At 37.7% G+C, this 72,089-nt stretch overlaps 1 protein-coding gene, 1 long non-coding RNA gene and 1 pseudogene across 2 annotated transcripts; 2 read left to right on the top strand and 1 right to left on the bottom strand.

The window, feature by feature from the left end:
- The first annotated feature begins 25,099 nt into the window (after positions 1–25,099).
- On the top strand, positions 25,100–28,272 carry LOC148690059 (uncharacterized). The gene is made up of 2 exons (XR_015957946.1): positions 25,100–25,753; positions 27,346–28,272. It is a non-coding gene; the product is annotated as an uncharacterized LOC148690059 (long non-coding RNA).
- Positions 28,273–32,936: 4,664 nt separating this feature from the next.
- Positions 32,937–34,481, bottom strand: LOC148690058 (uncharacterized; annotated as a pseudogene).
- A 13,553-nt stretch (positions 34,482–48,034) lies between these two features.
- Positions 48,035–48,427, top strand: LOC148690057 (S-protein homolog 18-like). Its single transcript, XM_088687170.1, has one exon. It carries the CDS (start codon positions 48,035–48,037, stop codon positions 48,425–48,427), a length of 393 nt encoding a protein of 130 aa, XP_088543296.1.
- Positions 48,428–72,089: the final 23,662 nt, after the last annotated feature.

Below are 72,089 nucleotides of genomic sequence, written 5' to 3'. Positions count from 1 at the left end.
TTCCCTATAACTATAGCAATAGCATGAGCAAACTCAAAATGCTCTCTCAAATCATGTGGGTTGGCATCGCGCACACTCTTATCATTCTTTCTATTCACCATCTCAGGACGAACATGATTATGAAGAATAAGGATAACAAAATTGTGAAGAATAAGGACAATAGAAGTGCCTATTTATAGCAAAGTTAAGGTCTTTGCACGACGAAGGCTTTGTCGTGCAAACATCTGTATTAAATGTCCTCTGATTCACCTACATTAAATGGTCAAAGCTAACTGAAACTTGCGCAAAGAAAAATTGGTCGCGCAAAAGCACTTTTCGTCACGCAAGTTTCTCGCCCCAAAAAAATTACTCCGCGTTTTCTTGCTGACTTTACGCAACAACAACAATTATTCGTCGTGCTAAGTATTCTTGAGCGATGAATTCTTTTGTCGCGCAATGTTTTTATTTTTTATTTTTTCAATATGTTTTCTATTTTGCGCAAAGAATACGTTTTTACGTTGCACAAGTGCCTCTTTTGCGATGAATTATTTTCGACTAGTGTTTCTTGGTTAGTATTGTGGTTTGTTAACATAACGGTACGAACATTTATGTGATTTAGGTTTTTGAAGACTTGTTGAAAGGTTGCGTTTAGGATTTATATTATTGTTCGCTTGACTGCCATTGAATGTATCGCTCGTGTTATGAATCAGTTGCTAGCTAACAATAAATCTTTTGCTATTTGTGAATTTGCATTAGCTAAGTTGTTTTTCTTTTGGTGAATGAAAATGCTCAAATTTTTAATTATTGATGTCTTTGGATGTCTCTGACCTTTCAATTTCCTAGCATCAATTCGTATCTCAACACACGTTTTACGACGATGTAATCATCATTAAAAATGTAAAGGATGAGAACTCAAGTGTTTACTATTTTTTTCGCATTTTTCACACTTGTACATTAATTATTATGAATTTTATGGTGTAATTTAATTTTCCTACAAAATAGAAAATACCAATGTTCATTAACAATGAAAAATGTGAAAAAATAAGCCAACATTCAGGATCACATTCTTTGCCCAAAAAAATACAAAAAAATTGTAGTAGTTAAATTATAAATGGGAAAAAAAATGGAAACGCTCATAATGAGAAGGGCTACGGATCAAGTGTAAGGATAATAAACCATACACATATTACCCTTGTACCTAAAGTGGATAACCCTAAGTTGGTGTCCAACTTTAGACCAATTAGCTTATGTAATGTCACTTATAAAATCATCACTAAGACTATGGTTAATCGGATTAAACCTTTACTAACACATTGCATTTCCAAGAATCAAGGTGCCTTTGCTCTTGGAAGATCAATCCAGGATAATATTCTGATTGCTCATGAAATCTTCTCATCATTTAAGGACAAAAAAGGCAAGTATAGTGCTATGGCTATCAAATTAGATCTTGAGAAAGCTTATGATTTTATTAGCTGAGATTATATTAGAGCTGTTTTAATAAGATTTGGTTTCAACACTCATTGGATTAACTTCATCATGGAATGTATTACGTCCACTTCTTTTTCTATTTTAGTTAATGGTAAAGCTCATGGCTATTTTTTTCCTTCGAGGGGCATTAGACACGGTGACCCCCTCTCTCCCTACATTTATTTTATGTATGAAACCCCTGATAAGAAATTTAGACAATTTGGTTGGGTCTCCTAGAAACAATATTGGTCTGCTAACTGCTCCTAGAGGCTTTAGAGTTACAAATCTGATGTTTGCGGATGATTGCTTGATTTTTACTAAAGCTACCAAAACTGCAGCTAGAAATATTTCCAAAGTGCTTCATGATATTGTTAACATGATATTTTTCCAAAACTTCCAAAAGTCGTCGCTTTATTTTTCCAATAACACTCAGAATCAATCTAGGAATGATATTGTTAACATTCTTCAAATCCAGCATAAAATCACTATTGGCAAATATTTAGGGATTCATAATATAATTTTCTGGAAAGACTCAATTAATGCTAAAGAGCTTATTGTTATTAAGGTCCAGAATCATCTGGTTGAAAGGTCAATACTCTATCTATGGCGTGGAGGCTTACTAGATTACTAAGGCTATTGATAGAAAGAGTAGGAAATTTTTGTGGGAAAAAGACTCCAATCATAACCTCGTCGCGTGGGACAAAATTTGCTGCTTGAAAGAGAATGGAGGGTTAGGCATTAGAAATAGTGATCACTTTAATAATGCTTGCTTGGCTAAATTATGGTGGAAAGTTCTAACTTAGGATCAACATTGGTGGGTCCAAATTGTTAAAAATAAGTATTTGAAGAATGAAGAGTTTTTGAATAATAAAATCAGAAAAAATTATTCATGTGCATGGAAGGGTATCCTCAAGGCTATGTATGTTGTTAGGATGGGATTGCGTTGGGTTGTTGGAAATGGAGAAGATATTCTTTTTTGGACCCATAACTGGGTTTTTCCTTTCCCGCTCACCAATCTCTTATCTAGCACGCAACTTTCTAATGTTGATCATGACATGAAAGTGATCTAGTTTATTGCTAATGGTCAATGGAATAGACATTTGTTATCTTCTATGGTCGACGTTGATGTTGTTAACAAGATTTATAGTATTCCTTTGCCTTTAGCCCTTCAAAGTGATTCGTGTTGTTGGGGTCCAAATGCTAATGGTAAATTCTTTATCAAGTCTGCTACTTGGTTACAAAATTCTATTAATAACAATGTTAATTCTAGCAAGATTCTAAAAAAGACGTGGAAACTTAACTTGCCTCACAAACTAAAAAATTTTAGTTGGCTTCTCATTCTGGGGAAACTCCTAACCATAGACAATTTAGCAAGATATATTGATAATATACCTACTACTTGTCCCTTTTGTAACTCATCTTTTTGTTGATTGCTAGACAAGTATGGAATAACCCTGCCTTATCTAACTCCATAAAGATGAGTCAAACCCTTAATTTCAATAAGTGGCTAAACTCCCTGGACAAAAAAATCATTGATGATCTGAGTGAGTTGAATACGGCGCTCCTTATTTGTTGGCAAATTTAGAAGGAAGGGAACCTTGTCGTTTTTCAAAAAAAAAAAATCTGAATTACACTAGAATCATGATTTCAGTGTTAAGTATGGGTAGAGATTATTGTGCAGCTAACCTGCTGACGCAGCTCCATTCGATGATCCCCTCCTAAATTTTGGTTTTGTCAAGCTCAACTTTGACGGATCGGTGGTTAACTAGCAGGCTACCTCTGGTTTTATGATTAGAAATGAGAATGGTTCCCCTATCATTGTTGGGGCGCGTAGTGTTCGTTTGAATACCATTAATGTGGCAGAATGTTTGGCACTTCGTGATGGTCTTTGGATGGCGAATTCAAGGGGTGTTAAGCGCATCATCGTTGAAGGTGATTCTAAGCTAGTTATTAAGGCTATTTGTCGTGCCTATCATGTTCCTTGGAGACTGAGGACCATTTTTCCTAATATTCGATGGTTAGCGGGTTTCTTTGAGGATATTTGCTGGAATCAAGTATTCAGACAAGCCAATTTCCTAGCGGATGCGGTCACAAGTGTTGGTTTCTCAGTTAATGACTTCCATGGTTGGGATAAAACTATTCCGTTGGCTGCTCGTCCAACTTATTTTTTTTATTATACTCAAACGGGCTGCCCAATGGGCCTTTCTCTTTAGTTCAGTTCTTTCATTTTCTAGCACAAAAAAAAAAAAAAAAAAAGGGCCATGTATTCATGAAGGAGTGAAATCCAAAACAGGAGCCCTAAATCCAAAACTCTTAAGGACAAACTTTAACGGTCAGATTGTCGTTTACGTTACGCTTTGATTTATCATCATCGGCACCATTTTTCGGTCTTTTTTTTTTTTTTTTTTTAAACATAATATTTTAGTGGATCATTGATATCACTTTTGAAAATTTAAGATATGTGCAAATATTGCTTGATGTTATTAATATTTAGAGTTTATAAACATCAAGTAATATTTGCACTAACCTTAAAAATCAATGTAGACATGTTAATTTCGTTACGTGCAAATGATGCATCACAAAGCTCCATGTAGCATAAGACTCATCACATATGGACAAGTCATCAATGACTTGTGGCACAAATCAAGCAAAGGAAGCTCAAAAGCATTCCTAAAATGCTGCAAAGGGGAAAAATCTCCTTAACATCGGCAAGGGGCCCAAATTGCTCCCAAAACCAGAAAGAAAGCTAAAGCATCTTCACAAAACAAACAAGAATTGAAGATTGCTCGCACCCTATAAATTTCGGCCAAGCAATGGAAAGTGGCTAAAATTAAGACACAAAACATGCCTAAATTCTCCCATGGACGAATCAAGACACAAATCAAAGCCAAATCCATCCAAAGACAATCTTTGAGAAGTCTATAAGTACAAGGTCCTCAGACAAGTAGAAACGTTGACAATTTATACATTGAAGGGCCCAATCTTTGAAGACTAATACGCTGCCAAAGTTCTCTTCGAAGAACGTACAACCAAAGCCGAAACATTCCCTTGAAGAATCAACAAGCACTTGTGCTAATTCCTTCAAGACTTTGTTGCAAGCTTAACACTTGTAACGACGTTCGATTCAAGATTAAGTCGCCAAGACCCTTGAATTAACAAAATCCCACATTAACATCACTTGAAGCAAATCGTTCAACCGTTCGTCCGAGATCAAGTCATCGTGACCCTTGGATCAACAACCTACACATCTACATCAAATTTGAAGACTAAATCAGAGGAAAATTGTAAACAGAGATTATAACCCTACAAATTCATTAATACAAATCTACTTTGTACATGTGTTCTTGTTTCATTTGTTACAGAAATTTCGTGTTTACAATCAAAATGTGATATCAACGATCCAAACTATTCATCTTTTTCAATTCACTACGAGATCATGTTTAAAAAAAAGAATGTGACAGCCCCTCCCGAATTATTCGTACCGTAGGTGTGAAATGACAACTTTGCCCTTAGTAGTTATTTGTCATTTTGGGTGGTTTTGGTGTTTTGTTGGTTGCATCTGGACCACACACACACCTACACCCACATCATCTTCTCCCATCCTCTCTCTATCGTAGACTCTCTCTCTCTCCTTCTCACTTGTACGGACAGGGTTCAAAACCCTTACAAACGTGACGCATCGAAGTGGGAAATGGTACCTTTGTGTTCGTGAGGATCATACGAGTTCAACCATACCAAATTCAGGTAAGGAATCCTTCGATTTCACATCGAACCAGGAATCTCCGATTTGGTCACTGTTCATGCACACGTGAATTATTGACTTTCAGGGAACGTACCGAATTATTCATATCGAAGATTGTGAAGTACCATGGTGTTCTAGTGAGTATTGTTTCAGATCGTGACCCAAGATTTACTTCTAAATTTTGGATGGCTTTTTAGGAAGCTTTGGGTACAAGATTACTCTACAGTACGTCATATCATCCTCAGACAGACGGACAATCAGAGAGGACCATTCAGACGTTGGAGGATATGTTGAGATCTTCGGTGTTACAGTTTGGCGATGCTTGGCACAAGCAGTTGGATTTAATGGAATTTGCCTACAACAACAGCTTTCATTCGAGTTTAGCATTCACTATTTGAGACACTATATGGTAAATCTTGTCGTAGACCCTTATGTTGGTCTGAGGTCGGAGAAAGAGTTTTGGTGGGCCCCGAGATTGTAGATAAGACTACTCAGAATGTTCAGGTAATTAAGTCTAACTTAAAAGAGGCCTAGGATCCACAAAAGAGCTTAGCGGACAGGATCCACAAAACCCTTGCAAACGTTGCAGATCGAAGTGAAAAATGGTACCTTTGTGTTCGTGAGGATCGTACGAGTTTAACCATACCAAATTCAGGTAAGGAATCCTTCGATTTCACGTCGAACTAGGAATCTCCGATTTGGTCACTGTTCATACAGCGTGAATTATTGACTTTCAGGGAATTTGAAGCTTTTAGGAAGCTTAGTGAGGTCCTTAGGAAGCTTGGGGTGGTTTGTTGGGTGGAATTGGACGTCGGGATCGTGAGTTGCAAGTTTGGCCGATTTTTGTTGAATTTCTCCAACGACATCTAATGATCTTTGGGGCTTTAAACAGGTAAGGAAATGTTCTACAAGTTAAAAGCTTCAATTTGGTACTGGTTTCATGAAATTTGGTGAAGAAACGAGTGAGAACGAAAGGTTTAAAGTTTTTCCAGGTTTCCGACGACCAGCGTTTCGCCAGAGAAAAAGGCGGTATATTCCGTCAATTTTGGACGAAATATGCTGACACCGTCATGTGGCCGCGCGTGGGGGCACGTATGTCCGTGCAATCGCCGGTGCGTGGGGTCTTGAAAAATTATTTTAAAAATATGGGGATGTTCGTGTGGTTGAGTAGATCACATTGGTATATCCAAACATCCCATTTGAGCATTGTATGAGAAGTTATTACCTAGTTTTGGTTATGTGCTTTAAATTGATGTTTTTATAGTTGTTTCGCATATTGGTGAGACCCATCCTGAGGACGAGCGCAATCACTCAAGGCAAGGGGGTTACGACCTTTCCACATATCAGTGAGTGGGCTTTTGGTTTTCCGTATATACCTATATACTTCTGGTTTTTCCCAGAAAATGAAATAGAGTGTTTATATATTTTAAATGCCATGCATAGCGTTTGCCTATTTATTTATGCATTAGTAGTTGCATATATGTATGTTTAGTGCTGCGGACGCACAAGTAAGTGTCAGGTAAGTTTATGGTTTATGATTGTGAATTAGTGGTTATGTGAGATGTATAGAGAGCTCATAACCTGCACCCCCGATGTTAGTGCTCCCGCCCAGAGTAGGGCACAGTCCTTCACGTGATGTTCACCTCCCGCACCACATGCTTATCTTGGATCCAAGTTAGGTGCACAGTCCTGTTGTACAGACCATTATAGGTGGTTCTGACTCGTAGGTGACCTGCGATTATTCGCCTAGTCTTCACGTAATTATAGCACTTGAGCGTATTATTTACACCCAGTTTTATCGTACATACCACTTTAGGTGGTTCTGACTCGTGTGCAGGTATAGTTAGTGAGTTAGGGATTTGAGCTCTAGATTCAGCCGTACATGTCATGTTAGATGAATCCGGCTGACATGTTACTTACATTGATTGACATTACCTAGGTTACTTACAGTTTATGTGGAGGCATTCGACATGGCATATTTCTGAACATGTTTTCGATATATGTATATATTCTATTTTCTGGGAAACTATACAAGTTTTACGGCGAAGGGTTAGAACTTTTGATAATGAAATGATTTTGAAAAGCTTTGTTTTTGCCCACTCACACTTTCTGTTTTGCGCCCCTCCAGGTTCTAGTTAGAAGCAACTTTGGTGGTTCACGAGGACTTGACGGTGGTTCTGACAGAACATCACAAATGTAAGATCACCTTTGGGTGTTGTGTAATTAGTATTCGTTCTTTTGGACTGCACTTAGGTAACCTAGGTAATGTTAATCAATGCAAGTAACATGTCAGCCGAAGTCACCTAACGTGACCTGTACAGCTGAATCTAGAGCTCAAATCCCTAACTCACTAACCATACCTGCACACAAGTAGGAACCACCTATAGTGGTCTGTACAACATGACTGGGTGTAAATAAATACGCTCAAGTGTTACGATCACGTGAAGACTGGGCGAATAATCGCGGGTCACCTACGAATCAGAACCACCTATAGTGGTCTGTACGACAGGACTGTGCACCTAACTTGGATCCAAGATGAGCATGTGGTGCGGAAGGTGAACATCACATGAAGGACTGTGCCCTACTCTGGGCGGGAGCACTAACACCAGGGGTGCAGGTTATGAGCTCTCTATGCATCTCACATAACCACTAATTCACAATCATAAACCATAAACGTACCTGGCACTTACCTGTGCATCCGCAGCACTAAACATACATATATGCAACTACTAATGCATAAATAAATAGGCAAACGCTATGCATGGCATTTAAAATATATAAACATTCCATTTCATTTTCTGGAAAAAAACCACAAGTATATAGGTATATACGGAAAACCAAAAGCCCACTCACTGATATGTGGAAGGGTCGTAACCCCTTTGCCTTGAGTGACTACGCTCGTCCTCAGGATAGGTCTCACCTATATGCGAAACAACTATAAAAACGTCAATTTAAAGCACATAACCAAAACTAGGTAATAACTTCTCATATAATGCTCAAATGGGATGTTTGGATATACCAACGTGATCTACTCAACCTCACGAACATCCCCATATTTTTAAAATAATTTTCCGAGAGCCCACGCACCGCCACGTGCAGATGAGTGCACGGACCTACGCGCCCCTCACGTGCAGCCACCTGCCAGGCACACTGACGGCAGTTAACGCCGTCAGGAATATTCCGTTAAACCCTAACAGATTCTGTTAAAACTGACTGATGGCATCAGCATATTCCGTCCAAAACTGACGGAATATACCGCCTTCTTCTCCGGCGAAACGTCGATCTCCGGAAACTTGGAAAAACTTTAAACCCTTTGTTCTCACTCGTTTCTTCACCAAATTTCATGAAACCAATACCAAATTGAAGCTCTTAACTTGTTGAATATTTCCTTACCTGTTTAAAGCCCCAAAGATCACGAGATGTCGTCGGAGAAATTCAAGAAAAATCGGCCAAACTCGCAACTCACGATCCCGACGTCCAATTCCACCCAACGAACCACCCTGAGCTTCCTAAGGACCTCACTAAGCTTCCTAAAAGCTTCAAATTCCCTGAAAGTCAATAATTCACGTGTGCATGAACAGTGACCAAATCGGAGATTCCTGTTCCACATGAAATTGAAGGATTCCTTACCTGAATTTGGTATGGTTGAACTCGTATGATCCTCACGAACACAAAGGTACCATTTCCCACTTCGATCCGTCACGTTTGTAAGGGTTTTGAACCCCGTCCGTACAAGTGAGAAGGAGAGAGAGAGAGTCTGCGATAGAGAGAGCACGGGAGAAGATGATATGGGTGTATGTGTGTGTGTGGTCCAGATGCAACCAACAAAACAAGAAAACCACCCAAAATGACAAATAACTACCAAGGGCAAAATCGTCATTTCACACCTACGGTATGAATAATTCGGGACGGGCTATCACAAAGAAGCTCCAGAAAAGGGTTTTCGATGATGGAAAATTAAAAGGTAAACATAATCGACAATCGGATGGTTAGAGTTTGTCACTAAGGTTTATGGATCATGGTATCCGGTATTGGAGTTAACTCCTTCACGAAAATTGTAAGCCACGTCATTACGAGCGATTCTATATTTTTTTTGTATTTTTACACACTTGTAAACTAATTATTACTATTTTTTTTAATTGTATTGAAGTCATAGGAAAAACACTATTCACAAGGGTTTGGAGTGTTTCAAAAATACAAATGACGATCTAACCATCGCAAAAGTGTAGAGTATGCGGTCTTGAATGTTGGTATATTTTTTTTTCACATTTTCTCATTTCTACGTTAATTATAACGAATTTTTATTAATAATCACTCCCTCTAAAAACACTATTCTTGAGTTTGTAGGGCTATAAAAATCCAAATGATGATGAAATAATTGTCAAAGCGTAAAAGGATGCAATCACGAGTGTTGTCATATTTTTTTTCACATTTTTCACACTTGTTAATTAATTATTATGAATTTTTAATCATGCTTTAGTATTTTGTAGGAAAATCAAATTATATGAAGAAAATTATAATAGTTAATTTATAAGTGTGAAAAATATAAAAAAATTTGGTAACATTTGCGATCACATCATCTACATTTCGGCAATGATTATATAGTAAGGGGTGTGATCAGGAAGAAGTATCTGGGAAAAAAGGGTAAAGATTATGCATACATTTGGCAGAAGAGGATATAATGACAGGCCCAAGCGAATCAACTTGAATGATTTCAGAGGATCTAAGAGAGAGTCGCACGCCGAACTTGCACACGAGATTGCGCATGTATTACAGAACAAATGTCCTACGGCCGAGTGGGCGTCTTGGAAGAATATATTAGCAGTAAGTGGGAGTTAATATATTAGTAATTATTTTTGTTATATAATATATTATAATGTGAATTTGGAATTATTTTTTGCATAAAAGAAATGGTGTATTATTGATCAAATGGAGCCCAACCTGATGATTTTCCTGGATGATATATTGAAGAGGCATTATCGGTAGTGAAAGTTTGATGTAACCCGATATGGAGAAGCACCACCAGCAAAGTAGGTTGTTATGGACGAATAAATTGGTTTTATATTTGTGTATTTGTGGACACTAGCATAAAATAATTTAAATAATTTTTTAATTATAGTAGGAATAATTATTTAATATGGACTTTAAGTATTTATTATCTTTCGATAAACCATCAAACTTTGGAGTTAACTAGATAGTAGCACAGATTTATTTATGCTACTTGGAAAAGCTAGTTAACTGTAAGTTTGATGACCTTATCAATTCTACTTGGAAAAGCTAGTTAACTGCAAAGTTTGATGACCTTATTGGTGTTATGCAGGGATAATTGGAAAAGGCCCGGTCAATCAACTTCGTCAAAATAACCCATAATTCTTCACATTGTTGTCAAATTGAAGGTTAATCGAAGGGGTGTTCCAAACGAGCCCCAGAAATATCGCCCTCCCAGTCTCCACAACCACAAGGACATCCTTGTACCAGTCATTGTCATTCCTGGGCAGGTCAGCAAAATAGGCACCCCACAGAAGACTAGGCCTAGATTGAAAGAATTAATTGTGCCTGAGCTCCTCCACATGGTGTAAAGCATGTGGAATTCTTGAAGCCTGAAATTTGCTCCATACCATTTGTTCAAAAAATCCAAAAAGGTAATAATGTGATACGAAGTAAGAGTGAGATTGTAGAGTGATAGATTGAAGCAAATCAACATCTTAATGGAAAATTTTAGACCCAAGTCTAAGTACTAAGGGTGAATCCTAGTACATGGACGCTCTGGTGAGAGGGTTCAGGCAGAGCCACCTGAATATCTTGACTGGCCACACTTACTAGACCTTACATCCATTGGGAAGTTCTCGATGGTGGCGAACAAGGGTTTCTCCTCCTTCTTGCCTACGCACCCTAACAATAGAAGGGTCATGATGGGAATCGTGGTTGGTTGCTAGGCAGGAAAAGCACTTGATAAGGCCACTATTTTAGTCGAAAAGTATATGAAAGTAAATCGAAAGTTTGGGTTTAGAAGCAAAAGAGGTTAGAGACTCAAAGAAATCTCAGAAAAAAAATACCCAAAGGCTTTCGAAGTGTGAAGAAAATGTGAAGAAATCCAAAGATATTTGCAGAAGATATTTCGGGGTCGTTGTACCGTTGAATCCGGATCGTCTTGCTTCGTGATCTACGAATTCGACGGTCGGAATCACTTGGAAATGTAAACTGCGGTTCCTCATTTCTCGTGCACATGCAGCTGAAACATCCCACCATTTCTATTTTTCGGCACAATTTTCGAGACCACACGCTTGAATCTAGAACGTCTTATTTATTTTGCAATGGTTATGAGGCAAATTTACTACATGTTGAAACTTTAAAGAAGATTAAACGATATGTATTATGATTTACTCATAAAAGCATGATCTTTGAATAACTACCCATACTCAAGAGAAACATCCCTTTCAAATATATAGTTAGGAAAAATTATGGGGTCATGATTTTTCATGGTCGAAGTAAACGGGATCAGAATACGTTTATCTTAGAAGTCTGGTCATGGACTCAACAACTCCAACTAAATTGAGTTGTACAAACGGTCTAGTGATGTCACTATCATCCTGCGTTCCGAAAATGTAGGTGAATTCTATTGACTTCGTTAGGATTGACCATTCTTGTTTGGTAAGACATGAAAACTTGATTCAATTTTCTTGGGCATTCCTACAATCTAGGGATGAACGTGTGACACAAGTAATCACACCCCTAAAACCAAGCAATATCTATTTCTAGATATCCTTTAAAATTCTCCCGATGTAATATGGATTCCATTTTCTTAAAGATCTCTCTCCATACTAGTATAAATACAATCATCTAGCGCATAATTCTAGCAAGGCTTAAGGTTTATAACACAATCGTTGATCTTTGCTTATTCTCTTGCCCTGTACTTAAGTGTTCATATTGTAACTAACCTGACCGTCAGAGAGCCTTTGGCCGATATCTCACCGGTACCAAGGTTAATCCCGATTGTTTGATTTCTTTAATGTGCCTGAGCTGCGTGTAGGGCACATTCGTCCACAGCAGTGAACAATTTTTGTTCTAACAGTGCCTATACCAAACTAGGTCAATCAGAGTCGGTCATGAGATTTTGAGGCTTGGGGTGACATAAAAAAATGTGCCTTAACTTCATATAAGAAAAGAAAATTATTTGTTTTCACACGTAAATGTTGATAAGTTCTGGGGCAACCCAGAATTTGTGGGGAGCAGCATTGGTTTTTGCAAACTATATTCTCAATAAATTACTTCATAAGAAGTTAGATAAGACACCTTATGAATTATGGAAAGGCACAAAGCCTTCTTATAAATTTATCAAAGTTTGGGGGTATTTAGCTAAGGCAATGGTCCCTGATCCTAAGAATATTAAAATAGGACCTAAAACCATTGATTGTGCTTTCATTGGTTATGCCATAAATAGTAGTGCATATCGGTTTCTTCTACATAAATCGGATAATCCTAAAATAGATGTTAATACAATAATTGAATCAAGGAATGCTACATTCTTTGAAAATGTATTTCCATGGAAAATTGCACGAGAATAGAGTTCTTTGAAAAGAACTTATGAAGACTTTAATAGCAGTCATAAAGAAAGTAATGATAATTCTGTTGACCAAGAACATGTACAAGAAATTGAACTAAGACGTAGTAAGAGGGCTAAGATATCAACGTCTTTTGGACCTGATTTTCATACTTATTAGAAAATGAGCGTCAAACGTATAAGGAAGCTATATCCTCTCCAGAAGCTTCATTTTGGAAAGAGGCTATTAATGTTGAAATTGAATCCATCATGCAAAATCATACATGGGAATTGGTGGATCTTCCTCCTGAAAATAAACCTTTAGGCTATAAATGGATTTTCAAAAGGAAGATGAAAGCAGATGGATCTATTGACAAGTACAAGGCAAGACTTGTCGCCGAAGGTTATAAGCAAAGAGAGGGCTTAGACTATTTTGATACATATTCGCCAGTCACGAGGATAACATGCATCCATATGTTGATTGCTATTGCAGCAATTCATAATCTTGAGATTCATCAAATGGATGTCAAGATTGCTTTTCTAAATGGTGATTTGGACAAGGAAATTTATATGGAACAACCTGAAGGTTTCATAGTGCATGGCCAAGAGAGAAAGGTATGTAGACTTGTTAAATCACTTTATGGTTTAGAACAAGCACCTAAGCAATGGCACCATAAGTTTGACACTACAATGTTGTCAAATGGAATTAAAATAAATGAGTGTGACAAATGTGTTTACACTAAAAGCAAACAAGAGGGATATGCCATTGTGTGTCTATATGTCGATGATATGCTAATTATTGGTAGTAATCATGAGATTATTAAATCTACCAAAAGAATGTTGGCTAGTAAGTTTGATATGAAAGATATGGGAATTGCGGATGTTATACTAGGAATCAAGATTTCTAGAACGTCTGAAGGACTAATTTTATCTCAATCACATTATATTGAGAAAATACTTATAAAATTTAGTAATTATGTAAGTAGTTCTGCAAAAACACCATATGATGTCAATTTGCATTTGTCAAAGAATATTGGTCAATGTATATCTCAAAGTGAATATGCATGAATAATTGGTAGTCTAATGTACATTACAAATTGTACACGTCCGGACATTGCATATTCAGTTAACAGATTGAGTAGATACACGAGTAATCCTGGAAAGGATCATTAGAAAGCAATTGCAAGGGTTCTTGGTTATCTGAAATTTACACAGAACTATGGATTGCACTTCACAAGATATCCATAGTACTTGAAGGTTATTGTGATGCTAACTGGATATCTGATACACAAGACTCGAAGTCCACGAGTGGATATGTTTTTACTCTGGGAGGTAGAGCCATTTCATGGAAATCCTCTAAACAAACGTGTATAGCTAGATCCACAATGGAATCTAAGTTCATTGCTTTAGACAAAGCAGGGGAAGAAGTTGAATGGCTTTGTAATTTCTTACATGATATTCCCAATTGGTTGAAGCCGGTGCCCGCCATATGTATACATTGTGATAGCCAATCAGCAATTCGAAGGGCACAAAATCATATGTATAACGGTAAGTCCCCGCACATACGTCGTAGACATAATACCGTTAGGCAACATCTCTCAAGTGGTATAATTACCATTAATTATATAAGGTCAAAAGAAAATATAGCGGATCCGTTTACTAAAGGTTTGACTAGAGAGCAAGTTTATAAATCATCGAGGGGAATGGGTTTAAAGCCTATGTCTTAAGAATCGCCATAATGGCAACCTAACCTAGCTGACTGGAGATCCCAAGATCTAGGTTCAAAGGGACAACCGAATTGTGGATGATTCAGTGGGTGCACTACGGAGATAATCTCCTACCCATGTCCTATGATGAAACAGTGCTATCTGCAGCGTGTTTAGGATAAACTTTGCTTTTAATGATTCCTATACTTGGAAATAACAAGTGGGGTATTGTGCAGGATACTCTTAATGGGTTATCACTTACATGAGTGTGAAAAGTGGCCGTTTCTATGAGAATTATAAAGCTGAATTCTCTAAAGCACTCAGGATTATAGGGAATTGTTCAGGGCCAAAATGAACACAACCGTAGAATCATGTGTTAGGAGGAATACCGTGTGAATATTATTGTCTTGGTTTACATCAATGGCTGAACAGTTCAAGACATCGCGTTCACTGATTAGCTAGTAAATCCGATAATATTTCACTAAAGAAGGTTCAAAGCCAAAAGCTACATCTCCCTAGACGGTATTTGTCCAATTAAACTCTCTCTTAGTGTCTACATCTTCATTTGCATTAATTTTATTAATTTTCATTCATGTGGGGATTGTTAGAAATTTAATAATTTAAATATTCAAGTGAATGAAAATTAAAATAAAAAAGTGGTAATGGAAAGGTTTGATTGGTAGATTTTCAAGGGTTGTGTATGTTTCCTTTTAATTTTATTTTATTATGAAAATGGTCTTGGAAAGTTTTGACCTGCAACTTTTCCCAAGAGGTTATGTATGTTTAGGAAAAGCAGATGCAACTTTTGGAGCTTTTGGAAACAGATGCACCTTTGTTCAAAGGTTGTATCTTTTTCTTTTGGAAAAGTAGACAAATTGTTTCGGTGGCAGATTTCCAAAGGTTGCATCCTTTCTACCTTGGAAACAGACGCATCTTTTGTGCAAACGGAACCTTTGTTTTTTGGGAGTGGGCGCATCCTTTGTCTTTCGGAAAGTAGATGCAATCTTTGAAAATGGGGCATGTCAATGCCTATAAATAGACTACCAAGTCAAGCATTTTAGATATAGTCTTGCATCCAGAAATCATATAGAAATTAGAGTAGTTTAGTGTTCAAGAAAGAGAGAGTTTTAAACACTTTTGGTTCGCTGTTCTTTGTGGATTGAAGTGCTACTTCTGCAAAGAGAAAGATCGTTGTATCCTGGGAGACATTTGCCAACGCAAACCTTGAGCACTACTGAGGGGCAATCTTGTCTTAAGGCTATAGAATCAAATTCTAACCTCGATCTCTTAAGGCTCTTCTATTCCTTGATCTTCTTGCATTTGTAAAAATTTTATTGTGTATTATTTAATAGTTTATAATAAAATATATAACAGTTTTTCAAAGCTTTTTCATAACATACCTTAAAGATAATGTCTTATCCATTTCAATTCAATTATTTGTGGCAAATGAAGCCTAATGAATCAATATCCATGGAGTTTCACGATCTCCGGAATCAGACAAGGATGATACATATAGATAGTGAGATATATTCAACCCAAATCCAAGAACAAAGCCAAAACGCCTCATTCATACTGCAGCGCCTTAACATGGTTTCGAGATTGACAAAGAGTGATGGACGCAGATGCTTGACGTTTAACATTTCTAACAGTTCAAATCTTCAAAGTCATTCCAAATTGTAACGTTCGCAGTGGAGCCGAATTTGTTGCTCTCGGTATAGGCAGTCACGCATTCAAAAGGGGAAGACTCCAGTTTCTAAATAGTGGTAAATGGGCTAAAATATGAGAACAATACCTAGATGTCTATGTGGCAGCTAGGTTTATGATGTTGGACCGGACCTTAACTTTCTAATTTGTTGTAGTTGGACTAGACCCTATGTACGGTTAAACAAATGGACCGATAATGAAAAGTCCCTTTTTTAACTTATCAAACTCAACATAAATATAATATACTTTCATCATCCATGTACTTTAACTTGAGATTTCTCACTTGCATGTAATGAAAATTACTACTAAACCGTAGTACTAGTTAGTAAGATAAGATAATAAGGCCACCATTACCATATACCATTACATATAAAAAAACAAACTAAGCATGAAAACACCGACCAATATAATACCTACACGCAGTAAACCATACTCAAGCCATGTCAATGCATGAACGAAACCTTGGAAGTCCAAATACCTACACTTAATGAAGGACGTCCAACACAAAACAGTTACCATCTCAATTGGTTTATCTCACCCAGCTTTTTCTATTTAAAGGAAACTAAAGCATGAATTATTATCAACCACCATCTGATCAACCATCTTCATCAAGGTTCTGAAAAATACCAACATGAACATCGTAGCAGTCTTTTTCCTTCTTCTGCTCTCATTGCCATCTGCAGCACAATGGCTGATTATCGGGTGACCGTTTTTAATGACTTGGCTTGAAACACCAACCTTAATGTTCAGTGTCAAGCTGCAGGCATAGATCCGAGTACTCATTCGATCCCATTTTTGAATGACTTCAGCTCGACCGTCAACATTAACACTACTGCTGTTTTATCTTGTGATATGAGTTGGGGTATCGTAAAGGGGCATTTCGACATCTTCAATGCTAAAAGAGATGCCACTAGATGTGCTAGAAACTGGTGCGCTTGGCGTGTGAAACAGGATGGCTTGTATCTATTCATCGAGGTGCATAAGAGGTTGGAGTTGCAGTTTAAGTGGCCACATTGAGAAATAATTAAAGTTGAGAGATAAATATGACCTTTTGATTTTGTTATTTATCCATGTTTCATGATGTTAATGATTTCTTTTGAGGAGGTCATCACATATATTTGCTTTGAGATCCAGAAAATATTTTGGTCAAAACACTTTATGTTCCTTATTCGTACATTGTGCTTTCTATGTTGTGGACATTCATATATATTCCTTTAGGCTATCTCACATGCATTTCAGCGGAGCTGTTTATACTTTTGAAGTTGGGCCGTTTAAAACCCAATTAGCAATGGCTGTAGACTAGAAAGGTCATATAACTATATGCAAACTACTGAAAACTAAAGAGGTCATTTGACCGGAACTCACCTTCCGGTGATTTTTCAATGCATCACAATCTGTGCAATACCACTTTCCTCTCGGTTTATCTTTCAGACCAACACAGGCAAAATGGAACCATTCTATCTTGTACTGTTGGAGGAAAACAATAAAATTAGATAATAAAGTTGAAAATAATTTTAAACAAGAGAAAATATTGTAAACATGAAAATCCTGCGACAAATGAGACAAGAACACGTGTACAAAATAAATTTGTATTAATAAATTTGTAGCGTTACAATCTTTTTACGATTTGATCCTCTAATTCAATCTCCGAAATGTGTAGATGTGTAGTGCTGTTAATCCAAGGATCGTGATGACTTGATCTTGGATGAACAAATGCCACAAGGTTTTGGCTCTTGGCAATGGAGGACCGCCACGTGTAGGGATGCTTGGTGGTTCTTCACGGGTTTGACGAAGAACACAAAGGATTTTCAGAGTCTTCTTGAGTGTTTGAGTGTTTGGGAGGTTCGAGTGCTTGAGAGTTTCAGAATTTCAAAGCTTCAGCGTCTGGGCGTGAAATGATTTTTGGACCCCTTTTGTTTGTCCTAAAGCCTCCTATTTATAGACTCTCCAAGCCTTGCCCACGGATGGATTTGGGCTTGATTAATTGACGAAAGAACTAGGACTCGATTTGTGGGCCGGCTCATGATTTGTCTCCATCAATTAATATTTGATTTAATTAAATTAAAATCAAATAATTCATTTCCACCAAAAGTTGACAGGTGTCCTTATTGATGACTCATCCGATTTTGATGAGTCACATCCATGTATATGATTTGTGAGACACATGGTGCATGCCACGTATACCCTGACTTGTCAAAACTTTAATGCATTGGTTTCACCAAAATTTTGATGTCTACAAATGCCCCCACTTTAAGACGCGTCGTATACATGTGCTTGTCACATGTAGAAGATGTGTTTTGAAGTCCCTCTGCATAGTGAATGTACTTTAACCACTATGCTTTAAAATCCTTCTATGTAGATGTCAATTTAAGGGTCGTTGAGGCTCGATCTTGAATTGGGCTGGAAATTTCTTCTGGGGCCGTCTTGAATTGGGCTGGAAATTTATTCAAGGGCTGTTGAGGCTTGGTTTTGAATTGGGCTGGTAATTTATTCAAGGGTCGTCAAGGCTTGGTCTTGAATTGAGCTGGAGGTTTTTTCAGGTCGTCAAGGCTTGGTTTTGAATGAAACGGACCACAAGCGGTTTCACGTGGTGGGTGATCTTCGGCTTTGGTAGTGGATGAATCGGCACGTGTTTGTTGTATTTGTTGATTCTCCACGAGCCTGATGAAGAACACGAGTGTTTGTTTTAGCTAGAGAGCTTTTTGAAGTCAAATTTGATTCAAGGGTGGTGCACACTTGATCTTGAATAAGATTTGTGATTTTTTCAAGGGTCGTCGAGGCTTGTTCTTGAACAATCGAAACCACAAGTAATGTCACGTGGCTGGTGATCTTTGGCTTTGTTGGGAATGAATCGATACATATTTGTTGTGCTTGTTGATTTTCCACGAGCTTGATGAAGAACACAAGTGTTTGCTTTAGCCAAAGAGCTTTTTGGTTCCCTCCAAAGGTTTGAATTTACTTCATTTCTCTAGAGTCAACTTTGATTCAAGGGTGGTGGACACTTGATCTTGAATCAGACTTGTGATTGCTTTAAGGGCCGTTGAGGCTTGATCTTGAATGAAATGGGACCACAAAGAGCTTCACGTGGTGGGAGGTCTTTGGCTTTGGTGTGGATGAACCGGCACATATTTTTTGGTCTTGTTGATTTTCTACGAGCTTGATGTAGAACACAAATATTTTCTTTGGCCAGAGAGCTTTCTGGTTTTCCTCCAAAGGTTCAAATTCACTTCATTTCTCTAAAGTCGTCTTTGATTCAAGGGTGATGGACACTAGACCTTGAATTGGACTTATGATTCTTCAAAGACCTCGAGGCTTGATCTTGAATGAAATGGACCACGAGGAGTTTCATGTGGTGAGTGGTTTTCTATTGCAAGTACCAGTAGGTTATTAGGGTTTCCTAGTCTAGGTTGTCAACTCACCAGTAGGTTATTAGGGTTTCCTAGTCTAGGTTGTCAACTCCCCTTAATCATGCCTTAATTTCAGCATTGTTGTTTCCCTTAATCATGCCCTAATTTCAGCATTGTTGTTTCCCGTAAATTAAGGAAGGCCGGCCTTCTCTCTATTTATGTGTGTTGTACATTGTAATTACTTGAAGTATGAAATACAAAAACACAACAAAGAAAATCAACATGGTATCAGAGCAGGGAATATAACCTGCTTCTGCTTTACTACTTGTTGAGCGTGTTCATCCTCCAACATGGCTGAAGAAAATCCATTAAGATCAGATGCTGAAAGTTCACCTGTGATTTCATCCGGGAATATGCCTGAGATGGATGTTAATCCAAATCAAAGGTTAAGCTCAGTTCTGTTGAATGAGTTTAACTATTTGCCTTGGTCGAGAGCTGTATCCCTCGCTCTAGGTGGAAGGTCCAGGTTAGGGTTCATAAATGGGAGCATCGAAGTACCTGATGCTTCCTCACCAAACTATGAATCCTGGCTTAGCAAAGATCAACTGGTTATGTCGTGGCTCATCAATTCCATGGATCGCAAGCTAGCTGAAATATTCAGCTATTTGGAATCCTCATTTCAGCTATGGGAGACTGTCAAGGAAATGTATGGCAGTCAGAATAATGCTGCACGAGTCTTCCAACTGAAAAGGGACATATCCAATCTTCAACAAGAAGGTAAACCATTTGTGCAACTCTTAGGGAGCATGAAAAGCATGTGGAATGAATTAGAAACATATCGTCCTCATACGATCGATGATGCTGTGATTCGCAAACGAGCAGAAGAAGACAAGATATTTCAACTTCTGTCTAGTCTCGATTCGGAATATGAAGATCTACGAAGTCACATACTCATGAACTCTGAACTCCCTTCATTCACCAGTGTATGTGCAACAATCCAACGTGAAGAAGTGAGGAGGAAGGTCATGAACATGAGTACAAAGGCTAGTGTACCTGATGCCAGGGCGTACCTGACCAACGAGAGGAAGTACAAGGGAAAGTACCCATATTTGAAATGTCAACACTGTAACTATACCGGTCATGTCAAGGAAATGTGCTGGATTTTACATCCAGAATTAAAACCGGACTTCATGAAGGACAACAAGGGTACACAAAGGATGAACCGTACTGTACATCGTGCCAATCATGCTTCTGCCTCTACTTCTAAGGGGTCTGACACATTAAAAACCTTCACAACAAATCCTGCTGAACTCATGAATGAGTTTGCATTGTACCTTCAAGGCAAGAAAGGAAGTGCTGGAAGCAACCGAGGAGACAACTTGGAAGAAGAAAACTCGACGGCTTTACTAGGCAAGTTTGCTGGTTTCCTGGAGGACTCCAAAGCCATACCCCAAGAAGACATGCAAGGTATCATGAAAGCTTTTAAAACTGCTCTTAATATAAATATGTTGCATGATTTTTGGGTTGTGGATTCGGGTGCCACAGATCATATGACCAACCATATATCTAAGCCTAATAAGTTTGAAAAATTATCAAATTCCTCTCAAGTTTCAACTGCAAATGGGGAGAATGCGAGGGTTTTAGGAAAGGAAAAAATAAACCTAATGTCTGATGTTATTGAGTCAGTGGCCCTATATGTTCCTTCCTTTCCATTTCAACTCCTTTCTGTGGGTAAAATCACAAAAACCTTGAACTGTTTGGCCATAGTCTCCCCTCACAATGTTATTTTTCAGGATTGTGCCACCAAGAAGACAATTGGTGAAGGGTTTTTCCTAGATGGTCTCTATTACATGTCAAAGAACAATCCCAGGGGGTTCCAAGTCAAGTTCAATCTCATTCAAGAGAACCAATTGTGGCATCAACGTTTAGCTCACCCGGCTCCAACCATTTTGTCGACCTTGTTTCCAAATCTAGGAAAGGATGTAACCTCATGTGAAACCTGCCATTTGTCTAAGGCCACTCGGTTACCTTTCAAATCTTCATTGTCCAGAACTAGTAGATGTTTTGAACTAGTCCATTCTGATGTATGGGGACCTATTAATGAATCTTTTGATGGTTATAAGTACTTTGTGATCTTTGTGGATGACTTCTCTCGAGTCACATGGTTATATCTTTTAAAGTATAAGCATGAAGTAATGGAAGTGTTCAAAGACTTCCATAACCTTGTTAAAAACCATTTCTCCTCTCAAATCCAAACTCTCAGATCTGATAATGGTACCGAATACACATCTCATATCATGAAACATTATTTAAGCACTCATGGTATCATGCACCAAACAAGTTGCGTTGGTACACCTCAGCAAAACAGTGTTGCTGAACGAAAAAACCGTGACTTGCTTGAAAAAACTAGAGCTCTAATGTTACAAATGAATGTACCAAAGAGATTTTGGTCTCAAGGGGTTATGGCAGCTGCCTACATCATCAATAGACTCCCCAGCCGAGTCTTGGAGTTCAAATCCCCTCTTGAAGTTATGAAAGGCAGCAAGATCGACCTCTCACATCTTAGGGTTTTTGGCTGCGTATGTTTTGTCCACATTCAATCTCATCACCTAGACAAACTAGATCCCAGAGCTGCTAAATGTATATTTCTTGGTTACTCTTCTTCACAAAAGGGGTACAAGTGTTATAATCCCCAACTGAGGAGATTACTTGTGTCCAAAGATGTTCAATTCCATGAAACTAACTTTTTTTTTGGCAAACAATGTGAAATGACAAGCCAAGGGGATAGTAGTATTTTAGATGTGTTCCCACTGCCAAACGTCGAGCTTGAAGCCTCATCAGAACAAGGTCACAATCATGAAGTCACAGATGGTGACATTGACGGCTGTACCTCAGGAGATACACTGCACGAAGGTGGGGACAACCAAGATGATACTCACACTGAAATTCAAGGTGTCAATGAATGTGAGACACCTACTCCTGCTCCACGCCGAAATCCAATGCGTGTGAGACAACTTCCCACAAGGTTTCAAGACTTTGTCACCTACAAACCCGCACATCCCATCTCCAACTATGTGACGTACAGAAGAGTGACACAGAAACATGCATCCTACCTAAGTAGCATTTCACGATATAGTGAACCTCAGAGCTTTGATGATGCCAACAGCCAAGGAGTGTGGAAGAAAGCAATGAATGAAGAACTTCAAGCCCTAGACCAACACAAAACCTGGACCATCACCAAACTTCCAAAATGCAAGAAAGTCGTGGGCTGTAAATGGATCTACAAGTTCAAATTCAATTCAGATGGATCGATTGAGAGACAAAAAGCAAGGTTGGTGGCTCGGGGATTCACTCAAATGTTCGATGTGGACTACAAAGAAACATTTGCACCGGTGGCAAAAATGAACTCAGTCAGGGTTCTATTGTCTGTGGCTGTAAACAAGGGGTGGTCCATGTACCAAATGGACGTAAAAAGTGCATTCTTGCATGGTGATCTCCAAGAAGAAGTCTACATAAAGTTGCCACCAGGGCATCCCCAAAGCAATGAACCTGACTTAGTGTGCAAATTGCACAAATCTATCTATGGGCTGAAGCAATCTCCCCGAGCTTGGTACGCCAAGTTAAGCTCAGTACTCATCAGCGTTGGTTTCAAAAGTAGCAATGCAGATTCCTCTCTCTTTGTTCGAACTGGAGCAGTGGGCAAACTGGTTGTACTGATCTATGTCGATGACTTGATAATCACGGGGGATAATCCTGACGAGATCTGCAACCTGAAACAATCTCTCAGACAAAGGTTTGCAATCAAAGACCTTGGAATCCTGAAGTACTTTCTTGGTATAGAAATGGCAACCTCTCACAAACGACTATTCCTTAACCAACGGAAGTATGTCCTGGACTTACTCAAGGAAACCAACATGATCGATGCAAAACCTGCCATCACCCCCCTCGACAGCAAAATGAAACCTACCTTGGATGGCACGCCACTCACGGATATCAGCTATTATCAGAGGTTGGTGGGTAAATTGATTTATCTAACCATCACCAGACCCGACATCACCCATTCTGTGAGTGTCGTGAGCCAATTCATGCAATCCCCAACACTCGAACATCTGAATCTTGTTAAAAGGATTCTACGTTACTTGAAAGGTTCTGTGGGACGAGGTATCTTCATAAAGAAGAATGAAAATACCCAAATCATGGGATATTGTGATGCTGATTGGGCAGGCAACACCATCGATCGTAAGTCCACTACTGGTTATTGCATATTTGTAGGTGGAAACTTGGTCACCTGGAAGAGTAAAAAGCAAACAGTCATCGCCAGGTCAAGTGCAGAAGCCGAGTATCGTGCCATGGCTTCAACTGCATGTGAATTGATATGGCTGAAAGGTCTTCTGTGGGATTTGGGTGAACCAACCACACTTCCTATGTCCTTATTTTGTGATAACCAGGCTGTTATGCATATTGCATCCAACCCAGTGTTTCACGAGAGGACGAAACACATTGAAGTTGATTGCCACTACATTCGGGAACAAGTTCAGTCACAGGTGATTCAAACACACTACACCCGCAGCATTGACCAACTGGCCGACATCTTCACCAAGCCTTTGGCCTCGCATCAGTTTCAACGTCTTCTGTCCAAGCTTGGCTCCATAAATCTCCTGGATCCAGCTTGAGGGGGAGTATTGCAAGTACCAGTAGGTTATTAGGGTTTCCTAGTCTAGGTTGTCAACTCACCAGTAGGTTATTAGGGTTTCCTAGTCTAGGTTGTCAACTCCCCTTAATCATGCCTTAATTTCAGCATTGTTGTTTCCCTTAATCATGCCCTAATTTCAGCATTGTTGTTTCCCGTAAATTAAGGAAGGCCGGCCTTCTCTCTATTTATGTGTGTTGTACATTGTAATTACTTGAAGTATGAAATACAAAAACACAACAAAGAAAATCAACATTTTCGGCTTTGTTGGGGTTGAATCGGCACATGTGGTTGTGCTTGTTCATTCTCTGTGAGCTTGGTGAAGAACATGAGCGTTTTCTTTGGCCAGAGAGCTTTCTGGTTTCCTCCAAAGATTTGGCTTTGCTACATTTCTTTGGAGTCGAATTTGATCCAAGGGTGGTTGACACTTGATCTTGAATTAGACTTATCATTTCTTCAAGGGCTGTTGAGGCTATCTTGAATGAAATGGGACGACAAGGAGTTTCACATGGTGCGTGGTCTTCGGCTTTGTTGGGGATTATTTGTGCTTGTTAATTCTCCACAAGCTTGAAGAACACGATTGTTTGGATGTTTGAGAAAGTTCTAGATGTCCGAAATTTCAACTTGCTTCCTTTTGCTCCCCTCTTTGAATGAGTGCCTAATATTTATAAGCAGGAAATTTGGCTTGATTTGAAATACCCAATTGAAGCAAGACTTGAGCAGCTGCTTTGGGGCATCCACGTGTATATATATGACATATACATATATGTACATATATATACACACACGGCACCATCATTTTTTCCATTTTATTTATTTATTTATTGTTTTTTTGTTGGCTTCCTCTGCACTGCAAGGCCCTTCTGTCCCCATTCAAGTTTCAGACGGAAATTATGCTCTTCCTTCCTGATTTTGTGTGAGGAAACACGCCACCCTTTAAAAGCTTTCCTAAATCGGATATTTTTTTTTCATAATTTGGAGTATTTGATTTCTGTGAGAATTTTCTTTCTTCAATATATAGTGGGCATGAACTTAAACATTTTTTTCACAACATAACCCACGGCTTCAAACGCCGTCGTCTTCCTCCGTGAATTCTACAGCCTCTGCAGTCAGCCGTCCAATCGGATGCGCGACCCCTCCAATTTCAGGCGGAGCACCGGGCCGAGTCATGTTCTTCCAGAATGAGTCCTGGAACGGCAGACCCTTCTTTATGCGAATGTTGCAGACCAATTTGGGGCTGCCAGTCAGAAATTGATTGCTTGGATTGGTGTGAACGGCAGACCCTTATTCCCCAGGGTGTTTGTCAGCGAGGATTTGATGAACAGCCACGAACGGCAGGGAAGAAGGATGGATCCCCATCACACTGCAGATCGGGTAATCGGCAGGCGGAGGAGAAGCCAAAGCCGACGGGTTCTGCAAGGACGAGGGGCCGATCTTGGGAGCAAGCAACCTGGTTGCGCTGACCTTGCCTCTGGTGATCAGGACATAGCCATTGACGACCTGTGTTTGGGAGGCAATGCCTGGGTTTGGGCGGCTTTTATTTTAATTTGTTTCTTTTTGCAGGGAAAGACACATACGGTGAGAATTTTTTATTTTTTATTTTTTTTATTTTAATTCGAGATATGGTAGGATTATATGTAGGTAAAGTTTTGAAAAAAAAAAAAAGTAAAATTTGGTTACGTGAAATTACATTTTTGCTTCATATTTCTTATTGATGCTCTATTTTAATTAAAAGTTTAAATTGATAATTTCATAAAATTTTGATTGACAATAAGTGTTTTATTAATTGAGAAAATTAGAATGCTCTGCATATTTTCTATAGTTGTTAGGTTAAACATTCATTCTTTTTAAAGATTTGATTAAGATGCTTTGATCAATTGTCATCTCAATAATTTTTTATTTATTTAATTTTCATGTCATTAATTTAAATGTATTTATATAGAGGCATAAGGTATCTTAGCAACTAATTGCTAATAATATAGAAATTTAATTTCGTCAATCCCTTTCAATGCATTAAAGGACATTTTTTTAATAAAATACAATAAAAATTTAATTAACTAATTCACCATTAGCTTATTAACAATGTTTAAAAAAAAATTCTCTTTTTATTAAAAATGTCTCAATAAAAAGTCTTCAATACATATATTTTTACGTATAGATATATAAAAAATATACTTAAAACTTATATTACATTTGAGAACAAAAGTATTGATCTTTGGTATGTTTAGATTTCAAATGTACTGAGAAATCAAATGTATCAAAAAATCAAATGTACCATAAAACCAAATGTACCCATTGTTATGTAATCCTTTTGGTACGTTTGGATTTCAAATGTACTGAGAAACCAAACGTACCAAAATTTCAAATGTACCATAAAACCAAATATGCCCATTGTTAGGTAATTCTTTTGATACGTTTAGATTTCAAATGTACCATAAAACCAAATGTCTCTATCAGATAACCCTTTCGGTACATTTACATTCCAAATGTACCGACAAATACAAAAAATCAAATCCACTATGAAACTAAACGTGTCCATATTATAGGTAACTAGACGTAGCTATATAATCAAACAAGTCTTTATTATATGTTGGGTCTTCTAAATAATAAAATCTGACAATTTTTTTTTTATAAATATTCTACTATATTCACACACACAAAAAAAAAAAAAAAAAAAAAAAAAAAAAAAAAACAGAAAGAAGAACTAAAATTATGACAAACAATAAAGAAAAATGCATAGGGATGGATAATAAATATAGGGACAAGAGGAAATGAAAAAATAAAAAAAAATAAAAATAAACGAAATGTCCAGGAAAAGTCATGAAAAACTAAAATTCTAAACAAAATTGAACTTATGTGAAAAACTGAAATTAATAACCAAAATTTTAGGAAAATGTTTGATCAAATTTTCAAAAGGAGTGTATGTTTAGTCTAAAAAATAAAAAAAATGAGACGCCTATATCAAAACACCCCTTATTAATTAGTAGATATATATATATATATATATATCTAATATAATATACATTATAATAATAATATATGTATATATATTTTCTATTTTTTTGACACTTTTTTATGCAAGTGACAACGCTTGTGGAATTTTGCGTCGTTCCCCTATGTTTTGCTACTTGTGTCCACATGTCGTCTTTGAGCTCAATTTCCAACTGTAGGTGGCGGCTTTTTGCAAATTTGCAATTAATGGCAGCTTTCTACAAGTTTCTGCAGTTAGTGGCAGCTTTCTGCCAATTTCTGTTGTTAGTGGTGGTTTTCTGCAAGTTTTTGCAATTAGTGGCGGCTTCCTGTAAGTTTCTACAGTTAGTCACAGCTTCCTACAAGTTTATGCAGTTAGTGGCGGGTTCCTGCAAATTTCTACAGTTAGTGGCAGCTTTTTATAGGCTTTTGTTGTGGCCTTCGGCATTGGTTCTTCAACGCCCATTGTTGTTGTCACAAGGGAGTGTGCTCACCACAAGGGAGTGTTGCTCACAGTAATAAGATTGCTCGTTGCAAGGGAATCGCCGAACTGCACGTACTGTCTTTGCCTGCGAAGAGAGGATACACCGTTGCCCACGAGGATGAGCCGCTGTGATGACAAGTTGTGATGTCATTGTGAAGACAAGCTGTGATGTCTCTGTGACAACAAGTTTTGATGCCACTGTGACGATAAGTTGTGATGCTGCTGTTGGCTACCGCTGCTGTAGGTGTCAATTTTTCGCCCGCATCGCCTCTGGGATAGCACTATCTCTGATGCACATTGCGCTTGTGGTTGCACCATCTTCGAGATTCTCTGCTTCACATTGCTCTTGCCGCTTGCTTGCTCGTGGAAGACACCGATGCATTGAAGACATTGGAAGACTTGCTTATAATTCAGTTGCACAACTTCAGAGTGATGGCTTGATCTTGCATCTTCACCTCAAATGTGGGAACTTGTTTTTTCATTTTTTTCTTTTTTTTTTTTTTCATTTTTTCATTTTTATGTGACTGAACTCGACTTTCGTTTTCGAGCTGCCCGATCTACCTTTCCGAAAAAGTGATCTAGTCATAACGTAGTTCAAATATGTCTATTTGTTCTTTTTTTAATTTTATTATTATTATTATTATTATTATTATTATTATTATTATTATTATTATTATTTGCTGGACACAGTTTAGGTTCTTGCAGGCCAAAAGCATTTGTTGTCACCTTTTACGCCTCTACAGACGAGGAGCTTTGATGTCGCCTTTTAGGTTCATGCGAATGAGGAACATTTTGGTGTGGATTTGGTGCCGTTTACAATTTCAACTCATGCAGGCAAAGAGTGTTTGGTGTTGTGTTGCATTTTCAGCTCATGTAGGGGAAGAGCATTTGATGTGAATTTGTCAAGCGATCTTGGAGTGGCGTTCCTTGCAAACTTCAGAGCAATGAGTCTTGATCGATTGGTTGAAGAAGTCTTCGGGCAAGAAATCGTGCATCATGATGGGGAAGGACGATCTTTGAGTCAAAATTTCATCATCTTCAACCACTCTATGCCACTTTAGATGTTGATAAGAGATTCTTTGCCTTCTCCATGATTTGTCAACTTGTGGAATCCATTTAAACATATGCCTTTAAAACTCAACAAATTTCGAGTAGATTAAGTAGCATACAATGCATTTTGTATGGACAATATTGTTCCATTTGGCAACACGATCTGAGCTTTTCTTGAGCCTTCAATTACAACTGATTGGCTTGATATTGTTGATACTTTTACTTTTGTAAGCTTCAAGCTTGAGAAATATTTTCGATCTTAAAGTATTGTATGCGTGGTTGCACTATCTGCAAGACAAATATCCCAGCCATTACTCTTGTTCTAAGTAAGGTAATCATAGTTAAAAGCAATTTATTCTTAATAAAAGGAAATTGAAATGCCACTTTTATTGAATTGAAATGTGAGCTTTAAACTACAAGCTCAGATAATAAGAGTACATCAAACAGAAATGATTCAATCAAACCGATGCACTTCATTTCCTCTTTCCACAATGAAGTCTGAGACATACAGGTGGGTTATGTTCAATTGCACTCATAAATCGAACACTGGATCAGATATATTCATTGATTAAGCTTGGTTAAGGAAATTGGTTTTGACACCCTTCTCCTTGAGGGATGCTTGATACAGGTCCACTAGATGTTTTAGAGTATGATAGGTAGGCGCCTAGTGCCCACTGCCACCACACCTATGGCAGACTCCTTCAGGATTTCTATGAGTGTTATTCATATAAGCCTTACCCATATGGCGATTTACATTTTTGAAGTTCGGGCTCGAATTATGCCTTGGACTTTTGTTGTAAGACTGGACACCATGATTCTTGCATTTCCCGTTCCACCGGTCTCACATGTGAGCATATCCTCGTTTGTAATTATTGCCACGAGAGGATGCAGTGTTCATTTCAAGGGAAGCAACATTCACTTTTGGGAATGGTGCCGATCCAGTAGGTCGGGATTGATGGTTTTTATTAGGAGCTTATTGTTTTGTTCAGCCACAAGAAGCACCGATATCAACTAGTTGTACTAAGTAAAGCCTCGCTCTCTATACTACTATTGTATGAGCACATTGGAGACATGAAAGGTTAAAAGTCTTTTCCAGCATATCTTCCTTAGTAATGGTCTCCCCACAAAGCTTCATCCAGGAGCTAATTTTGAACATTGCAGAGTTGTGCTCAGTAACTGACTTGAAATCCTGGATCCTCAGGTATGTCTACTCATAATGAGCCCTTGGAAGAATCACCGTTTTCTGGTGATTGTATCTATTTTCCAGAGGGCTAATAGATCTTCAACCATTAGGTACTCGCTCTTTAGTCTTTCATTAAGGTGGCGATGGATAAAGATCATGGTCTGGGCCCGATCTTGAGATGACGCACTCTTTCTTTCCTTGATGGTTTCTCCAAGATTTCCTACCTCCAGATGGATCTTCGTATCCACTACCCAGGTAAAGTAGTTATTCCCAGTAATATCCAGGGCAACAAAATCAAGCTTTGCCAAGTTCGCCATTTTCTTTTTCTAAAAGAAAAATGCGATGTATAAGAACTTGCAATAATATGTATTCTGGAGGAATGTAGTGTTAGAACTTCTGGTTCTTACAGATTTTTCATTTTGATCTTCAGGCCAAAATGTCAAGCACTCAAAACTTCAGGCTCGACATTTACATAATTAATGAGGAAGGTAATTATGTTGCATCACTCTCATTGAAACAATATAGCGTAGGATAGGCGATTATACCACACCACTCAAGCAGCAGGAAAGTTAAATATGCAGAGCTGAGTTCACAGGCAGTGGCTGCCATGGCTCGATATTCAATCTCTGCACTGGAGCGAGCAATGATTTATTGCTTCTTGCTCTTCCAAGTGACAAGATTTCCACCCACAAATGTACAATACCCTGTGGTAGATTTTCTATCAAGTGCATTCCCTACCTAATTTGCATCCGTGTAGCCACTAATGGTAGCAGACTTATTGTTGTGCATGATGATTCCTTGCCCTATTAAGCCCTTGAGATAGCGTAGGATTCTCTTAACAATGTGAAGGTGATCAACAGTGAGATAATGCATAAATTGAATTGCCAAGCTCATTGCATATGTGATATCTGGGCGAGTGATGGTGAGATAAATAAGCTTCCCAACCAACCGCTGATAATAAGTCACATCATGCATGGCTTCTCGCTCTATGTTGAGTCACAGTTTACAATCCACGGGAGTGATGGCAGGTTTGCAGTCAAGCATGTTTGCTCCTTGAAGAGGATCCAGTACATATTTACGTTGATGTAGAAACAACCCCTTTGAAGAAGTTGCCATTTCAATGCCCAAAAAATACTTGAGCTGCCCTAGATCTTTAATAGCAAATGTTTGATGTAGTGAACGTTTCAGTGGCTCAATTTCAACAACATTATCCCCTGTGATGATGAGATCATCCACGTAGATGAGAACCATTAACTTCCCATCGGTCCAGTTCTTACAAATAATGAGGAATCAACATTACTTTGAACAAATCCAGCCTTCTCTAGTACGAACTGAGCTTGGCATACTAGGCTATTGGGGATTGTTTTAATATATATATATTGCCTTGTGCAATTTACACACCACATTGCCTTTAAGACCATTATAGCCTAGAGGAGGCTACATATACACTTCTTCTTGCAACTTTCCGTGAAGAAAGGCATTCTTCACATCCATTTGATAGAGGGACCACCCAGAATTAACAGCCATTGAGAGTAAAACTCTCATTGAATTTATCTTGGCCACAAGAGCAAATGTTTCTTTATAATCTACCCCAAAGGTTTGGGTGAAACCTCGAGCCACAAGGCTAGCCTTGTGTCTCTCAAAACAACCATCGGACTTAAATTTTATCTTATAAATCCAACGACTTCCAACAACCCTTTTTCCTGTTGATAGTTGAACTAAGCTCCAAGTGTTGTTTTCTTCCAGTGCATGAAACTCATCTATCATGGCTTGATTCCATTGTGGGAGAAGTGATGCTTCTTGGAAACTCCTAGGTTCACAATATTTATCAATTTCACTGAGAAATGCAGCATGAGATGCAGAGAAATCACAAAAACTTATGCTTTCGGTGATAGGATGCCATGAGGCATAAGTAACATAATCTCACAACCTAGTTGGAGGTTTCCTGGTTCAAAGAGGGTTTCTTTTAATCACTTGAAACTCTATAAAAGGTTGAGAGTGATCAGAATGGGACTCATTGTCCCTTTCACTGGCGGTAATTGGACTAGTAGTGATTGAGTCAGTTTGCACTTATTCTCTATCTGAACTCACAGAGACTAGTTTGTCTTCCAACACTGGATGATCAAAGTTCTGAAGGAGTGGTAATAATTCAAACAATTCCTCCCCTTGATTTGTAGTAGTGCCTTTGGAAGTGAAATAAGGATAGTCCTCTTTGAACTTCACATCTCTTAACACAATGCACTTCTTAGTGACTGGATTGAAGCACTTATATCATTTTTGAGTGGAAGAGTACCCCATAAACACACACTTGGTAACCCTGGCATCTAATTTTTCACGATTCAAGGCTTGAATGTTAACAAAGCAAACACATCCAAATACCTTAAGGTGTGTCAAATCAATTTTTCTACCTTTGAGTGTTTCATAAGGTGATTTGTACTCTAGCGCACTACTTAGGAGTTGATTGATGAGATAAGTGGCTGTGAGAATAGCAAACGACCAAAACTTCTTGGGAACATGCAAGTGAAGCATGAAAGCACGAGTTTTCTCCAAGAGGTCCCTATTCTTTCTCTCGGCAACACCATTTTGTTGGAGAGTTCCTACACAATTGGTTTAATGTATATGCATTGAGAACTTATGTATTGAAGCATGTTGTTGGATAGAAATTCAATGCCATTGTCTGATCTTAAAACTTTAATGTTGGACTGAAATTGAGTTTTAACATGCATATGAAAATCTTTGAAAATGTTTGGGACTTCACTCTTTGATTTCATAAGGTATAAAAAACTCATTCGAGAGAAGTCATCAACAAATAAAACAAAATACTTAAATCCTTCCATTGATTCAGTTGCTGGTCCCCATACATCAATGTGTACCATTTCAAAAGGTTTACTAGTCCTAGACATCGAATTACCAAAAGGTAGTCTAGTAAACTTAAAAAATTGACAAGTATCACAAGTAAGATGAGATTTACAAAAGAAGGGAAACAATTTAGACAAAACAATGTCTAAGGGGCGAGCTAATCTCTTATGCCAAAGTTGGTTTTCATCTATGGACTTCGATCGAGCTTGAAAAACCTAAGGAAAACAGGCATCCTTGCACAGGTAGTAAAGTCCATTTATGAAGACCCCTTCACCAATCATCTTCATGGTGAGAACATCCTGAAAAATCACTTTATCTAGTGAGAAAATTTCACGGTAGTTTAGGGAATTTATGATTTTTCCAATTGACAGAAGTTGGAAAGGAAAGGTTGGTATATATAGGACAGTGTAAGGTGTTTTGTGTGAGAGTAAGTTTATTTCTCCTTTGCCCAAAACTAAGACATTTTTTCCATTTGCAACTGAAACATGTGAAGGACTTGAAAAACGTTTAAAATGATGTAAGTTTGTGACTTTGTTTGTCATATGATCTATGGTGCCTGAATCTATTATCTAACAATCATTTTCAGTACTAGTTAATAGAGTAGTAATGAAGGCTTTGAGTATATTCGGTGCATCCTCATGTGGTATTATCTCATTTCTAGCAAGAAAGCTAGCAAACTATCCTAACATAGCTGTATGACTGCCCTCATCCTTGCCTTGAGCTTGTGAACCTCCTCTGTGTCCCTTACTTTGAAGGTAGGTTACAAATTCATTGATGAGTGACAATGGATTGGTAGTGAACTCCATGGATCCTTGCGAGACATTAGGAAAGTGAGCATTAGCAAGTTGAGCCTTGGGGTGAGGGTGAAATTGTTATGAGGACCTTGGTATTATCTTTCTATCTTTGCTAAACTTAGGCTTGAGTTCAGGATAAAGTTCCCGACATTTGTCTTCCATATGGCCAACACCATTGAAATATTTGCATTTTAGTTGTGTATTTCTACCCTTGTACACTTTTGCTTCTAAGTTCTTGTAATTTGAGGCATATGCATTAGTCTCAGTTAATCTCGAGTTATGCTCAGCATTCATCACTTTCTTCCTTGCTTCTTCTCGCTGAATAGTTGCACAAACATTGTTGAAGGTGGGCAGTTCTTAACTCATCAAGATGTGACTCCTTAGGTCCTTGTATTCTAAGTTTAAACTCCCTAACAGCTGATAGATTCTGTCTTCCTCAGCTCGTTTCAGGAGAATGGTAGGGTCTATGGTATGAGGAAGATATACATCCAGCTCATTCCACATGGCCTTGAGGCTCCCAAGGTGTTGAACAAACGTTTTCCCATCTTGTTGGGCATTGACAATGTCCTTCTTAAGTTGAAACACTCGTGCATAATTATTTTGATTTCCATACATATCTTGCAAGGTTTTCCAAAGGTCAAGTGACGAATGGTAATAGTTGAAAATCTCAGCAACATGTTTCTCCATGGTGTTGAGGAGTAAAGACATGACAAGATGATCCTTGCAAAGCCATGCACCGTATGTAGACGAAGAGCTATTTGGAGCTTCCATGCTTCCATTAACAAACCCTAATTTTCTTTTGCCTCCGAGAGCAAGTGAAACAGCTCGGGACCAAGGAAGATAATTGAACTCGTTCAAGAGAACTGAACACAGACGTTGATTGGTGTTAACCTCAACGTCTGAGAAATTTGGGGAGATGCTATGCTGAGTTTCCTTATCGTGATTTACTGAGCATTCTTTAGCCATGACCCAAAGTTTGAAAGAGATAACGCAGTAGCAAGAATGGTAGAGACAAGTTACAGAAGAACCTGCTCTGATACCATGTAGATTTTCTAGCATTGAGTTTCAATGTATTTTCATATATTCAAATGTACAAGTGACAGGGTATATATGAGGGATGAGAGAGAGGAGATGTTCAAGTAGTTAACTGCTGTAAGTAGCTAACTAGGAGGAAGAAAAGAAGGTTGTCTATCACAGTCAACTAGAGCTCACCTACTTAACCTAATCAGTTATCTTCCTTAGATCAAGGAAAAGCTTTATCAACTTTACACTAATCAGTCACTTCCCTTAAATGAAGGAAAAGCTGATATACAACAATATGGCCTTAAACTTACCCTGGAGATGCACCCATGGTAGCTAACCCTAAACCCATCGAGACACACTTCATTCCATCAACAAGTAGGATTGACAGGTGCAGTTACTAAGGCGGTTGTTGCCAATCTTGTTCTGGAGAGAAAAAAAAAAGCATCACTAGGTCCCAAAGAACATAATTTGAGATGACATATACTTTGCATCTCATGCCAACCAAACATGCTGAAACTCACTTCACTTTGTAAACATTCTCAAACATTGAACATCGTCGAGAAAGGTTAACTATGCAACAAATTAAGGAGCTAAGCAAGAAAGAATTTCCAAAATGGTTCAAGCAACATGTGAGTTGATATAACAATCATATTATTTATTTATTGTTTTGCATTTTAATTATAACATGTTTATAGTTATTTTGTCAATTTTTATCTTCATACTTATTACAGATGAATTCAAGATATGATGCTAATGACACATTGATATCTCAAGACTTGCATTGGCTAGCTAATTATCCTAGTAGGGTTGTGAATAGATACAAAAGTCACATTGTTCATGGATTTAGATTTCGTATAAAATTTGTGGATGATAAGCATAAGAATCAAAATTGTGATGTCTTTGTACCTGCAAATGTTCATGGAGCAATTGGGCAAGTGAATTGTTATGGCAGAGTTATAGATATGTTCGAGGTTAAATATTGTGGTCCTACTGAAGCAGGAGATAGAGGTCGAGCTGTGATGTTATTTAAGTGCAAATGGGTTAATAGTGAAAGTCCACGAGGAATGAAGACTGATCAATATGGATTTACTATGGTGAATTTCAATCAATTGGGATTTAAAGAGGATCCTTTCATACTAGCATCATAAGCATTACAGGCATTTTACTGGGAAGACACAATTGAAAAAGATTGGCACGTAGTTGTTCGAACTCAGCCAAGAGATTTATTTGACGTATTAGAGGATAGTGATGCTATTGATGATTATGCCATGCCGAACTTGGATGATTGAATTCTTGATAATGAAAATTTCCATACAAAGGTTGGTGTGGAAGAGACTCCCTTTCTTGAATCATTAGCGTTGCCTACCGGGTTCGTTAATCATGCCAATGCCGACGATGAGCTAATAGATGATGACAGGGAATAAATATATTAATTATTTTTTTGTATTAATTAGACTCTGTTTCATTTTGTATGTTATGATATCGTATCATAAAATTATATTTCTATTTTTTTTTTTTTTTTTTTTTTTTTTTTTTTGCTTGTTTCCTGTCACTTTTAACCGACCGCATATGTCATCTGTGTCACACTTGGCGTCGGTTTTAACCGATGCAACCTTAGCCTATTTCGACGCAATGTTAACCTTACGTCGGTTTTATGCGACGCAATGTTAGCCTATTTCGACGCAAGGTAAAAACCTATTCTGAATCATATGTATTAATGCGAAATAAGGACGATTATTTTTTATTATTTGCAGTTTTATACCCCTAATAATAATAATTATATATTAATTTAACAGTTTTATACCCCTAAAAACTATAATAATTATATATATAATTATTATATGAATTATACGAAACTAATTTCAACAATCCAACCGTCAAACATATTTGTATATCATTCGAGATCGTATACGAAAAAAATCGCAAAAAACAAACATTCTGAGATCAAGTAACGGGACAAAAAATTTAGATGGTTATCAACGAAAAATGACGATTTAACGGTTATCTTAAGTCCGATTTTAATGATTTTTTATAGCTACACTCCTTGACCCTATATGAATACAATGAATGAATTCGATCTTCAATTTAAAATATTTATACTAGTGGATTCTTACGTTATACTTAATGAAAGTATGAATATACTCTTAAGTGTTAGTGAATCTATCGTTTTGATGGGATACACATTCTACGAAACTAATTTCAACGATCCAACCGTCAAACATGTTTGTATATAATTCAAGATCATATACGCCAAAAATTGCAAAAAACAAACATTCTGGGATGAAGTAACTTGACAAAAAATTTTGACGGTTATAACGAAAAATGACGATTTAATGGCTATTTTAAGTCCGATTTTGATGATTTTTTATAGCTACACTCCTTGACCCTATATGAATACAATGAATGAATTCGATCTTCAATTTAAAATAAATCTTACGTTATACTTAATGAAAGTATGAATAAACTCTTAAGTGTTAGTGAATCTATCGTTTTGATGGGATACGCATTCTACGAAACTAATTTCAATGATCCAACCGTCGAACATGTTTGTATATAATTCGAGATTGTATACGCCAAAATTTGCAAAAAAAAAACATTGTGGGATGAAGTAACATGACAAAAAATTTCGACGGTTATCAACGAAAAATGACGATTTAACGGTTATTTTAAGTCCGATTTTGATGATTTTTAATAGCTACACTCCTTGACCCTATATGAATACAATGAATGAATTTGATCTTCAATTTAAAATATTTATACTAGTGGATCTTACGTTATACTTAATGAAAGTATGAATAAACTCTTTGAGTGTTAGTGAATCTATCGTTTTGATGGGATACGCATTCTATGAAACTAATTTCAACGATCCAACCGTCAAATATGTTTGTATATAATTCAAGATCGTATACGCCAAAAATTGCAAAAAACAAACATTCTGGGATGAAGTAACTTGACAAAAAATTCAACGGTTATCAACGAAAAATGACGATTTAACGGCTATTTTAAGTCCGATTTTGATGATTTTTTATAGCTACACTCATTGACCCTATATGAATACAATGAATGGATTCGATCTTCAATTTAAAATATTTATACTAGTGGATACCACAAAATCTTACGTTATACTTAATGAAAGTATGAATAAACTCTGAAGTGTTACTGAATCTATTGTTTTGATGGGATACACATTCTACGAAACTAATTTCAACGATCCAACCGTCAAACATGTTTGTATGTAATTCGAGATCGTATACGCCAAAAATTGCAAAAAATAAACATTCTGAGATCAAGTAACTTGACAAAAATTTCGACGGTTATCAACGAAAAATGACTATTGAACAGTTATTTTAAGTCCGATTTTGATGATTTTTTACAGCTACACTCGTTGAACCTATATGAATACAATGAATGAATTCGATCTTCAATTTAAAATATTTACACTAGTGGATACCACAAAATCTTATGTTATACTTGATGAAAGTATGAATAAACTCTTAAGTGTTAGTGAATTTATCGTTTTGATGGGATAAGCATTCTACGAAACTAATTTCAATGATCCAACCGTCAAACATGTTTGTATATAAATCGAGATCATATATGCCAAAAATTGCAAAAAACAAACATTCTGAGATCAAGTAACGGGACAAAAATTTTCGACGGTTATCAACGAAAAATGACAATTTAATGGTTATTTTAAGTCCGATTTTGATGATTTTTTACAGCTACACTCCTTGAACCTATATGAATACAATGAATGAATTCGATCTTCAATTTAAAATATTTACACTAGATTTTATGTCATGATGATCAATGAAAATTGAAGATTTTGTAAAAGGAATAAAATGCAAGCTTTGAGTTACATTAGCAAGGTTTAAACTTTTGAGAAATGCTCATCTAATCCATTCTAGTAAATAACAACCAAAAGTTATCAAAGTTATCAAAATAACAACAAATTAAAATAACAATTAGAGTGCAAAAAAAATTAATTTAACATAATATATTCTTATATTCCTAAATATTATAAGTGTAGGTTATATTTAATATTGTTAATTTAACATAAATGCTTATAAATATTATTCATTCCGTTCTCATAACAATTCAGATTATGCTCATCTACTCCATACCAGTAAATAACAACTAAAAGTTATCAAAATAACAACAAATTAAAATAACAATTAGAGTGCAAAAAAATTAATTTAACATAATATATTCTTATATTACTAAATATTATAAGTTTATGTTATATTTAATATTGTTAATTTAACATAAATGCTTATAAATATTATTCATTCCATTTTCTCATAACAACTCAAATTATGTTCATCTAATCCATTCTAGTAAATAACAACAAAAAATTATCAAAATAACAATTACAGTGCAAAAAAAATTAATCCAACTTAATAAATTTATTTATCAAAATATTATATCAGATAACATAACTGATTATTTTTTAATTTTGGGTTAAACTTTTTTATTTTTTTTTGTTTTTGTTTTTATCCTTGTTCCCTTTTTTTTTTTTTAAGTTAAAACTTTTTTTTTATGTTGGGCGGGAATTTTCCCCCTTTTTTTTGCACGGGGAGATGGATTGGAGGACCTTTGTCAGTCACTGTCATGTCAGGCTTACTTTGGTTTTAACCAACGCAAACTTATCCAATTTCGAGACTGCTTGCTACGGTGGTCTTTCTGTTAGAGACACTACACAAATTTGTTCTTATTTCGACGCAAATTTGTTCTTATTTTGACACAAACTTATTCTTATTTCACACAAACTTGTTCTTATTTCGACGCTATAAAAATCTGTCAGGCTAACGTCGGTTTTAATCGACGCAATGTGACCTTATTTTGACGCTACTGACCTTTTAGTCAAAAGTATGTCAGGCTATGATAGGAGCATATTTAGGCGACTTACTTAGCTTGTTTTCATGCATTTATATTATTAATTCATAGTTGTTTTAGTAGTTTAAGCCATTTTCGTGTGTTTTTAGGTTCATATGGCTAAGGAAGCAAAAAGATGCATTTTGGAGCATTTTGGAGCAAAATTGGACTTGGAATGGATAGCTTATGTTTGGAGCAAAAGGAATGGACGAAATTGAGGATTCCTAATCACAAGAGGATTCCTAATCACAAGAGGATTCCTAATCAAATGAGGAATCCTAGTCAAAGAAGGTTTCCTACTTGAAGTAGGAAAGTTAAGCCAAGGTTTCCTATTTTGGTTTAATCTTTCCTAATCCTTAAGGACTCCATATTTCAGCATATCAAAGGATCCTACCTATTCTAGGTCACAAAACTTGCAACCTTAAGCCATGCCGTGTGTCCCCTTATGTTTCCCTTCCTTGCCGTGCAAGGAAGGGCTTTGTTTCCTATTCTAACTACTTAAACACCTTCCTTTTTCATACCAATCTCAGCCATAACTCACATACCTTTTTATATTCATAAGTCCTTGCTTAAATTCAGAAATAAAAGACATTCCCTTTCTCTCTAACCTTTGCCGCAAGTCACATTCCTATTCCTTTCAATTTCTGACTTTGTGTTTCCTATTCTTCAAAGATTTAGAATTAATTCCTTTCCTAAACTAAGTAATAAAGCCTTTAGGTCTTTTCTTCCTTATAAATACCCTTGTGCCACAACCTTATGGATCTAATCCCCCCTTCCACACAACCTGTTTTCATTCACTATAAACATCCAGCCTTGCCGCAGCTTTCCATCCAAATTTCCACCATCCCTAGACTTTCAAACCTTCGTCCAAACCACCCTACACCACCATTAAGCCTTGCCGCACCACCATACCTCCATAAACCCAAATTAAACCCAGAAACTCATCCATAAAACCACCTTAGCACTTGTGCCGTGACCTAGCTAAGAAGAGGAGAAAGAAGACGAGGCCTTGGACGTTTATGCATTCGAGTTGGAGTGTTGGAACGTTTCTAGGTGTAATCTATCTTTTGTTTTCAATGTTTAATTCTAATTTCCTTTGTTTTGTTATGAACATAAGAGGCTAAACTCGTTTTAGCCTAGGGATGCTTTAAAGCCATGATTACATTTATAATATGAGTTGATCAATTCCAGTTGTGATTTCATAAATTGTGAATGCAATTTACTTAACTGTTTGATGGATAACTTATTCTTATATGTTGATTAGGGAGGCCTACTTAATTTGCATGCTTGAATTTGGTGCTAGAATATAAGGGAGTTTCACATAATCGTTTCAACCTTATATTCACAAGTAGTTAAGGTTGTTTTCACAATCATGTTAAGTAAATTCCTAGCATGCGTATCATGATGTCATAGTTACAAGTGCTTTGTCAATACTTATGATTTCCATTGAACGTAATGATCTTTGATTGTATCTCTATTATGATGTCATGTAGGGGACTTTTGAAGAATGCTTTGGGTTGTCGTATGATGTCATCCAATCCAATAACTTAAGGGAAATCTGAGGGTTAATTAGTGATGTCACGGTTAATCTGGGGTGTTGAGGTTCATGGTTTATCGAAAAGCAACTGGAAATCAACTTATGTTTGAATGTATCACATGTGGAGAAGTATCCCTTGGCTAGTTCATCATCCATTGGTTTTACTCAAATTCGTCCAAAAATCTGTTTTAAGTTTTAAGTTACTTGTTTTCTTTTAAATTCGTCCAAAAACAAATCCCCTTTTCTTACTTGTTCCAAATCTGTCCAAAAGTGTGTTTTAGAGTCTTTTGAGTCAAAACTAATTGTATTTTCGTCCAAATTAGTGTTAGGTGTTCAAAACTGCCCAGATTGTGTTTTTAAGGCAGTTTTGAGTGTTTTGTTGCTGTTTTGAGTCTTTTGGTTTGTTTTAGTGTTCTAGTGTTTAGTTTTGCATTCTTTGAGTCTAGTTTAGTGTTTTAACCTTTGTTTTACGTTTTTGAGTCAGTTTTTAAGTGTTTTAGCAACCCCTCCTAATCCCCGGTTTAGAACGATCCCTACTTATACATATACTACAATTGTCAAAAGAGGGTTTTAATTTGTGTGCTTATATAATTCGCATCAAGCTATGTTTTGATGGGTCGAGTCAGATATAGTGTCGGTTTTAGGTGACGCAAACTTGTTCTTATTTCGACGCTATGCAAACTAACGTCGGTTTTAACCGACGCACTAGGACCTTATTTCGATGCTATGCAAACTAACGTCGGTTTTAAATGACGCAATGATCTTTTACTGAAAAGTATGTCAGGCTTTCAGTCAAAAGTATGTCAGGTTACATGTGTCTAGGTCGAGTCAGACTTTGTATCGGTTTTAACCGACGCAACGTGTTCATATTTCGACGCTAAGTTTTTATCCATATTTAATCTCCTTTATTTCCCATCATTTCCGATTCCACTTCTCTCTCTTGTTTTTTTTCCCTCTCTTTCTCCCATTTCAAGCTTACTCTTTCCCCCATTTCAGCCATATTCCTTCTCCTTCCATTAAATTTTGCTATGGATAATTCTCGTGAAGATCAACGTTCTGAGGAACTTCATTTGGAAGAGGACGAGGGTGATGCTGGTTCTTTTTTGAATTATTATTAATATTTTTTTGTGTGTGTTTAAACTATTATTATGCCTAAACTGAAAATATACATTTGTTTCCTGGTTTTTAATTGTGTTTTTGTATTAACAAGGTACATCTCAATGGAGGCGTGGACCCTCAATTCCTAAATGGACGAAATAGCTTTGTTCGTTTGATTCATCCGGAAAATGCATTAGTGATAATGCTAGTGCTTTTTCAAAACATGTAGCAGCGGAGGTTAGAGACTATAGAAATCTCCCATTGGAGAAAGATTGGCGTAAGGTTACGGAAGAAGATAAGGAAGCTTTCTGGAATAGAATAAAGGTATAGGTATTCTTATTTTTAGTTGAAAATAGAAGAATAAGTCAATGATTGTAATAATAATTGACTAGCTTGATTTTTTTTGTTTTTTGTTTTTATGGATGTAGGGAAATATTTTTTTTGAAGATGCAGATATAGTAAAAATGCCTTTGATTCGTCATATGACGCTTAAGATTGTGGAGCATGCGCACAAAGAGTTTAGAAATAAGTTAAAAAAAAAGTATTATACTAAAATAGCAGAAGAGATGCACAGCCAGCCTCCTCCTGATGTGATTCTTGCCCAGTGGGATGATTTGTAAGCATATTGGAATAGAGGCAAAACAAGGGTAAACCTTACATGATTTATTTCGTTATAACTTTAAATTTGCCTAATATAATCCTTTTTTTTTTTTTTTTTTTTTTTCAGGAGGTTGCTAAAAAAAATAAGATAAATCGGGGATTGAAATCAATGAACCATACTACTAGTACAAAATCCTTTGCAAGAGTGCGGGAAGAATATGTATGGATTGTACATTTTGAAGAAATGATTAATTTTAAATAATCTATAGTTATAAATTTTATTTTTAGTATGAGGTTTGCTTAAAATTGTTTGTATGAAATTTTATTTTTGATAAAGCAGAAGAAGCATGGGAAAGAAGCAGATGCTGTGACCTTTTTTCGTGAATGTCATACACGAAAAGATAAAACATGGATTGATGAAACATCTGAGCGTACATGGGTAATTGATTTTTTCGTGTTAGTATTTCATTTTATTAATTTTTATTATCTATAGCTTATTTTTCTGTTTTACGATTGAATTTTTGTTTTTAAAAATTTTAATGCAAGGCAACAATGGAGAGCAATCTGCAAACATTGATTGAGTCGGGCAAGGAGGATAATGAAGATCTTAGGACCCAAGTTTATGTTGATACAATGGGTCCTGAGAGGCATAATAAAGTCAGAGGATACGGTCATGGTGTGACTCCTGATATGGTGTCCTATGCATCTTCTTCATCTTCTACATCAATTTCCTCCAAGAGATCATCTAAGAGTTCAATGGCATTGCTGATGACTCAAAATAATGAGTTGAAAATAAGGGACAAAATAATAATAAACGGATTTTAGACCTAGAGAACAAGCAAAATCAGTTGTTTGCGTGGTTTTTTCAAAGATTTCAGCCACAACCACCGTATAGCCTGGGAACCCAACAGTCAGGCTAGAGTCAGCCTCCTCAACAGTCGGGTCAAAGTCAGCCTCCCCTTGCATATCTGTATGCTGGCCATAATCAGCAACCTCCATATCCTATGTATCCGATGCCTACACAGCCCAAGACATACATGCAACAGCCACCCATGCCATACATGCAATAGCCGCCTTATCAAATGCCAGTATATCGACTCGAGATGGTTGCTCCTAGTGCATTTTGTCCTGAAGTTCCAGATGAAGGGTTTTCTGGAATGCTTGCGGGTGTTGGATTTGATGTGGACTTGTTGAGGATTTTTGGATTAGATGGAGGATCTCAAGGAGGAGGATCTCAAGGAGAAGGTTCTCAAGCAGAAGGATCTGGATGACGTTCAGGCGTAGATTTGGTTGGGTAGTTTATTTGGTTCATTTTCTTGTCGGCTAAATATGACACTTCAATCGTTCTATCTTTTTGTTTTTTTATGTTATGTTTGTAATGTCGGATTTAGTATTTGTTACGACGGATGACTTTTTGTATTTTATGTGGAATGTTAGATGTACAGTACTTGTATGTTTTGGCACTACTGTTCTTGTTATTTATTTTCATTAATGTTTATTTAGATCTTGAAATTTATTATTTTGATTATATAATTTATTTTAGTTGGAATTATTTGAAATTGCATGCAGTTGTCCATCTATTTATATTATTATTAACAAAGATAGTGTCGGTTAAGACCATTACTAGATTTCATATTTTATTTATTTAATTGTTATCTAACGTCGGTTTAAGGGATATTTTATTTATTTAATTTTATTACAATGTTGATTAAAAGCAACAGTAGGTTGTATATTTTACAATTAAATTGCTCATGCACGTCGCTTTAAACCGACGTTAAATTTACTATCGCTTTAAACCGACGCTGTGTAAGTGGCGGATTAAGCCCACAAACCGACACTGAAGCCCTTTCGTGACGCTAGCAATAGTGTTGCTATTCCAATGCGACATTACATTGTTTTATGTCGGATTTGTGCCAAATTTCAGATAGAAATTTGATTTCTCATCGATTTTTCCTCCGCCAGTGATAGCATATATTGTAGTAGTGAATTTATATTTTAGTAATTTGTATTTTGGTAAGTTGTGTTTCAATTATGTATTTAGCTTGGCTCTTTATCTTAGTTTCCTTCTCTAGTTATGCTAGTGCTTGTCTAGTTGTGATGCAAGAGGCAAGCCTTGAAAAAACAATTTGAAACCATTAATATGCTTTGGAATAACAAAGGTTTTGTATTTTAATTATTTGGGAATTTGTAAAGTTATTTTGAAAGTTGTAAGGGTGTTATAGAAACCTGAGGTCAATTAATTTGTAAACGCTTATAAATATTGTACTAGAAAGTCTTGAATGAGAGACTGGAATGAATTAAAATTGTATTTGCCTTGTGCATTTGAAGAGAGTGATTTCTCCTTCTAAAATCAAGCATTTGGCTTGGTCATGTGAGCAAATCTACAATTAGTGACTTGAGCGAACTCCGTTGCCCTTGGTTGAGCGAATTCCAGGTCATCTATTTCTCGTCTCCTCGAGAACCCTTGGCTTCTCCTGCATCAAGTTAATTCTCTACCCTTTAACAGTCACCCATCACTCGAGCTTATTAACGATACGCACAAAGTGCTTTTTTCCAAGAATGTAACCATAGCAGCTAATCGGGCCAAATGCCAGAGTAAGGAAGAGCACGAAATAGAAGAACCCCTTCATTTTTGCCAATGCTGCTCAGTATATACTTTGGTTCAGTATATGGGCAATCTAGCTATATGCTTTTATAAGAAAACAAATGCTTTTTCATTGTTTGAATAGAATGCTACTTTGTTTCAACTTCATATTTGTTTGCTTAATTAATTGATTAGCATTTCAGGTTATAGTCGTTACCTATTAATTATGTCTACATACAATGATAACCAAACTTTCATATGCATGTACATGTCTAATTCGCACGCCAAGATCATGAGTTGTTCTCATCTACATCACATGTATATACATGCATGCCAACCCGGCATGTATTTATATGGAAAACTTGATATTTGCGGAAAATATCAAAATGGAACCACATAGTCCATAACGGAATCCACACCTCACATTTGCGGTACAATAAATAAAAATATATGGACAATGCTAGTAAGACCAAAATTTTAAACTAAATTCGCAAATCAAATGATGTGATTATTGAGAATTAGATTATTACTTTAAGTGTTAATTAAAGTGTTTATTTCCTATAGGTGACACAACATTTGATTTGCAAACTTAATTTCAAATTTTAAAATTTTAGTCTCCCTAACATTATCTTAAACATATAAGAAAGCAGGGACTGTCCGGATATTACGAAAATGCCTAAAGTTACGCAAACAACAAAGAATAATCTTTGAAGTCATAGATTAACATTTTTCCATTCAATTTTCTTGACCACTTATCAATTTATAGCAAAAATATTCAATTTTGTTCTAAGTCAAAATTAACCCCTCTCATCATGACAAACAAGTCCATTGAAAGAGATAAATTCTTTCAATGCATGACACTAAGTAGAGTTAATAAGAGCACACAACAAGAATTTACGTGGTTGGCGAGTGCTTCCAGTTTCATTGCAATAACAAAAAATTTGACCTTACATGTAAAAACCACTCCAAACCCAAATTAGTCTGAAATTGGTATCAAGTGGAATATCCTGTATATAAAAATCATAATCTGTTGGACTGACTAGTCAGGCCTGCTAGTCAACTAAGATAGATTTGTTAGTCGATAAATCTGAGATTCAAATACCAATTTCAGTTTTCAAAAAACTATCCTACTCAGCAAGGCTGTAGATTGTTGCAAGTTATTAATGTGTCAAGTGAGCACATACCATTTAAATGTTCAATAGATATATGTACCATGTATGTGTATATAGGATGTGTGACACAATAAACATAACTTGAACACAAGATATTTTTGGCCGAAAAAACTCACCTCTGGGTTAAAAAACCAAGAACTCTCCACTTAGTCCAATCCATTAGTGTAAACAAAAGTTCATACAGAGACCACACAAGCTTAATTTCTAGATCCATATCTAGGGAGCAGCTTTACCTTTGTGCAACCTTGCCTTACACAAGATGGACTCCTTTGGTCTTCACAAAGTGGCAGCTCCGCATGAGCTCATCACCTTGTGGCACCAAGATCAACACGATCAATGATGTGATATGATTTTATGATATGCACATGAAATCTAGATTCAAATAACCAGTCAGATTTTCCAGTCAAACAATTGAAGGAAGAATCTAACTTGAATCCAAAAGCTTGGTCTAAAACCGAATTTAAAATTTAAAACTAGACCAAGACTTAAATGCAAAACCTTAAAACAATGCAACCCTAATAGACAATGATTGGATGTTTAATGCACGAAGAAGGTTTGGCAGTTTGGGTTCATAAATGGACGAGATGCAAGCTTCAAGCCTTTAAGGCAACTCTCTCTCTCTCTCTAAAACTAAGTTCTAAACCACCCCCCCCCCCCAAAGAACAAACTAAAACCTCCTAGGGAACAAATCTACCCAAGGAAATCAAAATTTCCATCAGCTAACTTGTCCCAAAGACACTTGTCAGCTGCAAAAGAGATCTAGGCAGATCAATGGCCAAAAACTGACTACAATAAAAAAAGTGTCAGTCAGCCCATGTGGGCTGTCTTAGTTTGTGTGTCTAGACAATTGGAAGTCAGCGCGCAAAACTAACTAGACAATCATACTAGATAAAATGCAACACAAATAAAGATATGAAATGTGCATGCATGAACAAACATTTGAGTTGAAATGTGCCACTTCTTGAACATTTACTCCAACAACAAGCCCATAATCTGAGTATATTGTAAAGCTAGATTGAGAATGTGCGATGATTTAATTATAATATTTGATAAGGAAAGCCAAACACTTAAAGCTAAACTTTACATAGTCCATATTCAATAGGATACACCCCCTGTACACTCTGTCAACTAATGAAGATCACTCTCTCACTTTAGGGAAATACCCTCTCTAATAACCCAAAGACTAAACCCACTATTGTAGCTCGCATCAAAGAGATACGTCATCTCTTGTAACCGTTGTACTCAACTAAATCCCAACTGAGCCCTCCCATAATGTTGCCAAAGCATATCCTTTTATAGCCACACGTAGAAACCTCCAGAGTATGATAATTTAACCATTCACTCACCAGTACCATGTACAAATGCACAGATTAATGCCATGCATGAATACAATGGCCAACACGCAATAACCACAAGCATCAGACCGTATCATGAATATAATCATAATGCATGAATAAATTCCAATGCATGAATGAAGCCTTGAAAGTCCAAAGGCCTCCACTTAATGAGGGACGTTCACACTTCATTGGTTTCTTTCACAAAGCTACTTTATTTAAAGAGGACTATGCATCGAATCATTTCAATAACCATCTGATCAAGCATCTTTATCAAGATAGGGTTCTCCGACACAATGGCTGATTACGGCGTGACAGGCTTTTTCCTTCTTCTGCTCTCGCTGTCCATCTGCAGCTCAATGGCTGATTACCGGGTGACCGTTTTTAACGATTTGGCTCAAAACACCAACCTGAATGTTCATTGTCAAGCTGCAGGTGTAGATCCGAGCACTCACTCGATCCTATATTTGCAAGACTTCAGCTGGACCATCAACATTAACACTACTCCTGTGTTATCTTGTGACATGAGATGGGGTAGCGTAAAGGGTCATTTCGACATCTTTGATGCTAAAAGAGATGCAACTAGATGTGCTAGAAACTGGTGCGCTTGGCGTGTAAAACAGGACGGCTTGTATCTCTTCATCGAGGCGCATAAGAGGTTGGAGTTGCAGTTTACATGGCCACATTGAGAAATAAATTAAGTTGAGAAATAAAGATGTCTTCTGATTTTGTTATTTTGTTACTTATCCATGTTACATGATGTTAATGATTTCTTTTGAGAAGGTCATCACATATATTTGTGTTGGGATCTAAAAAATCATTCGGCGAAAACCTTTTATGTTCCTTATTACTCAATAGTGCTTTCTATGTTGTGGACATTCATATATAATTCTTTAGGCTATCTCACAATGCATTTCAACGGGTCTGTTTATATTTTTGGAGTTGGGTCGTTTAAAAACCAATTGGCAATGATTGACCACTTATCTTATGTATATGGATTACTACGCAATCTTCAAATTGAATGATGTTTTGTAGATATAATTTTTATATAATAATGAAGAGAATGCAAAGGTTTGTAATGTTCGAAAAGTAAAGATTTGTTAAAGTAAGTGGGGACACAAGCATTATCCTATAACTCATATGCGCACTACAAGAAAATATGGGATTAGCCACGAACATTAGTTTCATAATTGGGTAATAGGACAGCTTGTATATCTCCATTGAAAGCCATATATAAGAGGTTGGAGTTGCAATTTACGTGGCCAGACTGAGAAATTAAGTTTGAGAAATAAAGATGATCATCTGATTGGGTCAAGATAAATTTGGAAAATTTTCCTTGCCTCTCAAAAAAATGTTTCCTTTTTGTTGAAGATAACACCAGTCTAATTGGTGTTTGTGCTGAAGTGTAATCTTTCCTTGGTCCAAGATGATATCTGGCCTATGATGATAGGCTAAAAGTTTGATCCATGCAAATGCTAGAAACTTCTTGCATGGATATGTCGGTGGATCACTAGCTAGAAAGATCTAGCTATTGTATAATTGTGAGGTTGTCATGCAAAGCCCATGTCGGTGGGCTGATTGCAGAAAAGCCTAGAACAATGCTAGGATGAAATAAGTCCATTCCACCGACTTAGAAAGTCGGTTTGGCAAGTCTATAAATACGTAATGGTGTAATGCAAGTAAGAATCAAGCAAGTAGGAAATGAAGTGAGTGAGAAGCAAGAGTAATCTTGTAGGAGTGTGAGTGTTCTAGAATGTGTCTCTAGAAAGAGTGAGTGTCATAGCTTCTAAAAAGTGTCCTTAAGAGTTTGTGTGTTGTAATATTTTGTGAATTAATACAAATAATTTGTTTACTTGTGTTGTCTCTCCAACATTTTGTATTCTAAATGTTTTTCCCCAACACTTTTGTGTAATGATGAGTCAACATAATTTTAAAGCTCGTTATTTGCAATATTTTTTTAATGCCTTTTATACCATTAGTCTATTTTTGGGTGTTCAAATATATGCATTAATGGGATGAATGTCAAAAGATTTTAATTATATTGATACCAGTTACGTTATAATACATATGATCATTATTTTTTTTCTTATTTAGGTTTTATTTTATTTTTTTATTTTTGTCATTATTTGTATAATCTTATATTGCAAGAGGCGACACAATTTCTTTTTCTTTCTTTCTTAGGTTTTTGAGTCATTATCTATCCTATTAAATGTTCCAAATTATACAACAAAGCTCAATTGTGGTTCAAATTGGTGTCGAGCTAAGCATAGTTTCCATCGCTTTTGTTTCTGAAATTATACAGCGAAAAGTTTAGTTAGTACACTACTTTGGTACATGCCACAGTCTTAGGTTCGCAAGTTCTATAAATCGAATATAAATGAATGTCTATTTTGCCATATTGTCCAATGAACCTACTTCAATACAATAACCCAATAGCTAGGAGGTTTAGGGAAACTATGCATGCATAAGGTTCATCAACGCACACCCACACATCAAAACCCCAAACAACTGAACAAAACAGAAATTGGGGATCAATAACAAACCAAACCAGATATACAAATCAGGTCGAATTGCATAATAATTCTTAAATATATCATGAAAAACAAAAAGCATGTCAAATAAGCTTTCCGTAAGCATATGAGATCATTATATTCAATCCAAATGCAAGAAAAAAACCACAACCCCCTCATTCGTACTGCAGCGCCATACCATAGTTCTTGACGAAGAGTGATGGATGCAGATGCTTCATCACCTTTGACATTTCTAACAGTTCAAATCTTCAAAGTAATTCCTAATTGTAACGTCTGCAGTGGATCCGAATTTGTTGCTCTCAGTAACAGGCAGTCGCGCGTTCAAAAGGGTGGAAGATATCCGTTTCTAAACAGTGGCAAATTTATTTTTTTTGTCAAATGATAACTCTTATTAAATTCTAATAGAAGCGTCTACACCTTCAACAAAAATATTAGATAAAAACTCCGGACCAAGAGCATCCCAATGGAAAGCACCTCTATGCGAGGTAACATATGAGGCTACTGTTAGAATCTAGAGAGAGATTCAGTAAGAAAGATAGAGAGAGAAAGAGAGAACTTAAATTGTGAATTGTATTGATTGAATAATGTTACACTTCGGTATATATACCATCATTTACATATAGAATAACTACCTATCTTATTGACTAAGTAAGGTATAACAAACTTCTCATAACAAACTCTAACAACACTACTCAGCATCATTATATCCCCCCTCAAACTAAGCTGAGGTAGCCGAAGAGAAACTTTATCTCGAAAAGAAGGAACCGATCCTTGGATAATGCTTTAGTGAAAATATCTGCAGTTTGATCCTATGTACAGAAAAAGTTCATGGTGATAGGATTGGCCAAGACTTTCTCCCTAACGTAGTGATAGTCAATCTCCACATTCTTGGTTTGAGCATGAAAAAGGGGATTCTTAGCAAGAGATATAGCAGATATGTTGTCACACCAAAGTTTGGGAGCACAGGGAAGAACAAGACCAATATCAACTAACAATTTGCAAATCCAAGTCAATGCAGCAACAGTGTTAGCTAAAGATTGGTATTCTGCTTTAGTGGATGATCTAGCCATGTGATAGGAGCATATTTAGGCAACTTAGTTGGCTTGTTCTTGTGCATTTACGTTGTTATTTCTTAGTTCTTTAAGTCTTTTAAGTTATTTTCGTATGTTTTCAGGTTCTAAGGGCTAAAGGAGCAAATAAGTGCATTTTGGAGCCTTTTGGAGCACTTTTGGGCTAAGGATGGATAGCTTATGCTTGGAGCCAAAGTGTTGGACGAAATTGAAGGCCTTGTATGTACTTTAGGACATAAAACAAAGGGCCTAGCCCATTCTAACACCATTGTCGTGCATTCCCCTTCCACTCCTTCCAATTACAAATTTCCCACTTCATCATTCAACCACATGGTCTCCCATTCATTCACTCTTTAATCATTCCATTCATGCACCCTTTAATCATTCACTCCCTAGCTGTTTTTCCATTCATTCCCCTCATTATTTCAGCCACCATCACATTATTCCAACCTTAGCCGCACACTTCCATATTCCCTAGCTATCACTCCCATTAAAACCATCATCATTCAGCTACATTCTCCCATTCTCCCTTTGTGCCGTGCATTCCCCTTGCATTTCCAGCTTTCCCACTTCATCATTGCAGCACATTCTCTTCCATATTCCCTCTTTAATCCATTGCAGCCACCAATCACCCTAGCTGTCACTCACATGCTTTCCCATTCTATAATTCACCCACATGCTCTCCCATCATGATATAAAACCCGTGCATAACCCTCCATTCGAAAAAAGAAAATCCTTGGCGGTGCATTTCATACCCATTCCAGCTTCTTCCCCCTCCATTGCAGTCATTTCCCAACCTTGCCGTAGCCTTTCTCCACCCTTCCAGCCACCATCCAACTTTCATAAACCTTCCTACCACCCTTGCCACACCACCAAATCCCCATAAACCCATCTACAACCCAAAAATACATCCAAATTCACAATAAACCTTCTCTGCCGCAGCAAGAAGAAAGGAGAAAGAGGACTTTAAAACGTGCAGAAATTCAAGTGGATTCCTTGGGCGTTTTAGGTGTAATCCATCCTTTGTTTGTTATGTTTAAATTCAATTTTATTTCTCTTTCTGTGAACATGAGAGGCTAAACCCCTATTTAGCTAGGGGGTGATTCGAAACCATGTTTATGTTTGCAATATGATTTGATTACCTTTGGTTGGAATTTCATGTATTGTGGATTCAATTTGTTTAACTGCTTGATTGATAACTTATTTGTGTATGTTTATTGAGAGTACACGCTTAATTTTCATGCATGAATATGACGCTAGAATATAAGTGAATTTCACCTAATCGTTATAAACTTATATTCACAAGTAGTGGAGGTTGCTTATAAACAATCGCGTTAAATGAATTCTTGGCACTAGTTTCATGCTCATCATAGTAACGAATGCCTCGTCAACACTTATAGTTTTCATGATGCTTAATGATCTTTGATTGTATCTTTATTGTGCTTTTCACGTAAAGGACTTTTGGAGAATGCTTTGAATTGCGTTGCGCTAACCCATCCAATTCATTAACTTAAGGAGAACTTGACGATTAATTTAAGCGGACCTAATTAACCCGGGGTGTTGAGTTTCATAATTTATCGAAAGACCAACTGAAAATCATCTTGTATGCAAGTGTGACATGTGTGGAGAAGAACCTTCTAGCAAGCATTCCATCCATATTTTCATCACATTCGTATTTACATTTTGCCCTTAATTACAATTTGTGCATTTAGTTTAATTTCGTCAAAATCTCAATCCCCCTTTACTTTAATGTTCAATTTAGTTAGAAAGTGTCTTAGTTTGTGTTTCTAATTGTTTTGATTCAAGTTATTACACAAATTCGTCCAAATTAGTCAAAGTGCTCAAAACTGCCCAGAAAGTGTTTCAAAGGCAGTTTTGAGTGTTTTGGGGCTGTTTTGAGTCTTTTGGTTTGTTTTAGTGTTTTATTGTTTAGTTTTGCATTCTTTGAGTCTAGTTTAGTGTTTTAACCTTTGTTTTACGTTTTTGAGTCAGTTTCCAAGCGATTTTGCAATCCCTCCTAATCCCCGGTTAAGAACGATCCCTACTTGCATCTTTACTACAATTGTCAAAAGAGGGTTTTAATTTGTGTGCTTATTTAGTTCGCATCACCATGGTGGGTTGTTTCTTAGCACTCCAACTTATGAGTGAATCACCCAGAAAAATACAGAATCCACCTGTGGATCGACAATATATAGTGCAACCGGCCCACTCTGCATCTGAAAAACTATGAATACTAAGAGGTGCAGAGCATTTTGGAAACCAGAGACCAAGAGAAATAGGACCCTTCAAATATCTGAAAATGCGTTTGACAGCCTGGAAATGAGATTCTCGTGGACTTTGCATGAAGTGACAGACTAGATTTACTGCAAAAGACAAATCGGGTCAAGTCCAAGTTAAGTATTGAAGCCCTCCAATTAAGGACCGATATTCTTCTAGATTGGACAGTAATGGAGAAGAGTTATCCAATTTAGATATGCTAAGTGGAGTGGCACAGGGTTTGGCACCATCCACTTGTACCTTTTTGAGAAAATCCAGGATGTATTTAGTTTGAGAGATTAATATACCCTTGGAAGACTTTTTGACCTCAATTCCCAAGTAATAATGAAGTGATCCCAAATCCTTGACAGGAAATAACTTACAGAGTTGAGAAATTACATTTTTACATGCTACAAAATCTGGTCGTGTAACTAGAATATCATCAACATACACCAAGACATATACCACTGAAACATCTTTCTTGACAAATAAAGAATGATCATTTTGTGAACCAGAGAATCCAATAGAGTGTAATGCAGCTGTTAACTTGGCATACCAAGCTCTAGGAGTCTGTTTGAGGCCATACAGAGACTTATGCAATTTATAAACATGATGTGATTGAGCAGGATCTTCAAAACCGGGAGGTTGAACCATGAACACAGACTCACTGAGATTGCCATGCAGAAATGCATTACTGACATCTAACTGATTGAGAAACCAATCAAATTTAGCTGCTAGAGTTAAAAGAATTCGAATGGTGACTGGTTTTGCAACCAGACTGAATGTTTCATTGTAATCTAGACCTTGTTGCTGATGAAATCCTTTAGCAACAAAGCGGGCTTTGTATCTATCAAATGAGCCATCAGGTTTTCTTTTAATACAGAAAACCCATTTACACCCCCACCAAGTTTTGAGAGGAATTAGGAGGTACCAGAGACCATGTACCAGTTTGAAGCAGGGCATTGAATTCTTCATGCATAGCTTGCCTCCAGTGCAAGTGTTTAGATGCTTGAAGATATGTGGAAGGTGTGTAATCAGGAGATAGATGAGATGAGAGAGGATGTTTGGTTGCTAAGAGAGCCTTAGTTTTGAAAATACTAGACTTAGAGCGAGTGGTCATAGGATGAGGATTAGTGATAGTAGAACGAGAGTGGAGAGGTGATGAGATAGGTAAGGGATTGGAATTTGAGGATGAAAGAGTAAGTGAAGTAGGTAAGGGATTGGAATGTGAAGGTGATATAGATGCAGTGTTTAATAAAGCAGATGATGAAGGAAGATTAAAGGAATGAGTAAAGGTTAATAAGGTTGGGATGGAGGATGAATTGGAAATAGGTTGAACTAGAGGAAGATGACCCACAATAGATTGGTTATGATGAAATGGAAATGTGTGTTCATCAAATATTACATGTCTGGAAATATAAAGTTTCCTAGTGTGAGCATTCAAACACCTATAGCCTTTGTGATTGAGGCTATATCCCAAAAACACACAAGGTTTGCTTTTAGGATCAAGTTTAGAGGAGGTGTAAGGTTTTAACCAAGGAAAGCACCTACAACCAAAGACCTTGAGAGTTATGTAATCTGGTGGTTTATGAAATAATAGTTCCTAAGGAGAAGGTTTGACGCCAGTGGGCATTCGATTGATGAGATAAAGGCTATTGAAAATGCTTCAACCTAATAGGTGTGAAGAACTTAAGATGTTGCAAGAATAGTTCAAGCAGTTTCAATTAAATGTCTGTGCTTCTTTCAGCACAACTATTTTGTTCTAGAATATGAGGGCAGCTGAGTTGGTGAGAGATCCTATGTGTTTGAAAGAAATCAAAGAAGTTATGATTGACAAATTCACCACGAGAGTTAGATCTCACAATAATAACTTTGAATCCTAACATGTTTTCAACCACAAATTTGAAATGAACAAATGTACTGAAAACTTCAGATTTGTACTTCAATGGAAAGAACCAAGAATACTTGGTAAAATCATCAACCAAGAGAAGATAATACCGGTATCCATTAACAGAAGAAATGGGCGCATGACCTCATACATCAGTGTGCAATAGCTCAAGAGGTTTGCTTGTGTTACTAGGAACAAAGGCAAATGATTTTCGAGAACATTTACCTAAAACACAACTGGAGCATCCAAATTTATTTATCCTATCTGAAAGAGAGATACTAGACTTTGAAGCTAGTTTATTTAAAATTTTGAAAGAGGGATGGCAAAATGTTGATGCTAGATACCCTAAGAAGCTTTAGTACTGGTCACATAAGCATGATGATTGCCAGCAAGAGAAGGTGCAAGAAATGGATAGAAACCAGCTTTGACAGGGCCTTTAAAAAGCACCTTCCCCGAAGTGAGATCCTTCACAATGAAGTGAAAATGATATAGATGAGCACCAATTATCAATGATAAATCGATTTGTAGAAATTAAATCTTGTTTCATATCAAGAACATGCAACACATTGTTCAAATCAATTTGACATGAATTCCTTCTATTGAAATTATTGAAATTGGATCTGGAGCCACTATTATTCTTCTGATGACCTTGGCGAGAGAAATTCTGGCAAGAATTGTAGGATCGAAAATTATTGGGCGATTTTGAAAATTTCTAGGGTTAGAGAAATTTCGATCCATGCCACATCCCTGTGAGGAGTTGAAATTCGAGCTTTGTTGAACATAATACACCTGAGAATTGGAGTCACCGAGTGGTGTAGGAAGAATGTCAGCTGATGAATTATAAGCTTGAAATGGCATTGATGGAGAAATCTTCTTGCGATTTGCTAATTGAATCTCCTTGCTGAGCAGTAATCCATGTAACTCATTAATGGTAGTTGAACCAAGAAGAAAATGAATAGTATCAACAAAAGCATCATATTCAAGCGGTAATCCATGAAGAGTGACAAAGATGAGCTTCGAATCATCAACCGGAGCACCAGGATTCGTAAGAGCATCAGCGATTTCTTCAATTTGTTGAAGATAAGCAGCCGCAGTGGAATCACCTTTAGTAATTGTTTGAAGGCGATAACGAAGTTCATAGATGAGTGATTGAGATGTCGTCGCAAAGCGAGACTCCAATTTTGCCCATAGATCACGAACAGAGGTAACACCAACAGTGTAGAGGATCAGAAAGTCCGAGAGTGTCGAATTGATCCAGATCAGAATGTTTTGATCATTATCAAACCACATCACATACTGAGGATTCACAATCGAAGTGCAACTGCCTGAAGAATTGAGAAGATACTTAGGTGGCGCCACCATGGAACCATCAATTATTCCGATGACATTATACTGGCAAAAGATCAATGCAAACAAAGCACTCCAGGTGATCCAATTTGTAGTCATCGGTTTGATCATAACCAACAAGCCAATATTTTGGATTGTGATCGAAGAACTGAGCGAATTAGGGCACGAAATTGGGACTAAAGAATTTTCAAGAGATGGTTGCGATGTAGAATCAGAGGAAAGCAAATGAGGTACCGCCATTATTGGTAGCGTAGGGTTACAAGAAAAGAGAACGCAGAGAACGCAGGGACGCAAATGATCGTCAGAGGTCGTTAGACACCAGCGATAGATACCATGTTAGAATCTAGAGAGAGATTCAGTAAGAAAGATAGAGAGAGAAAGAGAGAAATGAATTTGTGAATTCTATTGATTGAATAATGTTACACTTTGGTATATATACCATCATTTGCATATAGAATAACTCTTATCTTATTGAATAAGTAAGGTATAACAAACTTCTCATAACAAACTCTAACAACACTACTCAGCATCATTTTACATTACTACCCTTAATAGCTACAGCATGAGCAGTGACATTTCCATTCTGCTTGACAAACACAAACCTCACCCCTCCTAATTGAGACGCCAAATGACCAATATCATGGATAAAACACTCCAAAGTAGCATCTACCACATACTCCCCATTAAGCATACTAATTATCACATGAAAGTTAGACTCAATCTCCATTTCATCACAACCCATCTCAATACATACCATTAACGTGAATCGCAGCAGCTTTTGCCATCACCGCATTATTGAAAAATAGGCCTCCTTCAACATCTGCTGCTTTCCATAATCCGATAAAGTCCCTCATAACCCACCATATCCTCCTTTGAGTATTTTCCCACACCATGCACCGTCATAATTAATCTTAAGTACACCATAATTAGGCCGTCTCCATCGAACTGATTGTCCAACAAAGATAGCTCCATCACCATCCTCACTATGGACAACAACTTGTTTCTTAGAATTATGGCATGCTCTGAATTCAATAAGTTGAAGCCTCACCAAATTAACCCCTCCATGGGATTAGTCAACACTCCTTTAAACACCATCTCATTTCGACTCTTCCAAATTCTTCACATAATAAAAACACACTCCTGCAAAAGCTCATTTTGTTTATCTTCGTCACATAATCAAGCCCATAACCCCTACCAAGATTCACAAAAATCCTGCCCCATGATAGACTTCATGTCTAGCTGCAACACATAACACATGAACTGTCCACTTGCATTCGTCGTCGAAGAAGATTAACCCGCACTACTAAGGATTTGTTGCAACAGCGCCATATAAAAAACTTCATTTTATTTGGCACTACCAACCTCCAACATCTTGCCAACAACAGTCAACCATGTCCCGTTGACTACTACCCCACCCACCACCCACCCCCCCCCCCCCCCCCCCCCCCCCCCCCGGGCCCCCGGGTCCCTTTCCTACCAAGTTCCCCATTTTCCTGCATCTCCATGGCAACTCCATACCCCGTACGAACGATATAATCCTAGTTTCTAAAATAGTGCCATATGACTCTATCCTTACACCCCGCTAAACTTTTTGGTAAACCAAGAATAAGATTGCCTTCCTCCTCCTCAAAACACTGGTGAATCAAGTCTACCTTCCAAGCCCCCACCTTTGAATCAATCAACTCCCTTACCATCACTAGCATCTCATTATGTTTCGATTGAACCCTATAAGTGTGAGGCCGTGGAAGCCAAGGGTCATGACTAACTCGAATACACCTACCATCACTAACCCGCCATCTCTTACCTCTGTCCAGTATCGTCCGCCCCTGAATGATACCCTTCCACCCCCACAAAGAACTTCTACCCAGCTTAACCTCCATAAATGACCGATCCGGGAAATATTTTGCTTTAAGAATTTGTCCTAACAACGTACTAGGATTATGCAATAGTCGCCACCCAATCTTCACTAAATAAGCTAGGTTAAAAGACAATAAGTCCCTAAACCCAAGCCCTCCCATCTTCTTCCTTCTTTTCATTTTCTCCCAAGAGATCCAATGCATGCCATTTTTGTCCTTACTTCCCCGCCACCAAAACTTTGCAATAGCAGACTCTAGTTCCTTACATAGGCTCACTGGAAGTTTAAAACATGACATCGCATAATTTGGTAAACAGTGGCAATTGGACCATAACCTTATCATTTATTGTACAGTTAAACAAATGGACTGATGATGAAGAGCCACCAAAAAAACAATCCTTATAAAATTCAACAAAATAATACATTCTCATCATCCATATAAGTTTAATTTGAAATCTCTCACATGCAGGTGAAAAAAATTACCACTATACCATAAGCGTAGTACTGGTAAGATAATGATAATTAAACCACCATTAAGAAAATTACCACTAAACCATAAATGTATTACTGGTAAGATAATGATAATTAGACCACCATTACCGTGTACCATTACATAAAAAAAAATACAATGCATGAAAACACCAGCCAATACAATACCTACAAGCATTAAACCATACCCTGGAAATAATCATAATGCATGAATAAACTCTTCTTTTTTCTTTTTTTTTTTTTTTTTTTTTTTGTCAAAATGCATGAATAAACTCTAATCAACCTATGTCAATGCATGAACGAAGCCTTGGAAGTCCAAATACCTCCACTTAACGAGGGAAGTCCAACACAAAACAGTTACCATCTTAATTGGTTTATCTCACCCAGCTTTTCTATTTACAGGAAACTAAAGCATGAAAACATATCAATAACCATCTGATTAAGCATCTCCATCAAGGTTCTGAAACATACCAACATGAATCACCGTAGCAGTCTTTTTCCTTTTTCTGCACTTATTATCCATCTGCAGCTCAATGGCTGATTATCGGGTGACCGTTTTAAACAACATAGCTCAAAACACAAACCTGCATGTTCATTGTCAAACTGCAGGCATAGATCCAAGCACTCATTCGATCCCATTTTTGAATGACTTCAGCTGGACAGTCAACATTAACACTACTACTGTTTATCTTGTGATATGAGTTGGGGTATCGTGAAGAGGTATTTCAACATCTTTGATGCTAAAAGAGATGCCACCAGATGTGCTAGAAACTGGAGCGCTTGGCGTGTGAAACAGGATGGCTTGTATCTATTCATCGAGGCGCATAAGAGGTGGGACTTGCGGTTTACATGTCCACATTGAGAAATAAATTAAGTTGATAAATAAAGATGAACTTCTCATTTTGTTATTTATCCATGTTTCATGATGTATGATTTCTTGTGAGGAGATCATCACGTATGTTTTGAGATCTAGAAAATTTTGGCCAAAACATTTTATGTTCCTTTTTCCTACATTCTGCTTTCAGACCAACACAGCCAAAATGGAACCATTCTATCTTGCAGTGTTGGAGGAAAATAATAAAATTAGATTATAAAGTTGAAAATAATTTTAAACAAGAGAAAATATAGAAAAGGGGAAAATCGTGTACATTGGGGTTCTCAGTTCTCAGATGCAACCATCTTCCCATAGCTAACTTGGTTACATAAACAGTACGTAGGTTCATTTGGATCCAAAGGTATGTCTCAATCCATAGCAGTAGGATTTATAGATGCAGTTACTGCTGCCTCAGCGGCCGTTGCCAGTTTTGTTCTGGAGAGAAAAAAAGCACCACTAGGTCCCAAAGAACACAATTTGAGATGATATATACTTTGCATCTCATGCCAACCAAACATGCTCAAACGCACGTCAGTAAATATTCTCAAACCATGAAGGTAAGAATGTAGTTTCAAAACCCCGTAGTTAATAGTAAAAAGGTAGAAACATGAAACTAGAAAAATCAACTCAAAAAATATAACAAATGAAACATTAAGAATAGGTAGATACTTCTTACACCCTCTTCTACCAGCTTCAATACTCCGTCCAGACTTTGCACCACTATCGGGACTTCGAGCAGGCAATGTGCTCGCAGCAGCACCCTCTCTTTCTGCCATATACCACTTTACGAAATTTAGTAAAATACATACCCAAATTTGGTAAAATACATAACCCAAGGAAGAAGTAATTATGTCCTCACAGGTAATCTTAACTGTAAAAATGAAAGACTTGAACCGTGAAATATAAACTGCGTAAAATTCAAAGACTTGACAAGATGGAAATGGAGTAAAAGTAGAGTTCGACGCAGCTCTTCCTCAAAAGTTTTCAAGCACTGATCAAGTTGTTGACAAGATGGAAATGGAGTAAAAGTAGAGTTCGATGCAGCTCTTCCTCAAAAGTTTTCAAGCACTGATCAAGTTGTTGAATGTGTGTATCCACCTGAACATTATTACAGAATTTCAAAGAAATATTCAGAGGTCACAAAAACTCTAAAACCTGGAGAAACAACCAACAGATGCAGTTGTTTGGGCTAGATTTGTCCCTTGCATAGCACCCCGGGGTCTTGCCTATCGAGCAAGGTTTTGCTACTTGGTGTGCTGCAATATGAGTTTACTATTAGTTTGAATGGTGCCTTTGTGGGGAATTTATTAGGCCTTGAGGCTCACAATCAAAACTAATATGGATATGAGCATGCCACTGTTATCTTCGTATAACAAATTGTTCTTTTTGGTTATTAACTGGGTTGATTACTTGCGCCACAAGTTATTTAGACTTCTTTATCTTACTGGATTGTTACAGATGAGTTAAGTCTGTATAAGGTTCTTTTTCTTGCCTTGTAAACAAGGACTTTTACTCATAATATTATATGTCCAGATAAAGGGAGTTCAGGGCCCTTCCAACTATTTCTTTGATTACAGTTAACATTAGAGAAGCAAGGTTAATTAGTTTAGCCCGATTAATCATCAAAATAAAACTTTGAATGAAAAGCAATTGAAAATGATTTAAAAGACAAAGAGTTGATGCATTAAACAACAAATCTACTTTACATAAGTACAAACAAAAGAGACTCGGGCAAGATTATAACCTTCTCAAGCAAGGTTCATCCTCTTGTAGCCACTTTTCTTTGTGCTTTACGAGGGTTGTAATATTTGGAGAATGAAAGGTAAAATGGCTTTTACTAAAGGGATTCGATACTATAACGTTGGGGAAAAGTAGCAGAGCTTCTAAATCTTGACAAAAGATGTCTTTCTATGGTAAATCTATGGCTAAGAGAACAAAGTCTAGACAAACTAAAGCTTTCTGGTTTCTTGCTTGTCTGAGAGTAAAGCGGGATGTCTTTTGATTGATTGGTTGAGCGTCCTTGTCTCTAGTGTCCCTTGCTGCTTTTATAGACTTTTTGGCCCAACTGTCCAAGCCTTGCCTTTTGGTGATGGCCTCTGGAACATGGTGAGCCACCACTTATTTACCTATCCATGCCCTCGAAAAGTACTTTTTGCTAGGGGTGAGCTGCACTTCTGAGTGTCACTTCTTGCATAGGCTTATTGCCTATTCCTTATTAAGAAATGTTTTTTAATTTCTCCTGGGCTGTCGACTTGTCTAAGCCCAATTCTCCCTGTGCTTTTTGTGTTATTGGGCCTCCATTGTCACTAAGCCCAACATTTAATATCCACTTAAACAATACCCCCTTTAATCATTGTCAAGTCTACTAATCAAGAAATTGATAATGATTAAAATAAATTGCATGACGAAACTGGGCCTTAGCGCCACTTAATTAGCCATTTTAAACAAACCTTTGCACTAACCCACGATTTCCAAAGTTAACTGGTTGCCCGTTAAATAACTTCTGTTTCACTTTTTGGCCATCTTGTTTAACAAACTTGTCTTTCTGAGGATTCAAATCTCTCAAATTTTTAGCCCTTTCTTGCCTTAATTTCCATCCACTCTTTCACTGTAACAACCCGTCCCGGGATTTACGTAAGAAAATGGGTATTTTTGTATTTTCACTAAGTTTGGGGGATACCTTCCTTTTTAAAATTGTTTTTGAACCTTAATTGGTGAGCCCAAGGGGCCCACCCCCTGTTTTTGTTCCCCGGTTCCCTTTCCCTTTCCCTTCTTTTCATTTTTTTTCTTCTGAAAAGTCTTCTCAGTCTCTCTTCTCTCTTTCTTTCTCTCTGTCTTTTTCTCCCTCCCTCCGAGCAGAACGCGCACACACACACACCCACACACACCCATGCCCACATCTATAACTCTTTTCTAACCCCGTGGTTTTGTTTTGGACGTCAAACCATGAAGAAACCACCTCGGAGACATTTCCCAGTTTTCCGGCGAGCACCACCCCTTTCGAGGCAATTTCCGGCCAAACCACGGCGAGTTGGCCGGCGTACGAGGTATCAATCTCTTCGTCTCGCTGAGTACTACAACTTTCCTTTTTGTTTCACCTAATTTCATTGAGTATTGAAGAAGTTATGCTCATTTGAATCTTACCCAGTTCCGGCGGACACCCGTGGCTTCCAGGCTGTTTTCCGGCGTCTCAGGCGCACCCAGGCCTTCGGGCCGTTCTCCACCCTCACACGGGCCTTAGGCCTGTTTGGTCTCTGGCCCAAAATCCTAAACCTTTTCCTTTTTATTTTTATTTTGTTTCTTTTAAAAACCCAAAAGGCCTTAGGGCCTGTTAGCCCAAAAACCATCACCCTTTTCTGTTGTGGGCCTTTGGGCCGTATGGGTTCAAGCCCAACCCAACCCACCTAAAAACCTAAACCCAATTACCCAAAGCCCAAAACCCTAACCCAAAACCCATTGACCCGTTGACCCGTGACCCTGACCCGTTGGACCTGTTGACCCGGACCCGGACCCGGTCTGACCGTTGACCCGGTCAACGGTCACCGTTGACTTTGACTTTGACTGGTCAACGGTCAACGTTGACTTTGACCGTTGACTTTTTAGGTTTTCGTGCGGGACCCCTCCTAGGCTAATTTCGACGTCCTGAACCCGTTTCCGATGTCCGTTTTCCCAAATTCAATCGTTTGAGTAGAGTTTGACTAAATGTACCGTTTATGTGCTTAGGGGCAATTATCTGTGGCGTTTCCTTCTTCGTTAGATGGCGTGGCTTGTCGACGGCAAAGTACTGTGAGTGGACCCCTTCTAAAAATGCATGTTTTAATGGTAGAATTGCATACACAGAAAAGCATGACTTTACCATTATGTTTTATGAAACGTTTTGAGATAACATGCTTACTGAGGCTAGTTTGAATTATTACTATTTTTCCTATAACCCATGTTCTTATAGCATATCTGATGGATGACGATATGATATTTAGAACATGTTTAGAACACCTCTTTATAGTATAGATGATGGATGACTTTATACTATGAAGTTGATTTTCAATATATGTATGTTCACTGGTTTTGTATTTACCTAGTGGTCCCTTCCGCTACGGGACGTAGGGATAGATCCGGTCCGTCCAGGGCGACGGTTTGGTGTTGGCATAGGGCCTGGAGTGTGTTTTCCTCTGACTGTCTGCTCAGAGACGGGGAGCCGGCAAGGGGCCTGAAGTGCATTTTCCTCTGACTATGTGCTCAGAGACGGGGAGCCGGCATGGGGCCTGAAGTGTTATATCGGACATTCACTAGTGTTTATTATTTATGCGAATTATGATTTGAGATATTGCACGACATGCTAGATTTCAGAAAACCTATGTTTATCATTATATATGTGTTTTCATAAAACCTGGGGGTTAGTACGTTGATAACTGTTTTATTATATATATATCAACTTGGTCCACTCATGTTTGTTTTGCGCCCCCTTCAGGACTTAGAATCGAGGCATACAATCCCGACGTCCAGGCACTTCCGCATCGGCATCTTCAAGTCCTCTTGGTGTAGGACCCATTCCTTGGTTTCATTCAATTTTATATTATTTTCTTCTAGTGTTCTAGATTAGATGTGTGCTCTGAACACGGTCCTTATTTGCATATTCATTATTCTTTTATAATTATAAACCTTATTTATCTCTTGTTTTCAGCATTTGCACTCAATAAATGGCTTTCGTCACCCTCGGGTGTCGGCCAGCACGTGCCTATTCTGGTATTCGGGGAATATCGGGGTCGGGGCGTGTCATTCACTTTTTTCTCTCTAATTCCACAATAGCCCCCAAATCATGCCCTGCATGGGAGTCTAGAGAAGAAATTGTCACTCAGTGTCGTCGATTCAATGGCCTTCATTGCCCTCGGACTGGCCTTAATCTGTCTATTTTCTTCGAGGAAGAAGGAGTACATTCCCTGAGGCCAGCCTAGACTACCCGAGTTCCTGTTGCAGTGGAAAACAACATGTCTGCTATCAACTGGTTCGCTCCTAATCCTTACACGGTCGAGGTTGGAATTTCTGCCCTAAAGTGGTCTAATTTCAATAGGAGTTTCCCCTTAATGAAGGATAAAGCCTGGTCTAAGTGGGTGGCTGAAGTAAAGCCTATCTGGAAGCAGAAATTGATGGAAAATGGCTTCTATGAGCTTATCATGATATCTAAGATCACGATCCCCATTAAGCATGAGCTTATCTCGATAATTCTTCTCTTCTGGAACACAGGGACCAACATTTTCGATTTCAAAGTGGGTTCTATGACTCCCACCATTCTAGATATGGCTCAAGTCTTTGGTCTGAGGCCATCAGGCAAGTGTGTAGACATTACATATGATTGGTCGTCCCCTTCTTATCCTGTTGTTGAAGGTTTAAAGGCCTCTCAATCATTACTAGCTTGGAGTACAACCCCACCACATTCAGGAGCTATGAGACTTCTTTCACGAGTTTCATTCCATTGGCCAAGAAAATGTTATGCCCGCCTTCTCTCACTACTAACCTAGCCTTGTTCTTGTCCACTTCCACACCTCTTTTGTGGACCAGGAACCCCAAAAAGTTACCCGATCTAACCCTAAAGGCACACATTCTAGGATTCATCTTCATCTTGTGGGTTCTCATTCTCAACAAGGATTATCTAAGGTCTTCCAGGTGCTGATCTTCAGATCTAGATTTTACCATGATGTCATCAATGTATACCTCCATGTTATGCCCGATCAAATCATGAAAAATAGCGTTCATTGCCCTTTAGTAAGTAACACCAGCATTTTTCAGCCCGAAGGGCATGACAATGTATTCATAAGCTTCTACATGCCATGGGTACCTAAATGATGTCTTATGTATGTCTTCTTTAGCCATTTTTATCTGATTATATCCAGCATTTCCATTCATGAAATATAATACTTTGTGTTTTGCAACTCCTTCGATGGATAGGTTAGCCATAGGCATAGTGTATTCGTCCTTGGGAGTTACTTCATTAATATTTCTATAATCGACACAACATCAAATAACATTAGTTAGTGCTTTCAGTATAGGTACAATGTTGGCCAACCACTCTACATATTTTGCAGGCCTAATAAACCTTGACTTTACTAGCCTCTCAATTTTCTCTTTAACTTTTTCTTTTATTTCTTTTGACATCCTCCTTGGTGCTTGTTTTACAAGTCAATACCCCTCTTTAATGGGCATTCTGTGCTCCACTAAATTAGAGTCTAATCTAGGTATTTTTATGTAATGCCATACAAAACAGTCTTTGAATTCGTACAAAAGATCAACTATCTTTGCCCTATCTCTTGCTTCCAGCAGGCCACTGAGTTGTATTGGCCTCGGATCCTCCTCAGTTCCAAAATTAATGGTTTCTAAGGGGTCTTGAACTTCGGGTGCTAGTTTATCGGGCTCTATAAACAAAAATTCTACTGACTTTGGAGCATCGGGCTCTTCCTCTGGCTAATCCAAGTCATATATACATTCTGCCATGTGAATGGCTACCTTCACTTCTTCTTCCAAAATTTCCCTCCCTTGGTTATCTTTGGTGCCTGAAGTTCCTTCTCCCCACTCTGCCATTTCTTTGGTTGACTTCTCCTTGATCTTTCTTCGTTCTCTCCCATTGTTCAACAGTCTCTTGATTAAGGACCTGACTGCTATTACTTGGTCCTTTCTTTTTTGGTTTGTCATCAATGGTGTTGGCAAGTAGGTATGAGGCATGTCCCATTCCTCCTAGGTGAGAGAAAGTCTTTGTTCTAAGAGCTTTTGGGCTGACACTTTGGTATGGCGGCCGTTCTGATCAGCACCTAGAGATTGTAGGATCCCAACATTGTGATTGTAGAACTTAGCCTCAGCAACATTAGTTGTGAGGAGAAATAACCATGACTCGGGCTCTACTATCTCCCAAAATCCTTATTCTGCAGTGGTGGGTTCATGATAAACAGAAAATTGTTAATGCAAAGTAGATGGTACAGATAGACCCTGGTGTATCCAATCTTTTCCCAGCAACGCCCATAGGTAGAGCTGCTATCTACCACAAAAAAATGTCAACATAATCTTCTTGGATCCTACGTCTACCTCTAAATGCAGTATCTCATGAGTTTTGGTGATAGCTTCAGAAAAAAAAAAAAACACTGTGAGATCAGTAGGTATAAGGTCTTCTTCACCTTTGCAAAGTCTCTTTATCTGTTTAAATGGTAGCACATTAACTGTTGCCCCTCTATCTATCAACACCCTTTTAAAGGGAACTCCTTCCAAATAAGTTGTCACATATATGGGCTTTAGATGGTTTTCTAAGGCCAGACTTGGCTTTTTAAACACCATCTTGTCATAATAAACCCTCCCGAGCTTTTTTTATGTGGGGTCGAGTAAGTCTACCAGGCTTCATTCCTTCTTATTAACTTCTTCCATGTTTACAAATGTCATCATTAGCTCTTGTGCCACATAATCATCCTTCATTACTGCTAGTTGATTTGGTTCTGCACAGAACATGGCTGACACTACATAGGTCATGTTCAAGTGAAAGTTGCTAGGTCCAAACGTTCATTCATTCTTCTCCCCAATCTAGCACAGAAACTTATCCATCCATACTTGAGCATTTTTGGTTAACATCAACTCGGGCACTTCCTCATCTCCTATGGCATTAAAATCATGCAGCTACCTTAGAGTTCCAAAAGGAATATCCTTTTGTGGTAGTGGAGGCATCCTTCTTTCAAGAGAAGTGGTTCCAAAACAAATGGGCTCTGGATTCCAACCTGGTGTAAGTACCATCACCATGCTTTCTTGGGCTCTTTTTAATATTATGTACTTCTCTGGATGAGGATTTTGAGGAACATGATCCCCTACACCTTTAGTTTTGCTATTAGCCCTCTCTACTTCTTTCTTTTTCCTCTAACTAAGTCATCTCTCTCCTCCTTGGGTAAAATTCTCTAACCTAACATTTTCAAAAGCTTCTAAAACAGCAGGCATTTTCATTGAATTTATATGAGCTTTGTGTTGCCTTTGAACCCTTCTTATCATGGATGCCCCCATTTCTTGGACAGGTTTTCCGTCTCTGCTCACTACATACCACTTTCGGCCCAATCTGTCTGAATTTACCTTTGTAACTGGTGGTATCGAGCTCATGTTTCTTTCAAGACTTCCTTGTCTCATGTTGCAGTAGTTAGTTGGTTGGGGAACCTTAACATCCACCCAGCATGGCAACGTCGCCTCTTTATCTTCTACTTCTTCAAAAGCTTCAAAATTTCTAAGCATTTCAAATAGACCCTTAAGCTCTGAATCTTTTCCCAACATCTTGAAGACATTCTTAGTAGTCTCCTTGTTTGCTTCCATAGCTCGAAGAATACTTTTGTGGGCGTCCTACTTTTCTATCTCTCTCATTCTGACCAACTCTCGATCGATGATGGCACCTGATGTTGGTACCTCGAGCTCATACTCACACTGACATCTGCTACACAATACTGGCTTTTTTCTCCTCTTTCATCCAAGTTAACTTTTCCTTTACCTCTCTCAACCCAATTAAGATTTATCATGTTGATTGGAGCTTCAGGGAATGGATCTGTGTTAATCATCATGTTGGCCTGGGGTTTCTCCAACAATAATTTTCCCTTGACTATAAGGTCTTGGATCCTTTGGGATGGGTTTATAAAGCTGAGCATTACTTCGAGTTCTTTAATATAGAAGACTCTAAGAAAGTTAAAATTGTGTCTTTCCACATGGAGAGAGAAGCTTTCAAATGGTTCCAATGGGCACAGTGCCCTTCAAATTACCCAACTTGATAAGAATTCACGAAGATTCTTTGTCAAGAATTCGGACCCTTTGAGTTCGAAGTTTCTGTAAAGAATTTGTTTAAGCTGAAATCTTATTTCATTTTGGGGGGGGGGTGTTAAAAGCATAATTTCTGCATTTGCTCAACAAATTGATGCCAAACTATCTGATTTGACGATACAATCTTGGCACAAATCACCCTCGATTCAACCAAATTTTTGATCTCCAGTCTTGCAAAATGTCACTAATAGAGCAATGGTTAATACTCATCCCAAGTTTAACAATGTTCGAAGATTAACTCCTGAGGAAGTAGACCTAAAAAAATGGTTTGTGCTTTCACTGCAAGGAAAAGTATGTGAGGGGTCACTCTAGTGATGTGACGACCCATCCCGGAATTTACAAAATGGAAGGGTATTTTTGTAATTTTCACTTCTGGGTTGAAGATATTTTGAATTGGGTTGTTTTTGGATCTTGTTTGGTGTGCCTAGTGGGGCCCACTTTCCTTTTTGGTTCCCCGACCCATTCTCTCTTCTCTTCTCCTTCTCCCCTTATCCTTCTTTGGAAAACCTCACAGCTCTCTCTAGGACCTATCTCTCATCTCTCCCTCTCACAAGTCCCTCTCTTTACTCACCTCTCCTTTCTGAGCCACAAACACCCTAGAACAACCACAATAGCGATGACACCATAAAACACTACCACCCTAGGATTTTCCAAGCAAGATCTCGAACCCAGGACTATCATGTAGTACACCACAGTGGCGGAAACCACTGTTCCTTCCCTCTCTCATTGAACTCCGACGAGTTTCTTTCATCCTCGACATAGGTAAGCCCTTTGTAACATGTGGTTTAAGTTTTAGGGTTAAATGGAGGTAAGTTTTACATTGTCTTCACTTGCTAGATGCAAAAAACTACTTGGAGGAAACCTTCCCGAATTTCGGAGAAAACCGTCGCCTTCCAGGCTGTTTTCCGGCCAACTTCGGCCACAATTGGACCAAATTTTGGTATAGTCCTCTTCCCCTCCTCCATAGCTTTAAATCCATGTATTGCATAACTTGTGTTGGTCAAATTTTGGAGTTAATTGGAGCTGGGAATGCTCCGGCCTTCATCTTCGACAAGATCAGCCAACCCTACCTGGAATTAAGCAAAACCTGATCCACATACCTGACGGCCCAACTTGTTGGACCATGGAAGCTGGCCCATTAGGCTAGGCCCAGACCTAAGTACCCCAGGCCCAACCTTGAGGTCCAACTCAGAGAACCTAAGCCCAATCCAAATGGAACCAAACCCGACCCGGATCCAGCCCAGACCCAGTCGAATCCCAAAGCCCTAGCCAACACGTGGGTGGTGCATGGGCCTGCACGTAGGCGCGCGTGGGCTTCTATCTTGGCTGGTGCATGGAGCACATGTGCCTCCACTGGAGGTATTGTGCTCCGCCATCGTCGCCCACAGTGCCGGCGACTTTTCCGGCGAACTTTTCGACGACCCAAAATGGCGTGTGGCAACACATGAGGGTGCGTGCGACGGCTCATGGGGGTACCCAAGGTCCCCACTTATGTTTTTCGATGACCTAAATCTGTTTATGACATCCTTTTCCTGAAATTCAACCGTTTTAGTATAGTTTTATTAATTGGTACCTTTATGTGCTTAGGTGCAATTGTTTGTGGCATTTCCGTCCACCCTTGTTTGCATGGCTTTTTGCCAACAGTGTAAGGTGAGTGGGCCCCTTCTAAAATTCATGATTTTACTATTAGAAATGCATACATGAAAAACATGATTTATTGATTACGTTTTATGAAACGTTTATGAGTAAATTGGTTTCATGCTTTATGAATTATCATGTTTTATCAACTTTTCGTTCCTTGTGGTATATATGATTGATGACTATATACATACTTGTGAACGTGGTTTTACGATATGATGTTTTAGCTATTGAACTCCGATTTAGATATACATTAGAAATATTATGTTAATGTTTTTATGTACTTACTTAGTGGGTATTCAAATGATCTACCTACGGGTGAATGTCCTGCCTATGGGCATATGTTACTGCCTACAGGCGAATGGTCCTGCCTACGAGCACTTGATACTGCCTACGAGCGAATGATACTACCTACGGGCGAATGATACATTTATATTGGCTTCAGCAGGGCGTAGGTTGGTGGCTTCAGCCGGAAGATATTTATTTTGGCTTCGGGCGGACGTAGGTTGGTTGCTTCAGCCGAGCATTTGGTTGGTGCCTACAAGCAGAAGATATTTATATTCGGCCGGGCGTTTGTAGATGGCTTCAGCCAAAAGATATTTATATTAATTGGCTTCGATCGGAAGATGTAGTGCCTTCAAGCGAATGAAGATATTTGTTTATATATATATATATATATATATAACCTATTACATATTATACAATGAGTTTTCTAAACCTTGGGGTTAGTACGTTAAAGATTAACTGTTTTAGTATTACTTATATATCAACTTGAAACATTCATGTTTTGTTTTGCACCCACTCAAGACTTTGATTCGATGCGTACAATTTCGGCATCAAGGCATTCCCACATCGGCATCTTCGAGTCCTCTCTGTGTAGGATCCATCTCTTTGTTTATTCAATTTTATATTATTCCTTTATAGTGTCTTGGACTAGTTGTATGCTCTGAACAAGTTCTACAATTGCATATTCGTTATAATTAAATTTACAAGTTTTATTTATGTCGGTTAATTGTTCTTAGTTCTCATGCATCCTAGTGTCACGGGATGACTCTTTAAGCCTTCCGCCCGTGCGGCACTTAGACTTGAAAACCTCGATGAACAAGCTAAGTAAGCCTTTGAAGCCTCGCTTCCCCAGATTGAATCACAAAGAAAGCTAAGATAGCTTGGAGAATGCTAAGATCACTTAGAAGTTGGGAGAAATGAAGCTTTGTATTGAAACTTAGGAGAGCTTTACAATTGCTTGCAATTCTTGGATGCTTGGCCAAATGGCCTTGCCTCCTATTTATAGGCCTAAGTAACCTCCTCAATGGAGGGTTCTAGAATTCCCTACTTACATCCAAAAATATCTAGTATAGTTCTAGATACAACTTGCCTAATCTAGATTGTTCTAGGTGAGGCTTGAATTTGTACACTTGTGTGGATTGTTCCGGAATGCCCTAGATTATCTTGAACGGTCCGCCATGTTCTTGATTTTTCCGGGACGTTCCAGAAGCTTCTATGAAGACAAGGCTTTATGGGCTTAGATATATGATGTCTTGGGCGTTTTCTTTGTTTGTAACATATGGCCCGTGACATCCTCC

The sequence above is a fragment of the Pyrus communis genome, chromosome 16, assembly GCF_041283825.1.
Source record: "Pyrus communis isolate YQ-2024b chromosome 16, ASM4128382v1, whole genome shotgun sequence".
NCBI classification, from domain to species: domain Eukaryota; kingdom Viridiplantae; phylum Streptophyta; class Magnoliopsida; order Rosales; family Rosaceae; genus Pyrus; species Pyrus communis.
This window is presented reverse-complemented; position numbering and strand designations above follow the sequence as displayed.

Coding starts and splice junctions, on each gene's coding strand:
- LOC148690057 (XM_088687170.1), top strand. CDS start 48,035: ATGGCTGATTACGGCGTGACAGGCTTTTTCCTTCTTCTGCTCTCGCTG.